The sequence below is a fragment of the Calypte anna genome, chromosome 4 (genome assembly GCF_003957555.1).
Source record: "Calypte anna isolate BGI_N300 chromosome 4, bCalAnn1_v1.p, whole genome shotgun sequence".
Taxonomy (NCBI): domain Eukaryota; kingdom Metazoa; phylum Chordata; class Aves; order Apodiformes; family Trochilidae; genus Calypte; species Calypte anna.
Genome location: NC_044247.1, coordinates 5,817,417 through 5,879,412, shown reverse-complemented (window position 1 = coordinate 5,879,412; position 61,996 = coordinate 5,817,417). Strand labels below are relative to the sequence as shown.

The 61,996-nt window shown below is 41.3% G+C and overlaps 1 protein-coding gene across 6 annotated transcripts; it reads right to left on the bottom strand.

The window, feature by feature from the left end:
* Positions 1–7,934: 7,934 nt before the first annotated feature.
* LOC103528359 (integrator complex subunit 6-like) lies at positions 7,935–47,912 on the bottom strand. 6 transcript variants are annotated; one of them, XR_003987469.1, is made up of 19 exons: positions 47,586–47,912; positions 47,422–47,499; positions 28,901–29,050; positions 28,138–28,227; positions 27,659–27,842; positions 26,695–26,823; positions 24,551–24,714; positions 23,302–23,454; positions 21,707–21,839; positions 17,310–17,404; positions 16,445–16,555; positions 14,608–14,823; positions 14,019–14,142; positions 13,315–13,457; positions 12,687–12,918; positions 11,505–11,897; positions 9,373–9,466; positions 8,661–8,961; positions 7,950–8,222 (listed from the first exon to the last, which is right to left on the bottom strand). XR_003987469.1 is itself a non-coding variant. In XM_030449006.1 (18 exons), exons 1-18 carry the CDS (start codon positions 47,694–47,696, stop codon positions 8,862–8,864), a joined length of 2,700 nt encoding a protein of 899 aa, XP_030304866.1. In that variant the 5' UTR covers positions 47,697–47,911; the 3' UTR covers positions 7,935–8,861. The 6 variants fall into 6 exon arrangements, 4 of the variants coding, with proteins under 4 accessions (XP_030304866.1, XP_030304867.1, XP_030304868.1 ...); XR_003987470.1 differs by having other exon boundaries at positions 8,585–8,961; positions 47,586–47,911; XM_030449006.1 differs by having other exon boundaries at positions 7,935–8,961; positions 47,586–47,911.
* Between the last annotated feature and the right edge of the window lie 14,084 nt (positions 47,913–61,996).

The window sequence follows — 61,996 nt, the reverse complement described above, 5'->3', positions numbered from 1 at the left end:
AACCCCTCCTTTTGTTTGGCCTTGAGGTTCACATTGAAGCTGTAATCACCTGGGGGAGAACCAAGGCGGAAATAAATCTGGTGTTCTGGCAGGTAAAAAGCCTCTCAATCAGCCCCGTATTGGCCTCCATGATACAATGTCATTTCTAAACACTTCAGACTCCAACAAAAGCTACATCCTTAAAATGGCAGCTAATTAATTTTCCTGTCCTGCTAACTTAATCCTTTTTCCAGCCAAGGAAGGCAAACGGGAGTTCAGGAAGCAGTGAGGCAGGCGGGAGGCTGGCAGCATCAGCAGGAACACAAACCCCAGGGCTCCTTGGCAGGGGCCCAGGCCATGCAGTGTCACAGACTACCAGGCCCTTTGCAGAAGAAGGAAGGAAAAATAATTATATATATATATATATAAAAAATTATAAAGAGGCAAGATTTGGATTATCAAACCAATGCCTCATCCCTTGCTAATGGTCCTGGGGGAGCAGGGGGAGCCCACAGGCTCACACAGACAGATGATGCAGTTATTTACCCCCTGTTTGCTGCCCTGGCGTAACCCCTGCTGCCAGAGGTGGCACTGGCACTGCCTGAAGCAGTTTCCCGGGATTAGCTGGAGGGCTTCACTTAGGAGTTCAAAGAAAAAAAACTTCCCTTCCTCCCCCGAGGTATTTTTGCTGGATATTTTAGAGCAGTTCAGGGCCAGCCTGGCAAGGCTGACGTCCTCCCAGCCCTGGCTGCCCCAGCATCATCCTCTGTCCCCAGGAGGTTTCTGCTGCAGAGCAGGATGCAGGGAGAGTGCCCGATGGCCACAGCAAATGCTGAAGCAGCAGTTTACTCCCCTGTCCCAGATGCAGAAGCACTCAGATGCATCAAAAAGCAGTTTTGGAGCAGCCAGTTGGTCACTCTGAAGAGCAGCTTCCTTCCCCACACCCACATGAAGCTGTTCCCCCTGGGAGAGGACCAGAACCTCCAAGGCACCCACAGACCCAGGCTCAGCCCCCAGCAAGGGCAACCCCACAGTAGGGCAGCACCTCCCCAGCACAACACAACACAACACACGTGGAAGAGAGAGAAAGGGCCAAATAATGTCCCCTCCTTCTCCAAGCCCACTGTGCTGCTCCTGGTTTGCAGCCCAGCATCACATACAGGGCCCTGACCTGGGGGAGAGCAGTGCCACTTCAAGCTCAAAGTTGCCACCAACCCTCAGAAGCAGAAACTGGCTGCTCCTTCAATACCTGTTGTTTGAATACAACAGCCTGAAACCACAAAGGGAAAGAAGCAACAGAGCAAGAACTACATTCATCTCACGTGGGAGGGACCCACATATCCCATGGGGTGCAAACCTCAGGTTTACTGCAAGCACAGCCATGCTCCTGGCTTGGGTTGGCCAGAGCTGGCAGGAGAGAACAACCTCAGAAAGGGAGAGGTGGAGATGTCTCCCCACCTGGCATGATGTGAGCAGTCAGACCTCAGGGAGGGCTGCAGAGTACTCTCCTCTCTGCCCTTGCTCCTCACACTTCAGTGGCAACTGCAGAGCTTGACAGGGCCAGAAATGAGGCTCAGCTTCACCACGTTCTGAGGAACAGAGCACCAGGACTCTCAGCAGGGATCAGCCAATACACAAGTTAAGAGAGAAGCACTGAAAAAATGAGGTGAAGTTCCAGGACAAGCAGAGCTGACATCCACCAGCACAGCACCACAACAACCCACTCACAAGGCACTGACTCACAAGGACACCCTACCCAAAAACACCCATCTTGGTGCAGCTCCCACCTTTCTGAGGAACTTGCCCATCTGTGCCTTGGGTGTTTCATTGGTATTTTTCAGCCTTTTACTGGTTTCCTATTGTGAATAGTCCCTTCCACCTCCTTGCTTTCACAGCCCCTCCTTGCCTCAACGGGGTGGGCAGTGCAAACCCTGGGAAGGAGCCCACTCTGCTCACACCTGCAGGAATGCATGACTGGGGCACCTGGAACCCAGACAAAAAACAGCTTTCAACTGCCCCTCGAGGTCAGAGCTGCCTCTTGGTGCTCTTGGGTCACCACTCCACCACTCAGCCTATTATCCAGCAAGTTTCCCATGACAGCACAGGCTGTGACTCACCAGCAGCCACTTCTCCTCAGGGGAACTGACAGACACTTCCCTGGAGTCCCTCTCACATCTTTTCACCTCCTGCAGGCTGCAGGGATGGCTGCAGCACCAGCTCACTGAGCATCCTTCCCAGCACCTCTCGTTGCTGCTGTGCTGCAGGTTCCACACATCCATGTTCCTGTTTCCTAATGATTCTCCTGCAGGAATTGCTGAACACAATGCACCCAAAACAATCTGTCCCAGGGGTTCACAGGTCTCCCACTGTCTCCTTTTCCACTAATAATAATTTTAGATAGCAGCTTCTACACTCTGCCCGCTTCTCCTTGGTAGAGGGAGGAGCCCTAAGTCCAAGGATGCCAGAGGAATTTAAGAATCCACTTTTACACGGTTGAGAAAGAAAAGGTACTGGAGCAGCTCTGGTCAGAAGCCAGAACTCAGCTTTAAAGTGGCAGTACCACCACAAGTGCCTACAGGCTTGAGTGACTTCCCTACAGCTTTTCCACCTCCCTCTTTTCAAGCTCCTGCTTTTTCCCAGAAGTGAACTTCCAGCAAAAGGCACCCACTTCAGCCACCTCCCCATGGAAATCAGTCACAGAGATCCTGCCCCATCCACTCCCCACATTCTCTCCATGCCAGCCCCAGGCTTCAGAGAGCAGCACACCAACATGCACAGGAGCCCAGCAGCTAACATGGTGTTTTGTGGGATTTTCAAAATAACTCTGTGTGCACGACCAAATTAGAGCATGGATTTTATAATCATCTTTGCTGGTGACACACTGCATGACCTTGGGCAAGTCCCTCCATCCATCTTTAAAGGCTGTCTCTGAGGATTGCCACAAAACTTTAATTAGCAACCCTAAAAGTACTTGAGATTGTCTGTATTCCAAAATAACCAACTGCAGATGAATGGGAACAACCTTATTTTCAAATTCTGCAAGCAACTGGGATCCAGGCTGCTCTCAGATCAGTCTCTTCAGCAACATAATAAAAATTAAATGTACCAGCTGTGCATGAAGGATTTTAATAGACTGCACAGACTGGAAAATACCTGAAAGAGCTGATGTTAATTTTTCCACGGCTGGGATGTCACTGTTGAGCAGCTGCATTATAATCATCTGCAATCAGCAAAACGCCATTTTTTAAAAATCACTTTTTAGTCTTGAGGAAGAAGGTTCATTTTTTGTTTAGTCCTATTTAGGAAAGCAGATCCTGAGGCACTGGCTACCAAGACATCAGGCAACTACTCCAGCCATGCAGACTCATCAAAACATCTTCCACTACCTACAATCAAACTCAAATTATATTGACAGGTTCCTATAATTCTGAAGTTTCTCACACTACCACCACCTCAAGGAACAGCAGGTGCATTTCCACAAACCCAGCAAAAATCTGTTTCCCTTTGCCTGAAGACAGTTGCCTATTGTCACATATTCAAGACCTAGGATGGCACCAGAGCCAAGTCCCCCCCTCAGGGAAAACCCGAGCTCAGCCCAGCACCCTCCTCTGTAAGGGACAGCTCTGCACAGATGGGTCACAGCTGCAATATGAAGCAAGAGGGAAATTCTTCCAATTGCATCCTTTACAAAGGGCTGAATCCCTCTTTGACATATCCTATGTATTAAATATTTACAAATAAAATGTAACCTTAAAACATGCATGTACTTTGGAGAAAATTACAAGCAGCAGGCTGACCACACAAATAAAAGCTTTGTTCCCCTAGCTACCAAGATACTTTATAAACCTCTCCTCCATTTCAGTGCCCTGCAAAGCAGTATTTACATATAGGAACACACCATGAGGATGCTTTGCAAATAGCTTTCTGTCCCTCATCCCAGCTTCTCAGCAGCAGCAAGTGGAGCACTGGGATACAGCAAATTGCCAGAGGTGCTCAGTATTTTAAGGAACATTATGCAAGACTGCTTGCATTAGAGGAGTGACAGTGATTGAGTTGACAGCTAGCATATCTACATGCCAAGGATCTGGCTACTTCCACTGCTGTTGGAGCTGATCCAGGAAAAGAAAATATCCATGAAATTCCCATTGCAGATGTGGAGATGAAAATTCCCCAAGCTGTCAAGAAAACCAAGTAAAACCTCCAGCAAAAATCCAGTCAAAGGTTTCCATTCCAGTGCCTTTCCCAGGCCAAACTATTCATTTGGACTTCACCATAAGTTGTTCAGCAGCTTCAGCCCAAGCTCAAAAGCTTATGAAATGCAACTTCTTTGGTAGTTTCCCAACTCATGGTAAAGGGTGAGTTTGTTTACACGGTATCAGCAATCACCATTCCTGGCAAACCCACATGGCTGCCACTTCAGGGAAGGCATATGCTGCTATGTTCTTCCATTGCCTATGAAAATACCTTCCAGTGAGTTTAGCACAAGGCTATTCTGACAGTTTAGCTCCTTCCCTGGTGCCTTCTTCTGAACTCCTAATAAATCCACTGCTGAAGCTCCCACACATGCACTCCCATCCCTGAGAAGTCTCTCAAACTTGTACAACAAAGGCTCAGAAGCTTAAAAGATGAAGTTGAACCAGGTTTCACAGCATGCGAGCAGTCCCTGCTTTTCCTTCCAACTCAACCCACAGCCTCTACTCACACTCCCTGCTTGGTGGACAACGGGGTTGCTGCAGAACTGCCACACAAGTTTTAGCCACTGCTAAACACTGTCAGCAACTGCTGAAAACACTGTCAACACACAATGACAGAAGACAGAAAGTCACCAGTGCTACATTCAAGACAAGTCTACTTTCAGTGATGAAATAACATGCCAGGTTGCAGCTGAACTGGAATGGAGAAAAGCAGGTCCAGCCTTTTTGGTTCAGTCTTCCCTCCCTGAACTGACAACCTAAACAGGGCAGCAGTCAGAAACTCATCACGAGATTCAAACTTAGAAGAACAGATTAACAGCTCCTGCAGGCCACAAGATTTTGCTAAATCCCAGGGCATTATTCTTCTCTAGTTTCTTCCTTTTCCACTTAGGACAGATTTCAGCTTGTTTTTGCAGACCTGAAAGCAGCTCCTTTAAAATCAAGTGACTAACATCCTTCCTTCAAATCTCTGCCAAACGTCGTTTCTGCCAGATCTGAAGTGTCTTTGGCCTTGTTTTCAGCTTAACTGGGTTGTATATTCTTCAAAACCATCACTCTTGAGCCCACTTTGCTAAAGGTGTGGTGTTGATACGTTCCTGGTATGAAACATTATAGTTCAGCTTTACAGTTTTTCCCATACTTTGCTTCTGTTTGCCAATGCATTTCCACTTGTATTTTTCCACCACAAGTTTCTTAGTAGATATTAAAGAACAAAGGAAAAAAACAATCAAACAAAACCCCCAAAATCAACCTCAGTACCCTACAACACTCCTGCCATCTCAGCCTGCCAGTTTAGAGGCAGAACCTGGAGAATATTACCAGGAGAAAAACACAAAAAAATAGGGGTTTGTTTTTTTGATAGTTTCCTGTAAGAGGAGTTACACAATTCCTTGACCACTGCAAAGTCAAGCACAGTCGAAGTCCCTTTGGCTTTTATTTTGAAAATGGCAATGGTTTGCTGATCACAAATGCACAGCACACAACTTGGAACAGCAGCACCTGACATCTGCCACCAGCAACAGGACTGGGAGCTGCATGACTGTGGGCTCATTTGAAGAGGAAAGCTCCTTGGTGTTTACAAGGGAAAAAAAGGAAGGTGATGATCAACGAGGATGCCTACCTAAAAGAGGATCAGGAGATGGAAGAATCAGAATACCTACAGGTATCTGGACTCCAAGGTACCACACAGCCCTTCTACCCATGGCAGGAAGATAATTTCTTGTTAATTTAGATGGTTATACAACACTTTACTTAGAGGAAACAGAGATACATTGTATTTCCCCACATCCTAACAGTCTAATTTAAGTGTGCCACATTATTTCAACATTAGACAACAGCTCAAAGATTCAAGTTTGAGCACAGCACATACAGCTTTCCAGGTTCCATCCAGGCATCCATGTGTATTTATGGACCTGAAGTCTCCTGAGCCATTGAGGAACATTCCCATGCAGAGGCTCATCTGTCACACTGACTCCACATGCTGTTGCTTCTAGGGTTCTGGTCTCTTCCCAGCAAGGCCTGACTCCAACACAACCTTTCCTGGCTGTCCCATCTGCACACCAAAGTGATGTGTGCCATGCAAGGCTTGTGGCTGCTTTGTTCACCACGTTCCACCAAAATCCTTGCGATGAATCATTTCTGTTAAGATTCTTCTTAACATTGGCATGGAGTATTTACTCCATCCTAAGCCAGGAATGTTCATTTCTGCTCCATTTGGGATGCTGGGCTGGGTGCACTCCTAGGTGTGTTACTGTCACTCCCTTTTCTTCATCTCTTCACTGACACTGTGAGGGTGGCAGATCTTCCTTCTTCTGCATAGTTCACTGTTACAGGCTTCTCTTCCCCTCTAATCTTCTGATCCAAATTCGATTTATTCAGATAATATAATGGTGAAGGATGGGAAAACTCTCACTGCTACAAGCTGAATGGACTATTTTGCCATTTCTGATGTGTAAGATTCCAAACAAGTCAATAGAAGTCACCAGCTAATTTGGCATCCAACTGCATCACTGATCAAACGAGGAGGTTTACTAACGTGGTCACTCCTTCAAAGCTCAGCCCCTGTTCAGATACATTATGATCAAGTGAATGTTTCTGGAACCAGCAAAGAAAATTAAATAACCATTACCTACATAGAAAAGAGTTGTCTCTCTCCTTGCCACCTGCTACTTCAAAAATAGCATAATACATTAAACTTGAGGCATGCAACCAGGCCATTTTAGAACAAGGTATGCACAGTGTATCTGATCTTCTGTAAATAAATTCCCTTTTAAGAATCTGACCTTCTGTAAATTCCCTTTTAAGAAGAAGCATGGGAGGTCTATCATGGTGCCACACAGCTTCCATGTAACGATTTTGAGCAAGTAAATCCCAGTAAATTCCAGTTTGATTACAAGGTAATTCCGTGTTTTTGTGTTTTTTTTTAAAGTCCAACTGTACAGATGAATAAATGTTACTACCAAGAGAAGAACTGGGCCACATTTATAGTAATGCCTTTCCCCATGTCACCTCATTCACATAACACTGTGACAGAGATTTGCTGCTGCTGGATTTTATTTCCTTCTTGAATTTCACAGGTGTAATTCCAGTGGTCAGACCACATCTTCCTGAGAGACAAGGTCCCTGCTTCACAGAGAATGGAAAAAGAGACCTCACGGGCTGGCTAGTACTAAAAATACCAGTAGGATAAAGAAGTACAGGCTCACCAGCTAAGATCCACTTCCCTGCCTCTCATGCATTGGCTACTCAACTGGAATCTCTTGGATATCTGCAGTATAAGGTAAAGAGCTAGTAGTTAGCATGAGCACGACTTCAAGCTGTCCTTAAAAGAAACCTGTCAGAGGATCAGAGGATGTTAAGTGTGAGCAACTGAAAATACAATACCAGAAGAGCCACTTGCTGCTGGCAGATTATTTGTACTGGATTTTAAAGGAAAAAAAAATTACATTATGCAGGTGCTTCAGTCTTCTTTGTATGCTTTTTGCTACGCAAAATTACCTTTGGACAAAACAGTAACCAGGGGTTTTGTGAACTGGAACCTGGTGCCTTTAATGCTGAGTGAAAACGTGCACAGGCTGAGCTGAGTGATGGGGCAGGTGCTGTAGGGTACAGATGCATCCTGCCAGTGCAAGCTGTGTTTGATGGTGAGCACACCAGGTTCAGATGCAGGATAGCTACACTGCTCACTGGTTTTACAAAAAAATTATCAGCCTGTTGGTAACAGACCATTAGAGGAACTCGGTGCTGCCCGCTACAGACTCCTCAGATCAGCACTTCTTAAAAATTAATAAAATGGTTTATTTTATATATACATATGTTCCAAAAAAATTTATACAGTTAAAATATCAAATTAGTGATCTGGTAACAATACTGTTCAAAATAATCTCTTTTGTATGAACATTAAAATACACGTTTTTAAAAGCGTTTCCTTTTAGTGCTTCCAAAGCACAGCGTGTGCCAAGGCCACCTGAAGAATCTCCGTCCTCCTCACAGGATGAAAGAGAACTGAAGTCGGGGACCTGGGAAGCCTCAGGTGCACTTTCATAATGTCTGCAGACAAAACAGAAGAGAGTCTGAGGTAGATTGTTTAGTGACCACCGGGTGGTAACAGTCACAGGGCTGTCTTTAGCTTTCATTAACACAATAGCAGTTTCTTTACTCTCAATCTACACTGAATTTCAAGTTTAAAGGCATGGCTAGTAGTTCTTGGGAACAAGACCCTTGTCTCTGTGGTGGCAACATGCAATTTTATGACTGCAGGTGTTTCTGGGAGGGTTTTTTTTTTTTTTTTTGGGCTCTCTCCACGATGCAGACAGTGTGTGCATTTGACAGTGCCCCATTTTAGTGCAACCTGCTGCCTATAGCACGTAAAATGTCTAACGACAGCGTTCAAATGAGTAAATTCTCATCACCTGCAGGAGGGGCAGCAATGGTTATTTTCTTCAGCCTGTTGAGCAAATAGCACCCTCCACAGGAAAAAAGCCACACCTTTCATAGCAAATCCTTAAGGTTATAGCCCAGCTTCTGCCGAGAGAGGTTCTTAAAGTTAAAGCTCCACTGCTTCTTCTCAGACTGTGTAGTAAAATCACTTGACTGCCAAGATGGTGGGGGCAGCAGCTGCATCCTCTTCCACTCTTCTGTGGCACAGCAAACTCATTCCTGGTCCATATTTGTCTGGCCGGTGCATTATTATCTACTGTTGACATGATTAACTCTGTTGGGTAGGCTGTTGAACTCTAGCTCCTCTAGTATTCTCTCTAAGTGTTGTATTAAGACTCTTTTTTTAAACCTACGGAAGAGAGGGAGAATAATTTCATTTTTTTCTTCCAAAAATACAGTTCAACAACTGAAGACTATTCAGCCAGGACAAGTTACCAGATGCTCTCTGTTTCCAGTATGGAAAAGCTTGCTTTATTTCTGTCATTATAATGGCCAGAACATTTAATTTAATAGAGTCACCCCTTTTCCAACCCACCCGAATTTTGGGTCAGTCTTCAATAACAACCTGTCTATTTTACATTAAACTTTAAGACAAATTAATCAATAAAAACATAATGGTAGTTAGACCACTATAATAACCATAATTATTGAAATAACTCAAAAAGGAAAACAGAAGAATATGAGAACTGGAAAGCTTATGATTTACTGTCATGATCTAAATTAACATTTATGACTCAAACTAATTTACATCTATACAAACCTTGCTGCTTCCTTGATAGCAAATTCAATGAAATACTTCTGAATTTCCATAGGTCCTTGCACCTCCTCAAGAAGAGAGAAAATCTTTTCGTAATCTAAAAAAGACAAAAACCCAATCATATATTAAAAACAAATCTTGAAAATGCATTTTCAATACTGCTTAACAGTCAAAATAAAACAAAGCCTGGAGTTTCACACTTCTGTTTATGGTAATAATGTAGGGCAAGAAAAAAAACCCCACATTAGCTTCATGCACAGAAAGCAGGTGATACCAGTAATTTGAACTGATACTGATGATCTGCTATTCAAATGTGGCACCAAAGAATTAGGTTCTGCTTTAAGAGGAGCACATAGAAACAGCTCTGCTCAGAAAATGCAGGTTAGGTAGAGAAGCTTCATATCTCCATCAATGGCTTTTATGGGTGTAGGGCCACCAAGCCCTGCTGCAACCTAAAGCTGTCACTTTTTGAAAGCAGAAGTCAAGAACAGATCTCTAAGAAAGACAGATTATGTATCCTAATTAACAGCACAATTAATAGAACCATTTCTGGTACAAAGTAAATACATCCACTGCAAAAGAATGAACTGGACCCATTATATTAGAATCAAAACCCAGGACTGTTTTAATATTTTCCATAGCTGAACCCAGTCTGAAGATATTTACAGTGCTCTGAGGAAGAGCCTGCTCAGTCTGATGCAGCAGGCACAGAGAGGATCCATGGTCAGAACTGTGAATATTCATATTTAACCCACTACTATTAACCTCTTTATCTGATGATTGCCTGAACTCTGACTCATACTGAACACAGGACTATCTTACTCTGCTTCATCTAGATACAAATTTGGTATAAGATTAGATGAGCAAAACAGGAAGCAGACATCCCCAAACAGGAACTTTTAAAACATGTTAAAAATAAAATACAGATGCAGTGCAAAAATGGTTTCATCTCTCAGGCTCCTCAGTCTGCCACAATGATTTTGTGTCTCAATGGAATAGAATAATGTTTTGGGAAAGCAATGCAAGATCAGGAAAAAGGAGTTAAGAATGCACCCTTATACTGGGGACTGGCACCTGACAATGGACTGGAAAAATACTCAGTAGAACTTGTAGAAATAATTCACTCAGACAAAGACCACATTAGGGACCACTAAATTAAAACCAGAACAATTATGCCTATGACAAATCCTAAAGCATAAAAAAGTATAAATATACATTAGCTGGAGCTTCAGGTGAGTAAAGACCAAAAAATGTTACAAAAGGTGAGAAGCCAAGTTACTTTTCCTCACAACATTTTAGATTTTGGGAGCTTATAAAATCTTACAGGAAAAAAAGAAGAAAGGCATTTTTAGTCTTTAGTTCTTAAGAAGTTTATTTACAACAACATTCCACTACTAACTGCACTATCTCACAAAATAAAAAAAAACTTCACTATTAAGATTCCCTTTTGAACAGAGTCCAAAATGCACCCTTCTAGCTACATAAGCTTTGCTCTCCAAAGGAAGTTTTCACAGACACAGTACAACACAGTACTCTGTGTATCTGCAAGGAGCAGTGCAGCATAAAGCAGCCTACTATCACTGCACCATCAGTAACACCTTTGTAGAGCAACAAAACCAAAACCTCTTTAAAGCTGCTTTCACAGGGTACCTCTTAGAGCAGCTAACCCATCTTCAAGGCCAAAAAAGGACACTTGGCATTCAACTTCCTAAGCACTGCTCACCTGCCCAGCATGTTAAGAACTTTCTTCCTTTTTTGTCCCTCATACAGAAATTATTCCAAAAGTAAAGTTAGAATCATAGAATCATAGAATTGGCTGGGTTGGAAGGGACCTCAGAGATCATCCAGTCCAACCCTTGAACCACCGTTGTGGTTCCCAGCCCATGGCACTGAGTGCCACATCCAGTCTCTTTTTAAATATCTCCAGGGATGGAGAATCCACTACTTTCCTGGGCAGCCCATTCCAATGTCTGATCACCCTCTCCGTAAAGAAATTCTTTCTAATATCCAACCTAAACTTCCCCTGGCACAACTTAACACCATCAAAGTTGTATGTATATGGAAAATAGCTCCTTGTTTCAAGACATGTTCTAGCACCATGTATCATATACTGCTAAAAAAACCCTCAAACTTACTTCTTCCAGGTTTGCGAACCTCTCTCATCACTTTAATTTTGATATCAGCATTGTTTCCCTCCAACATCATAGGTGTTATTTTAAAGGAATTTGGCACTGGTTCAGAAGTAGACTCTATCACCCTTTTTTGGTCATCTCCAGCCACGCTGTAATTCAGAGGTCCTCGAACAAGCGCGTTGGTGCCAGGTTTATGATCCAACCCATCCTCACTTAAACAATTGAATTCAACAGGTAGAGAGTCCAAATCATTGGACAAGATTTCATCCTCTCCCATGGCAGCTGGAAGTGAAGGAGCCACTTGTACAGGTAAGCCATCAATTTGCTTTTCCAGTGACTGACAATTTTCTGCTTTCTTCTCTCCATTGCCATCTTGGATAATACTGTTATTGGTATCTACAAATTAAAAATATGTATCAATACATTAAAAAAGGAAATAGTTCTGCATCCTTTCTTTTTAGAAGTACTGTGTAGTGATCTGAGAGCACTGAAAAATTCCAATAATTTTATTCAACCTTTGATGTGACCAAGAGAATACTTCCATTTGGACTGTCACTATCTTATATTGCTATCATGAATTCACCATTTTCTTACTGCAGTGTTATGACTTCTGAGTAAATTAACATTTCTCTTCCCCCAATTCCAGCTAACAGAGTTTTCTTCTGACTCCATTTGCTGCAATAGGTGGGGAAAAAAATATTTCTGGGAAATAAAAACAGAACCATATTTTAACTTTCCCTCCTCATCACAAAATACACAAATGAGAACTCCAAGCTGATCTGACATGCTAGCTACCTCCAAACAAGTCTGGCAAAACAATTCAGTTTTGGTGGTTTGTTTGGTTGGGTTTTTTTAAAATAGTTCAATAAAATTATATTTTTATTCCAGACTTCATTAGCTGTGGCAGCAGCCTGTTTATTGAGGCCAACAAAGAAACTCAGTATTAATTAATACTAAAGCATACACACAGGGCTAATATACCCTTTGAATAAATTCAGGAAGCAAGCAGAGCTGAGATGGGGATTTGGTTGGGTTTAGGGTGGTTTTCTAGTTTGGTGGGGTTTGTGGATTGGTTTGTTGGGGGTTTTTTTGGGGGGAGTGGTGGTGTGGGGTGTGTTTGTGTGTGGCTTGTATTTTATTCCCACTTGTGACTACACAGGCTGCTTCATTAACAACTCCAAATACCTTTATTTGCTGGGACACCTTTAAAGTTCAGATATGATGGGGATCCAGAGGCAGCTGGTGGCCCTTTTCCACCAACATGATTTGTTACAACAGGAGGTGACTGTGGCCGTCTCAGGAGTGGGGACATACTGCGCCTTCTCTTCAGTGATGCTGGAGTATTGGGCTCCCCAGGACGTTTGATCTTATTCTGAGGCCCAGCAACAAATTCATCTGCTTCATCTATCATCATACCCTAGAAAGAAAATTAGAAAAAAAAAAAAAAAAAAGAAAGAAATTTAACAAACAAACAAAAAAAATATGACCAAACAAAAAAGCGTGAAAACCAGAAACGGTTTCACTGATTCACTGATGGAAAAAGTCCCTCTGTATTAAATTCAAGGGGGTTCTGAAACACTTTACAGCTTTTAAAACAGAGATACCTGAAGTACACAGTAACCAGAGACAGCCACCCTGTAATTCAGCATGATTCTTTACACTTTTATTTTGGACCGTGTGAAGAAGACCATTCCTTTTCACACACAACAGAAGGCAGGTTAGGAACACACTGCAGTTGTTGGAGAGCAATTCTACTCATTATTTCAAGCCATGTTAAATACAAAGAACCAGCAGATAGCATGGCTCCTCCTACCTTTTTATCCTGTTTAAATGGATTGCCAAATGTATGAAGCCTTTTTGGTTGATCTGGGTCAATCTCCCGAAGGGGTGAAGGCATCATTTTCAGGTATTCCTGGTAATTTCCCATTTGAGCAACAGGAACACTGTGAAGGCAGTCTGCAACAGAATCAGAGATCTTACAGCTAAGGCAATAGAAACTTCACACACTTTAATTGCAAGCGTTAGCATTTAAATGCTAAAAATTATTTTTTTCCCCCCCTGATATGAATGAAGAGCTAAAGACTAAGATTTGGGAAATAAGACTGGCAAGAGTTGAGTTTAACTGGCAGAACCTGTATGAAAAATAAGCAATTTCACTCCCTATGCTAACAACTGCATCTTTAAACCACAGCACCTAAGTGGTAAAACAAAGCAAGCCCCTCTCTGCTTTAAGCCACTCATCACTATAAAAACCATGTCTACTGAGCTTTTTTGAACAGGAAAAGTATCAAATGTTGAAACCTATTTTTAAATTTCAAAGCAGGACATCTTGCATGACAGAAGGCAACAATCTCCTTTCCCCTTCAGAGTCAAGAAAAAGACACTGACTGACTCAACAAATGTTGCAATATCCACTTCTGCTCCCAAATGCAAGACAGAAAACACTACTTCAGGGCATAAAAAAAAAAATAGCTGTGCTGTCTCCAAACTCTTAATGAAGAACAGTGGTTTACCTACCTTCATCTTGCCCCAAGATAAGCCTGTGTGTTTTCAGAAGGTTGGCTCTCATTCTGGTTAGCTGGTCTAGAAGACTGCGACGAGGAATATCATAGGCATTTCTGAATGCCTGTGGCTTCAAATCCTAGTTTTACAACAAAAAAAGGAGTTTTCAGGTAACTCACTTCTCACGCACAGAGAAATTCCTCTATGAACTTTGTAATTATGCTAACTATTAAAAAATTATTCTGAAGTAACTTCAGGAGTTTTGTAACTGGATACAGCAGACTCAATAACTCTTTTCAACAGGACCTTGTACTCCATTTTCAGCTCCACTAAGACAAAGCATGCTAATTCCTGGATGAACACCACTACCTGTCCATCAGAAATTCTCATTTAAACCTTTATTTACTACCACACAATTTTCAAACAGTATCCCAAAAAGCAAGTGTAAAAAGCTGCATTTACTCTTCTCACTATTTAAGCCTATGCCATACTCTTCACAATTCAGTGAAAGCACTTCCTTCTTCTACACTGAATCCATAAAAGTTACCCATTTAAAACAGATGAGATTAACTGCTTATTGGTACAAGATCATTGTGCTGTTTACCTTGTTTAAAAGTCCTATGTGGAAGCCAGCAAATTCTTTAACATTCATTTCCGACAGTCTCAGTGGAGATTCCCCAGTGATCCCTTGCAGCAGTTGCTTAAAATCCCTACTGTGTACCAACGAGAGGCCACTGGAGTGATTTTTCACTTTTATTCCAATTTCTTGTGGAACTTTCTTACCCACTGAACCTATTATCCGTTCCGACTCTATTTTTGTCTAAAATGGAATCACACCATGAGTTAAAGAATCAGCAGGCATTGCAGATTTCCAGTATAAAACACATAGTACATTAACAGAATAAAACTATCAATTTAGTTCCCAGCTACTCAACAAATGGAAGAATTACCTACCCAAGGAAATACTTGATTACATAGATCAGATCTAAACTAGAAAGAAACCCAAATGTGCCAGCATATGGAAAATATTTAGCCAGAATATCTAAATTTATATGCCAGTAGGAGGTCTGTGAATATCCCAATTTTACTGCAAGTCTCACTTTCATGTCCCTGAAGACTCATTTTTAAAGGGGAAAAAATAATGCAAGGTGAGATGCCTTAGGCTACTGTAAAGTTGCATCTAAACCAACAGTATTATTCAGATACAGTAACACAATTTCAGATTTCATTTTTGAGACAACCTAAGAACTGAGGTTTGCACTATATGCTTCCAACAAGGGAGAAAAGACATGAAAGAAATTGGCTTCATCAGTAAGTTTCTACACTTCTCCAATTAGCAAAGATTTCATATTGTTGCTACTAATAATTCTACTGTATCAAGCTTAAACTGTATTCAAAGTAAGATTTTTACCCACTGGCAGCACTTCCAAAAAAACCCAACCAACCAAAACCCCAAAACCCATGGCGATTGCAACCCACTTCCCCCAGATCTCATCCTCTGCAGAGTCTGCATTGTTATCTGTGGGAAACCCTGAATTTAAGGACAGCAGGAGCACAGCAGAATTCTGGAATTGGTTGTCCCTAGACAGGAGCTTATAATGCATCCAACACACTTAAAGCTGTTTCATCTGCTAAGAATGTCTGTGAAAACCACAGCAGCCATCTCAAGCCATTCCAACTCCATATTGCAGATAAATAATATGAATTTGCATATCATGAAGCTCCTGAGATACCACAGGACATTTTATGTCTAATAGATGTTCAGTCATTCAGAGGCTTTTTCAATCTATTTTGTGCATTCTTTAAGGAGGAGGATTTTTATTTTGTCATTTTAAAGGCTGCACTGCTTCTCCACTGACTTCTAGGGATTAAACTACTGTTAGGAGAACCATCTGTGCTAAGGAGGTAGGACTCAGAGAGTTACACCTGAAATGGCACTCTCGACACAGAGAAAAAGACACTTTCCCACCAGGTCATGTTTATCACACAGAACAGATCTGACCTGAAGGAAACATCTCTTCTAAAGGCTGGAGTATGATTTTATTCCCCGGGGAAAAGAATGTGCACTGGTTTTGGGACACATGGTAACAAACATGAGCCTGAGAGCAAGCCTCTGACTGCAGCTATGAAGAACAATGGCAAGAGCAGTCATAAATCCAATCAGTGACAATCTTTGGAGTTTAAAGGTCTAGCAGATACTTAAAATGTAGCTGAAGAGGTGCCTTTCACACTCCCTTCCACCACTTACAGAAGGCACAATCACTGGCTACAAAACCACTCTGGATTCAGCTGTGTTTGCAGTAGAAATGCTCACCAATCTTCAGGTATAATAATGCTGTACACCCGTATCAACTCCCACAGGGATTAACTGCTTTATAATGAGATTACCACAAACTAAATAATCAACGCACTTCTAATTGCAAAGGTTTTATCAATACTACCTGTTGGCTGAGTTTTTTAAGGTAAGAGATAACACTGTAACTAAGTCCACAATCTAAATTATCTGATATCAGATTTGGAGCTCCCATCATCCTTAGGGCTTTCTTTAATGGCTATAAGGAAAACAAAATACACAATAGTAAGAGAATAAGTATTTAAAAAAAAAATTTATAAGATCAATTACAGGAAGCTAAGGCACATGGATTAGTGCTCTAGCTTTTCCACTTTTGGTCACTAAAATTCAAGTCTATTCAGGTAACATGTGACATGAGTTTTGCAGTCTAACTAGCTCTCAATGGACATTATGCCACATTACCAAGACACCACACGGTGTGGTGCCACTGGCAATTTCCACTCAAAGGCTCAGGACCAGAATAGCCGGGATGATGCAAGTCCATATTGAGGTGCATTGTCCAAGCTACATGTAAGAGGTGACACAGTGCCTCCCCCCACCCATTATTTGGCTCAGGCAGTTCTCTTGGTTATCAGCTTCCCAAGTTCTAGCACTTCACCCACATTAAATAACAAATAAATCTTATTTTCCTTATCAAGTTACAAAAACAACGCCAAATTCGTTTTCTCTGGACAATATGAAGTACTTCAGATCAAAGCTTAACTGAGTATTTAATGAACAGAAAACTCATTTAGCATCTTAAGGTAGTTAACTGTTACTCAATATTACTAGAAACTTAATCACTGCTTAGAAACATTTAACCTGATTTACATACCTCTGCAAAGCAAAATGTTTACCTAAAATGACATCATCATCATGTAAACAAACTTTACTAGGAAGAGGTATGAGGCACAGGGCTCTGGGCACCAAACAGCCAATATACCCAGGAGGATGAACTGAGAAAAGGAACATACCAGTAAGTAGTAAGGAGGCATTGTTTTTAAGTAGTTGTCAAAAGCCTGTCGCCACTTCAGATTTGGCTTAAGTTTGTGAACCTTAAACAAGTCATCTGCAGGAAGGAAAACAAAAACAAAAACAAACAAACAAACAAACAAACAAAATTTCATTGATATAGTACCAGACCATTAGCATTATCCAACGTGCCAATTTTCCCCCCTTTTCTCCTCCCTCCATCCATTCCCATTGGGGCTTCCCCACAAAGCTGTTCTTAGCCTTAGGTGTGAAGGATTGTGAATCCCCAGTCCTAGCTGCAGAACACCATCCAGAACATGTCCTTAGTACAGGCAAGCTTAGGTCCACAAGACTTAAATACTGCATACAACTACTACAGTGTGGAAGGTGCAACAGAGCCACCTGTGAAGTTTCACCTCCCTTGCCTCTCTCTCCCATCACCAGGGACTTCCTGATTAAACCAAACAACATTCATTTGGTTTAATTTCCATTTTCAGCCCGGCTTGCTTTGGTTCAACTTTTATGATGATTTCTGGTCTTCAATAAAATCATTCTTGGTCATCAAAAAGGGAAAGAAAAACAAAACCAAAACAAACAACAGAGCAGGGAACCTTTCTGATCAGCTTTGCTGGACACTGCTGAGGACAGAAGCAGCTGCCCCAGGCAGAGAACGGGGGTTGTACCTCCAGCCTCACTGCCTGCCTCATGCCAGAGCAGCAAACTCTCCCACAGACAGAGACAAGAGACATGAATTAGCTACAAAAAACTGCTGCCCTTTAAGAGAGGGGCAAGCAGACAGATTATTTCCTTTGGAGACTGTTTTACCTTGCACTAGAGGTATGCATATTGCCATTTAGGAATCAATGAGCTGAAGCATGTACCTGTTTGCCATGCAGGCTGTGAACTGTACCTGTGATCTCTAAACATCAAAACCAAACACAGAATCCTGCATTTATCATTTGAAATTATGGATTATCAATTGAGATGAATTTCTCACTTAGTAGGGCTGTAACATGCTGGCAAAGTAAGGCTGATGGAAGGATATGAAAACTGGAAAAAGGGATGTCCAAAAATTAACTGGGGAGAGCTGCAGGAGACAAGGATGCACAGAAGAGGGTGTGCAAAAGACAAACGCAGCAAGGAGACTGCTGCCTCCAGACTGAGATTTCATGAAGATGTATTTGGAGAAGAAAATTTGACTTGCATAGTATTCTGCACAAATCAAACAGATGTTATGATACAATTCTCCAAGCTCTAACAGTCAAACCATGCTTAATTATAGGTATTTTCCAAGCTAAATTAATTCTGTATCACATATAAAAACCACACTACAGATGCTAATTGTTCTCTCTCCTGGCCTGAAGGAAATGGGGTGGAATTTGAGAGGACAGGTTAGAACTCCATTTAAAAATCTCTATAAACAACATGCTTAGTACTATTATCCAAAATAACTTGTGATGATATCATGGCTTACAGCAAATATAAACCACCCATTCTTATTTCATAAGCCTATTAGCTTTTTGCAGCAAAACAGAAGTTAAGATACACCCCTCTTCCAAAATTCAAAATGGAAAAAAAAAAATTAAAAAATTTCTGGTGTTTTAAAGCCTGTAAGTACAGCTTGAACCTTAAACTCCCTATCAGCACTTTATTACTGTCTCACTTCTGTACCATGAAGGTTGTAACAGTACATAACCCCTGCAGTTCAGCTGCACAGCCACTCTTAAATAGCACAGATGGTTCAGAGTGCTCAGCCAGCTATGATTTGTAATCCACAGCACAGCTGTAGTCTGAGAAGTCAAAAGCAAAGCATTTCCCTGATCCTTGCTATCCAAGTAAGTCCTCAAATCTAAGTGGAGCTTCAGCAAAGAATTGTCTATTTAAATGAGAGCTTTCCCACAGAACAAACAGTGCAGGAACTCCTCCCTCTTAAAGGGAGACAGGCATGGTGGCAAACACAGGCACAAGTTTCAAAGAAAACATCACCATCAGCATCTTACCTGCCTCTATTGAAAGAGTTTGAGACATACACTGTCAGCAGATTGCAACACAGGCACTTGAAATTTACTTTTCCCACTGTGCTGTGGGCTGCACATCATCATTTATACAAATAAACAAACAAACTGTAACCCAGTTAACTATGTCTTCCACAGATTATATTCTGAACTTCTGCAAATAAAATCCAAAAGTACTGAAAAAACCCTTGAATCGGTTTTAATCCAATTTGTTTTCAAATATTACTCTCTGTATAGGCCACTTAATCCAAAATTCTTTTCACTTCTAACCTCAGAGTGAGCTAAAAGCACTGGATAATTGGGAACAGGATATTAAAAACCACTAGGAAAGGGCCACAAGCAGCAACAATTCAAGAGATCGGGTGAAGCTACAGACAGAGCAGCTAATATAAAACTGTGTTGCAAAGTCTTTATCCATTACTCTTCAGAGTAATGTACACAACAATCAAATTATGACAAACAGGATACCAATACACATCTTTAATACCTACTTTCAAGCTCAGTGAAGAGTTAAAAACAAACAAACAAAGCCTATCTTGTCTTTTAGGGCTGCCTCTTACATTATTTTCCAAAAACAGACTTAAAACTGTCCCTGCTCCAGAATGCAGGAAGAATACAAAAATGCAAGAAAAAAATTGTTAAGCATCTTGCTATCTGAACAATAAAGCTGAACACACAGAAGCCACTTGGTAAGAAATCACAAATGCAGAGTTGTGAAGCAGTTTTTGGTTTTGTTTGAAGCAGTCACTTGTCCTCTACTGAACCATCAGTATCCCCTATTGGTATTTAGACAGACAAGAGGGCAGAGTTTAAAAACAGAAACAATCCCTATCTTCCTACACAGAGTCAGTATTTCATAAAACATCTACAAATAATTTAACAGGTATGCTGCTTAATTTTCTGTACTGCTATGCAGAAAAGAGACCAGATCTGCTCTCATGTTTTATGTATATTCCACCATGCCTTGGAGACCAAGGATCAACAAAGTCCTGGAACCAGATCTGAACTTAACACCCTAACACTCTGTGTATGTGTTAACAATGTGGCATCCACAGAATCTGCATTCTGGAGAAAAAGATCTGCTTTACAACTCAGGTAACACTGAAGCTCTGCACCTTCCATTAAACAGCCTTCAGAAATTTAAACTGTGGGCTACCAGGTGAGTAAACTGAAGAACAGCACTACACATCCTGAAGAATGCCTTTCTCCCAAGAGTAGGAAGACCATTATACCACTGCAAAAAAGGGGGAAGACAAGAGCTGCCAAGGAAGACACAAAATTGCAAATATAAACCTCAAAATTAATAAGGAAATTAATTTAGTATCAGTGATGTTTTTTCAGCTAGTGGATCTCCTGTAGTAATTCTGTCATCACAAACTTGTAGAAACTCTAATTTAGTCTAGAACTATCCTACTTACATACTTTGGAACAATTAACAGGCTACATGGATGAGTATAAAAGACACATTCAAATTATGAGCAAGCATAAATTTCTTTTTTTGGTTATGACCAGGATTATGAAAAGACATTCCTGAACTGTGCTGTGGGGTTTTTTCTAGAAATGAATGGAAAAATCCCATGGAAGACAGGAAGAGTCAATGTTAATTCTCTTGATCTCCACTGTAACTCTGTATTACTAAATACAGCCACAAAAAAAAAAAGGGAGGGGAAAAAAAAAGGAAAAAAAACCAAACAACTTTACAGCATCAGCAACTTAAAGGGTTAGTAGCACCCAGGAAACTCTTCTACCATTACCTCTATGCCAGAACCCTGGTAGCCACAATTACTATAGCAGTTACTCACACAGCACCTTTTCAAACCATCTTTTTTCCTGTAGAAAGTAATTTCATCATGACAGTGAAAACAAAAACAAAAACAAAAACCACACTAGTCTTTTGAGCAGGGGAAAAAAAAGTAGATTGTTTCACTGACTAATTCCTTCTTACTGCTCTAAACTGCGTCAGGGAATTCCCTCTTCCCAACACCCATGACAAACACTGTGTAAGATCTTCCAGTAAAAAAAAAAAAAATAGGTGCTACAAGAGCAACTGCAAAACCTGGATACACCACACCCTAAACAAGGGAAAAGAATGGAGGTTGAAGCTTACTCCAGGTTAAGGAAGAGGCTATGTGTCTAGGAGGTGAACAGCATCAAACATGCACTGGAAGCAGGTAGCTCTCCTCCTCTGCTGGAGAGAAAAAAAGGGAGAGGGGGTATGAAAATCCTCTCCTCCCAAATTATGTTCAAGAGTTTGCAACATTCTGTACTCTCTGATCTCCATTATTTTATAATGTCTCAAACTAAGGCAGAACACCAACCATTATTGGTTTTCTTTTACTCTCAAGTAGCTGCACTGGAAGGTCCAATGTAAATTTAGTACCTACCTAACAACGGAAGTAAAACAGGGTAGTTGTAAGGCATCACAAAGAGGTTTACACAGGTTAAAGTAGTGCTTGCTTTTAAATACCCAAATGGATGGCCAAGTTCACTGTATTTTCCACTGCTACTCACAAATACCTGATAAAGAATAAGAGACATCACTGTGTTAGAAGAATATTAAACACGGGGCATTTAAAAATTAAAATAAATCTGAATACAACTGCATTATGACAGCAAATTATCAAGAACAGTCAAGTTTGATGTTGCACACATCAGGATGAGCATGCACTTATGTTTTCCAGTCAAAAAAATGACATGTGCAACATTTAGTGCACCCCCTGTCAGCCAGTGTGGAAATGCTCTTCACAGTATTATCTTTCAGGCTTAACTGAAGCTACTTTGAAGTGATGCTCTGAAATTAAATTGGTTTGGGGACATCTTCTGTAGGTATATTTAAAAAACTATGGAAAACAGTTTTCTGACTCAAAAATAGCACGAGTAAAATTTACAACATTTTTAGAGGAAATCTAGAACATTTTAAGCACAGAAATTAAGCAAAACAAATATTCAAGAAACATTTTTATCATGCCAAGTGTCAACACTCTTTACACCAACTTTCCTTGCAAACAACTATTTCAACAGGATGAAGATGGTACATGTTTTTACTGGCATAATCAAAATAATTCACATCTTACAAAAATAGTTTTCCCTTAAAAAAAAAGTAAACTTGCAGTAAAAGGAAGTGTTTCTCCTCTGTTTTTTCAGAGTGTAAGGAACAGGATTTGTTACATGGTTTCTATAATAATCAGCCTATTTCTCTAGTTTGTAAGGATCTGATAAGTAGATGAGAGAAGTTTTAGAAAAATAGTAAATTTTAATAACTTAGGCAAATACTGTACCTATGAATGCTTAAAGGACATTTTTAGTTTAGAAACTTGCAATTTTTCTTCTGAATATGTGTATCACAAATGCAGTTGAGCTGTAATGTTTATTAGGGAAACATTAAAGACACCCTCAAACCCATCTTTCCATCTGAAGCATTATACTCAGTAAACTCCTGGTTTACTCACTAAGCTCAAAGGGAATTACAGGCCTTATTTTACAGAGGATGCAGAAACAAGTCACTTATCCAATATCACATGACAAAGAATTTCAGCAACAGAACTTTGAATGATTCAGGGCCAACCTAGTGAACAAGATCAACAGCTTCCATCCAATTCCCATTAGCAGTTTCAACCATCTAGTGGAAATTATTTGCAGCTGTTGATTAGGTAACATGATGGAAACTAGTGCTACATTTTCCCTGTAAGCAAATGGAAGGCTACAGAGAAATTCAATTTAGCTGAAAATGGAACCAGTGGTACACATTTCTTTGCAAAATGAGATGAACCTAGAAACAAAATTAGGTGAGATTACAAAGCCTGTAGAAGCAACCACTCATTCTGACTCCTGAAAATTCTATTAGAAAGGAGGTAACTCAAACCTTGACACATTTCTTCTCATCAGCTGTACAGTCTGCAACCAGACTCCAGTTCACCAGCTTTACAAAAGACTAAAGTACTTTAGGATCCATTTCTAAAATCAAATAAAGGGCAAATACCTGCCAGCAGGTATGGGGAGACTTTCGTTCCAAAATGTACTGTGTTAAGGGTGAAGGCTCAAGCTCATACTTGTCAAAAGGGAGCTTGTCTATTACCATGGGTTCACAATCAACACAGGAGAACCTCACAACTGGATGAGCTGTGCGTGGAGGCTAAAAGGAAGGAGGAAAAAAAAACATGCATCAGTTGAGTGGTATTTATTTATCAGTTCTCTTAAAAAACCCATACATGTGTATTTTGTCATCCTACAGGCTGAAACTCTCAATGCCACAATTTTCTTCTAATACAGAGAAAAATACAGGCTCCCACAATATATTGTGAGGAACTAAGCAATTCTCCAATTTAAAAAAGCCACACACATGTAGATATTCTTCTCAACAAGGGAGAAAAATGGTTAATATTCAACTTATTTATCTTGATTTTTAGAAGTCCCAATCAACCTGTAGTGTCATGGACAGGTTTAAAGAAAAAACACTTCAGTTCTGATTCCCAGCTTGATGTTCACAGAATTACAGATGTGAAACACTGCTCACTTCACAAAGGATATCTCAAGACATTCCCTGCCAAGTCTGACTTTTTTTCTTTGTGAATCATGGCAGGGGGAAAAACAGCACCTTGAGCAGTTGTACAGAAAGAGAACATGCCTAACAAAAGAGAGATGTTTAGAAAGGCTAACAAGGCATGTCAAATGCATGTTCACTTGAGTAAGAAAAGGAGAAATGAATGCTGGTTTTCCCTCATTTTCTGAATGGGATGACTCTTCTGTTTCAGTTTTAATTCTTCCTGATAATGAAGGAAGAATTCATACATGAAATAATTCTAAGCAGTGGAAACATTGTTGATCTTCTAACAAAAACAAATATTCCCTTTGCCATATCAATGCATTTTATAAAGCTTTTGACTAAAACTTAGTAGGTTCACTATGATTTGTGGTGTGTGGTACATGAAGGAATTTAGAGATTAATTTTATAATCTTTTAAAAAACATTTACCAAATTAGCTAACCATACACACGGAAGTAAAACTTCCAGATGCAAAATATCACAGCATACATGCACACAGCAGTATGTGCATTAGATTATGTCATTCTTTGTTAAAGATAGTTTTAGCTACCCTTTTAAAGCAAAGTCAGATCATATCAGTAAACAGAAAAAGTAAAAAAAACACCGATTAAAAATATAGCTTTATACTAATTTTTAGTCTGTTTCATTAGATGTAGTATCTTTTTGTCAGTTCTTATTTTACTTACCAGTGTTGGTGAATTCTGATCAGGCCAAAAAGATTCTGGGATTGGCCAATGCCCAACAGGAACACCAGTTTTAGGGTTAGGCCGTACATAAATGAGTTTATGACAACTATGCCAGGGTTGAGAAGCAAATGAATTGATGGGCCTGGATGAATCAACAAGTCCATCTAAAATTTAAAGAAAGCAAAATAACAACAACAACAACAAAAATTAAAAGCCACATGCATGCATTTGTCTCCCAGCAAAATTTCTGTATTAGGAACCAATGAGGTGTTTCACTACAACTGTTTCAAAGGCATACAGATGCTTACACCAGTGACTGAAAAAAAACCAAAACTATAAATCAAAATGTAGGACAGCATCACCTGAGAAACAATGACAAAATTTGCTCACATTTACCATTCTGCTCCTGTGGCACAGCCATTAGATAATTAATGCAGCAAGGCATACCCACCTATCATGGAAAATGCTATTTGCTTAAGCTTAGTACTTTGACATAGATCTGACAGGCAATATCAAGTTTAATATTTTTCTGCACCTATAAAGACTGATAATTTGCATCTACAGTCTTTCTACAAAGGATGAAAAGCTCTCTAACTGATGCTGCTACTACTGGAAACTGGAAGAGGGGAAAAGCTTCAGAGAAATCAGAGGCATCTTGCAGGAGCAGCTTTTGTCATATTTTTGATCAGTAAGTATTCACAGATCACTCAAATCCCACTCTCTACTGGAAAGAACAGTGTTTTCTGCCAGTCCACTGCAGGGTACCACACAGACTCCTCTTTGCACTGAGGACAAAGTATTTGGTAGCAGTACAGAATCTCAGCATCAGCTTTCAAAGGCTGCTCTTCAAAGCAAACAGCACAGCAGTTATCACTCCTCTGAAGAATTTTCCTCATTGTAAAGGTATTTTATACTAATATTTTCCCTGCTCTGGATAGCTGGCCATCAATACTATGCAAAGAAGCTTTCAGATAGATATCAGTTTGGCTTCTCTGCTTTATAAACACAGTGCTTTTTAAAGTAGTTAAATCCCATCAAGTTTCCTCCAGTTTAGGACTTTCTCAATTTGCATAAAGAGGGAAAGTCTTGGTATTTTTGTACGTTCATATCCATGTTGCAACAACATTGAAGTGTGACAAAAATACCACCAAATTTCACCAGCCATTTTGCTACATAGGAAAACATTCAGGGCACCACAGACAAAGGAATTTGCTGAGGTGCTGCCCTGCACAGCATTCTAGCCTTCCAATAAAATGACATTTAAACAAGCAAAAGGAGAAAAAAAATACATATAGCAAGAAGAAAGTGATTTAAAAATGAAAGCAGGAATAAAGCTGGCTATACTAAGATGTACAGGAGATCCTGAAAGTTGGGAAAACCCTCATTTCCTAAAGATGAACATGGCTCTATCCTCCCTTGCAGACATCAATTTTTGCAAATCTGAGAAACTGCTACACATTAAGAGAACTGCTCCATTTTTCTCTTCACTGTTACACACTTAATTCACAGCTATCAAAACAATTGGGTTCTGCACACAGTGTTTCACTTGCAGCTAAATGCATTTAACTGAAACTTACTGTCTTGTGATCAACTAACAGAATGAAAACATACAGAAAATTAAGCACTTGATTACTTTAGAGATGCTTAAGCCTTCAAACACACTAGTTCTGGATTTCATTATTTAAAATCAAGTTTTGGCAATACTGTAATTCAAACTTCACTACTTCTTGCAAACACTCACTTGCCCCAAAGCCCACAAAAAAACCCAAACCCAAAACCATGAGAAAAGAGTGGCAGGAGAACTAGCAAGCAGGTAGATCATCCATACAAATACGTGTAACTGTACTGCACTACTTAACTTAAACTAACACTTGTAAAAATATAACAAAGACTAAATATAAATAAAGCTACTCAAAAGCTGAGTAGCACATCCATTATGATTTGGGGTACTTGAACAGATACCAGAGCTCTATGCTACAAGCTTTATACCTTCATTTCTTTTTCAGAATTAAATAGACCTCTAATTCATCCTGTAACACTACAGTGAAAAGCTGGAAGAAAGGGCACTGAAAACACTTCAGAACATTTGCATGCACACAAAACTCTTCATGTTGAACATCAGGGAAAAAAAACAGTTACTGTACCTTCTCCAATAGGAGCTGGATCTGGTCCTGACTTTTCAAAGTTAATAACAACTCCACTTTGGACTTTCTGAACTAGAGATTCTAAACATTGATTCAACATTCGTTGTGTCCGAACACAGTAAGAACGACCTGTGCAAGAGAGAAATCACACAGTGAAATAAATTATGAAACCAAGTTTTCAATAATCTTAATGAAGGAAGATGTTTTATTACATAAGCCACATTGCCAGGGCTTTCAGCTTTGTCCAAAATAGCAGCAAACTTTGCACAAGTTTACGTAAAACATTTAACAATTTTCAAGTGCATTACAACCAATCAAAAAAATTAATTAACAACCTGCTGAGTTTCTACTCACCAGTAAAAGAGGCCATTAAATCTAAAACAGGCTGGTCCAAGGCCAAGTTTATAAACACCCTTAAGAAGGTCTGATTTCACCAAGTCTATGGATCTATCTGTTTTTATCTACCCAAACCTTATCAGCTCCTACACACTCCCAAAACTTCCCCCCTCCCACACAACATCATTTTTAACCTCCAATTAAAAAAAATTCAGATGAACATTTCAAAGAACAGGCTCCGGAATTAATTATTTTAAGGTTCAGTTTAGCTTCTTAGACCTGCAGCAGAATTAACATCTCAATAATACCTGTCCCACTCAATTCAACATTTAAATAACAAATCTCATGACTGAGCAAAGTCAACCTCTGGAAGGACACCCTAAGAAATTTTCCAATCCCTCCTACTGGTACATTAAGAAAACTCCCTCACATCTAGAGGGTCTGAAATAGGAATATGGTTTCATTTTAAAGTTCTCCTCTGCTACTGGAAACCAAGTCAAAAAAGACCACAGAGTACCAAGTCATTCAGATGTGAAGAAAATGGCAAGAGGTGAAGTTGAGGCAAAGGAAAAGAAATACTCAAAGGCAAATATCAAAGGTGAACCAAAGCAAAGTAACATGCAGTTACCTCCTGTCACTTCACACATCTGTGTGATAGCAGATTCATCAGTAGGCACACTCCCAAGCTGCTCTGGTTCAGCAGATGCAGCTCCTGGCAAACGCAGCACTAGAGCAAACAGCCTTTGATCCCAACGAAATGGTTCTTTGGTTAGTTCACTTCCAGGCAAAGGAGAATTCAAAGGAAGATGAAGCTGCAAAGAAAGGTTTAAGAATATTCTCAATTACCTGACAACCAATACTCAAATTTATTTGTTATTCTGTACAGGACTCCTATTTTCCCTCCTATCCACTGATTTATCTGGAGTTAAAATCTGGAAACTCACATGAACTATGAATTATGGGGCTGGGCAATGACAGCACAGCTAGTTTCTGTTCTCTTGGATAAAACAGGCTGATGAAGCAGAAATACTATTAGCAGTAAAACACAATCTTGGCATAGTGCCAACTTGCAGGATCCTAACTTGAAAGAATTTACTGCCAGTTTACCTCCTCTTGAACTCCAGCAGTATTTGTCAGTTTGTTTCCGTCTGTGATGGTAATCAAAATAGATGGCTCCAAAAAGAATGGATTTCTTCCCTAGAGACAGGAATACCAAGAGTAATCTTAACATTCAGTTATAGGCTTATATTTTTGTCATTATAACATAAACAGTAAGATGAGTAATCTTTCAAAATAATCCTGTAATTTTCCTTCAATAGGGGTGGAGCCACACAGAACTACACAAGATGTGCTAATGAGTGCACACACTCACACACAGCCCCTAAAGATTTTCAGAATTATTAGTATTTTTCCTACAGTATAAAAGGCCTCTAGCCCACAAAAGAAGTATATAAACTGGTAATATAGAAGACTTGAATTTTGTGATGACAGTGGGGAAAAAAACAGTACTTTTAACTAGACTCTTCAAAAGTAAGAGTAGTCAGGACATTAACTGCAGATAAAATAGCAAAGCAGATTCACTGCCATCACACTCCCATACAGCAATTGTGTAGCTACAGTTGGGGTCATTTACACTACTGTTTTCTTTGTGGCTCAGTAAGGAAAAAAGTGCTAGTGTGTTCCAGGGCATGGTCAGAAGATGTAGTAAGAAATTCAAAAGAAAGGGAAAAAAAGTTCACACTTGTAACACACAGCTATCCAACATTTTAAAAAAACAAATTAAAAAGTATACCACAAAAACATACTTGAACCACCAACACCTCTCTGTACAATTTCAAAAAGAAAAAGAAGCCTATAAATAATTTGTTACCTGTCCATAGTTGTCTATTCCAGACACTAATCTATTGAGATTTAACAAGTCAAACGATGACCTGAGTGCCTGACCAAGGGTTGTTAGTCCTGAAGCCTGAAGATTTTTCAGTTCATTCATAAATGTTGCATGGTTTTCCTTCCATCCAGCCTATAATATAAAAATAAAAGGTTATTAGTTATGTTAGCAACAAACTACAGGCTTCCCACAAAAAATTAGGTAATGTCCCTGCTTAATGAATAAGCTGGGTCATTTATATGCACAGACCTAATTCATGTATGCACAGTTAAGACTACAGTGGGAGACTCACTAAACACACAGTCAGGAATTTTTAAAAATTTACAAATATCCAGCTCTTACCATGAAAACTACTGTAGAGGTGATGCAATTAATAGAAGTATTTGGATTAAGCATGAGAATGTTTTATTACAAGAAAATGTCAAATCTGGAAATCAGAAATGCAGATGGCAAAGCAATAGCAATGACAAAAGAAAGATACAAGCAGCACAATGTTGCTGCTTTCTCTGACATATATTCATCCCCCTTTTGTTCTTTACTCCATCAACTGAGGCTGGAAAGGATTTATTTGCAACGTGTACTAATGCAGGAGTTAAAAATCTAACTGTGACAGTTAAAAATAAGAAGACAAAGACATAACAGTAACAGCACCTTCCATCTTTGCTCCCTAGTTGCATCCTTCCCTTCCCACAACTTCCCCAAGCAGGAACAAAGCAAGCATATCAATATAATAGAAGGAATGTGGGGGGGAAAAAATCAGCTTTTATTTTACAAGACTCTTGTCCAACTTTTCCATTATCCCTGTATTTCCTCCTCCCCCCAGCCCACCAGGTGCAGTTCAGGCCTTTCAAACATACTATGAAACAATCTCTGCCTCTTCCTCATTACAAACCTTTCTCCTACCTTGGGATTTCCACTGCCAACCACACTCTGCTGCCCATACTTCCCAACATAAAACTTCCTATGGAATAGTTTCAAACATTCCGTGTAACACAGAACCAGCACATTGTTTAAAGAGTATCACAGTATCACAGCTTGAAGTTTGAGGCCATGAAAAAGTTGTTATTGCTGACAAATCTTACAGAACATTCAAAGGAACAGCAGAAAGGGATGAAGATGGATCAGTCCTACCCAAGCATTTGGAATCCCATGGTAAGCAGGGCTAACACACACCAGCATCAGCTGTGATTCACATGCCTTTCTCTTAAAAAGTGGTATGCTGCAGAGCTCAGAAGCTATTTTAGAAAACACTACCTCACAGGGCACAATTTGAGCTGCCTCAGCTGAAACACACTAGGACTGAAAGCCCCAGATATCCCCACAACTCTGCTATCACATCTTATTCTCCAAACCATTCTTGCAGTAAGCAAGCACTTACCCACCCAGCCCCACTCTCACTGGGCACGGGAGACATTCCCATGCTCCTCATGGAATCCTAGTTAGGCAGACATGGAGAGAATCCTGTCAATCTGACATGCTAGGACAACCTCTGAGAAGGTTTCTCTCCTCCCCAGTGCACTGGGCTCAGCAGCCATCTCCTGCTGACTATGCCATGCTGTGCAAGAACCTGGAAACACAGGATTTTCCTGTGCTTTTTAAACAGCTACATCCGACTGCCAATCTCCAGTGCACACTGAGGGCTGACAGATGGTCACAGGACTGACAAGTTTGGAGTCATAAACAGACTCAAGAATGGAGCAGAATGGAAGGACACAAGATGAGCATTGCCTCTGCTGAGTTCTCAGGTCTAAACCAGGAGGATTTTGTTTCAGAATGAGGCATTATCATTACAACATTCAACAGAAAAGAGGGTTTGATGAAGTTTAGTTCCCTGAACTAGTTCTTCAAGCTTTAGATTAGTGCAAGGGAGACAAAACTTTGCAATGGGGCAAAGACAAAACAGACTCTGAGCAGGACTGGCCCAGCTGTGCCACTGACCTTCACTTCAAGCTCAAAGGAACAGTATAGTTTGATTAGAAAGGTAATTCTTAATTAAACACCATCAACATCCCCCCCTCAACCACAGCTTTAAAAAGTGCAGCATCCCAACAACTCAGCCATGGCAACTGCCCACAGGTGTTCTCAGGAATGCAGTACAAACATGGGGTCATTGCTTTGGAGTCAAAGTACACCAAATCTCTCCAAGATTATTTATATGATCCTGAAAAGGTTTGCCCTGAAACAGTTTGTAGCAAACAGTTACAAAAATCTTTTTGTGCCGATGCTATGAACCTTAGATGTAGGGGAAAAGGCTCCATTTGGTCTGCAAAAACAGCCATCATTTCAGTCCAGCTGCTGGGGACAGCCAGGCTGTGGCTCAAAAAGTGCTTTCCAGCGAAGACTCTTTGAGTTATTTTGTTGCAAAATCACAAGGGAGGGAATAAAACATTTACAAAGGAAACACTATTCCTAGCCTACAAACCTTGATCTGAACTCTTATGAATTCTAGAGTATTCCTCTGTAAAAAAACAGTAACAATCTTCACTGATATTTGGAGATACTGCCCCGATTCTTTTCTGCAAACACCACTTGGCTGCCAGCTCCTCCTCTGCTGGATCCAGCTGCAGGGTGATCATCTGCCTCCAAAATCCAAAAACCCATTTTTCCTGTGCAGAACCAAACAGCTGAAGGTACAAGAAGCAGCCTCTGGTTTACATTCAAAGAAAATTATTGGGTTTCATCCTGCAGCCTCTCACAAGATCTCAGCTCTTCTCACAGCAGAGCCATCCCTTTTTTCTTATTTGGTGAACAAAAATCCAACATTTATCATTAAACTCAAGATTCCCAAATTCCCTACCCACTTTTAAATAAAGGTCTGATTATTGGTTAGTGTACTACTTTCTCCAGCTTATCCTCAAACAAGCTTTTTGAACCAAAACCATCAAAATTAATGACAAGAAGGTCTATTCCTGTAATTTTAATTTTTTTTTCCCAGAAAGACTCTAGCCAATGCATATAATTAGACATTTATTTCAGTGACAGAAACTAAAGTCCAAAAGAACAGTGTAAAGTCACCTCTCCATATATATGGCAGGATCATTCTTAGGGCAAAATAAAAAGTCAAGTACGTAATACAGAGCATATGCATAACAAGTTCAACAAAGCACTTTAAAGTGATTAAATAATAATCCTCCCTAGATTCAAAATACTGACGCTAATGCTGCTTAGAAAAAAAGCTTTTATGTAGCACTACTTCCATTTGCCAGCAAAAACACCAATGACAAAAAAAAAAGCCAAACACAAACCCAGCAACCAAAAAAGAATTAAAACCCAACAACCAAAAGCACACAACCCTAGAAGACCAAACACAAAGATATTTTACAAAAACTGTGTATCCTCTACAGGTTGGTAATTATGAAGTCAGAACAAAACATTAAGCATTTTAGTTGTTTATGAACCAATTTTAACATTGTAATTTTGCATGATCCTCAGTATTACATTCCTACTTGCTAATTTTTATGCCCAGAACTTATTAATAGCAATCTGAGCAGCCTTTGTCTTGCCACTATGTTACTAGTTCCTCCTTTGATAATTTATAAAAAAATAATTTTAGCACACATACCAAAGATAATGCAAGATAATGGGGGAAAAAACAGTACTATAAGCAAAATTTTCATCCTTTTAGCTTATGCCAAGAACAGACACAAAAAAAAATGCAGTGTCACTTAGCCTTCTGTGTTGTCAAGTGCAGGTTTTGGATGCCATCCTGTGAAACCCTGAGAAGCAGCACACCACCCTCCAGCTCCTGGCTTCAGCCTCTGCAAGCAAACCATACTGAAAAAATAACAATCCTAAAGTAACATTTTTTCCTGGTGACTTAGGTTGCAGGCAAATCCATGCCCTGCTATAGAAGAATTTCAGAAGAATTTCAGCTGCTCTGAGAAGCAAGTAAGGTCAAAATTGCTTTTTTCAGCAGCAGATAGGCCCAGATTATTCATTCAGACAATGTCAAGGTGAAAAAAGGAGTGGAAAGAAGTTTTTTTTTTTAACCCTGCCCAGAACCAGGGCTAACTGAACATCAGAAGAATAGACTTGAGAAGCACAAGAAAGTCTCCTTCAGAATCAATCACTTAAAAAGACCTCAGGACATCGGAATAAACAACATTTCAATTGTGAGAGGCAGAAAAGAAAATCTTGAATGCTTGGGGTGGGGCAGCCACTACCTTTATCACACAAAAAAGAGCTGTATCAAAGTACAACTTAAATACTACCAAGTTTTGAATATGTGTGGCACATATGTGCTGCAATCTCAGCTGCACTACCTTAACTGTCACATTTATTACTTTTGTTGTGGCTTGGTTGGTTGTGTTTAGGAGGATGGGTGGGTTGGTTTGTGCCTGCTTGGGGTTTTTTGGTTGATTTTTTTATTTTTTTTTTTTAAGAATACAAAATATTTGGGCAGTATGGTTGTTCCCTACTATTTCTTGGCATAGTTTGGTCAGCCCACAGGGGCAGGTCCAGAGGCTGGGCAATAGAGCACAAGAATTCCAAGTTGAAACCAGTCTCTCCCAGTTTCACCAGCTCCATGAAATCCAGGGAGTTGGTGCTTCTGAGGCTGCAGGTCTTCATCTTTAGTGTTTCTACAGGCAATGACAAAAACACAGAACTGTAGAGTTTATTGCCCACTGGACTGCCTTCAAATCTGATTGAAAAATTGTAACTTTGCTAAAAATAACCTTCCAAGTAAGAAGACAATTTGCAATCTAGCACGCCAATCACAACAGTCTGTGTTACAGTAGTCAATATTTATTTAAACATACAGATTTTTAGAGTTCTGCTAATGTTTCCCTAGAAAGAAGAATTTAATTTTAGATATTACAACTTCTTTAAAGTATTTAAGTTTCTCAGTAATTCAAGCTATTATTAAATGCACCCATTTTAGGAAAACAGATACTATTTCAGGATAATATGCCTGAGGCATGCTAGGTTGTCAGCGACATCCATTTGGAAAAAATAAAGTAAGGAGAGAAAAAAAAACACACAAAAAAACCCAGCTGTTGAAATCTGAAACTGCTCCTGCTATGGAATTTTCAAGTACTGTGTAAAGACAGTGAAACCAGCAAAGCATTTTGGTTTAAAAATCATCAGAATGGTTAATTTTTAAGTTCTCTTTCTGTAACTGTACACATGCTCACCACTCAAACCTCTTCATGCCTGTGTGAGAATCAAGAGTGTTTATTTTCTAGGGAACTAAATTATTCTTTTGGCTCTCATATAATGCAAGAGGCTGCTTTGCAGATGCCAAAATACCTTCACCTCTTTGTCATCTCCAGAACACAGCCCCAGCATGCTCAGGGGATCTGCAGCAGGGAACATACTCCTGTCTAACCCAGAGCTTCCTTGCTCCAGCTTCAGCAGCTCTGGAATAAAATTCTAACAAACACAAAGGCTACCTTGCTCATCCCAGTTTTGCTACCACAAAACTTAGCAAAGGAGGAGAGGAGGAAAGGTCCTGGTACTACAGGTCTCAGCTCCTCATCAGGGACAGGGCTATGCCACTTGTTGGTACAAAACAAGTCAATGCACTACCCCAGGGGTTTTTCCTTATGTTCAGAGATTTCACTGCTTAGAGCACAGTAGAAGAGAGGTAATGATGACCATCAACGTTGTGTAGTTTTATTTGACATCTAAAAATCCGAAAATAAGTCAACATCAAACTACCTCCATCACCTATTAATTTCATCCTCACTGTGCAAACAAGGCAGACAGAAGAGCTCTAAGAGATGCAGACAGTGACCCTCCTACAAATCTTTATGAATGCCATTCTTGAGGCAACAAACCTCTCAGGTTCTGTCTCTAACTTGGCTGCAGAATAACTCTTCTCTCATTACAGCTCCTCTGCTCTCCAGTTACTTTTATGCAACCTAACAGTGCTGTACCTGCACAGTGTCAAACAGCCCTTACTAAAGGAACTCACAAGATCAATTCTTTTTTGTTCTTGGCACAGGGCAGCATCACAACACCCACCTCCTAGATAGGAGATCAGCATACCTCCAGCACAGAATGATACTGGCACACAGGCCTGAAATCAGCTTATCAGGGTAGTGCTGAATGCAAAGAGCCAGCTTGGATCCAAGCTAGACTGTCCTGGATTTGGAGGACTAGGAAGTGCTGGTGAGGTATCAGCAGACCTTCCTGCTCTGATTCAAAGCTTCTGGGAAAGCTTGATAGGGGCAAGACAGTTGTGTGCAATTGCTATTGCTGTGTTAGGTTCTCCAGCACACAGTAAGGCACTGGAATTGTTTTATTCCCCACTCTTCCAGTCTCCCCTTTTCTTAGATAGGGCTGAAACACAGACAGCTGCAACCTCAATCCTTTGCTGTAACAGAGTAAAATTCTAGGGCAAGAATGGATGAAAAGAGAAGTATGTTTTGGTTAGCAAGCCAAGGGAGCCTTTAGCTTTTCACATGGAAATCCAGTTTCACAAAACAGAACAGGCAACAGAGTTTCAGGCTAAAATTTAGATCTGCCCCTGCTGCAGGCACAAGAGAAACAAGCCCTGGTCACTCATGCAGGTATACACACTGCAGCTTACTATGAGACCAGCCTAGCAAAGAGCAAACAAACATACAAACAAAAACCAAGAACCAAAAAAACCCCAAACCAAAACCAAACCAAACCAAAACAAACAACAACAACAAAAAATACCAAGCACTTTTTCAGTTATTTGAGGAGTTTTTAATGTGTAGTCTGTTCATAGGCTTAAACTACTTCCTCAATAAGCCCACACAGCATTCAAGGGCAGTGAAAAGTTTGCAAGAGCATTTGTCACTTGGTCCCCCTTACCTGAGTGCTAATCAGAAAGAGGACAGTTCTTTAAGGCTAAAGCATTGGGAACAGTCAGGAAATTCTCTCCCTGTCAAGTTATTCTGCTGGTTTTGTGGACACTCAAACTGAAACTTAGTAGACCGGTGCTTCTTTAAATCTCGAGCGGACTTTACACTCCTTTAAGTCAAATGAAAACAGTCACAGAAGTTTAATATGGGTAAAACATCTCTAAGAGAACACAGAAGCATAAACTGCTGGAATACATCTTGAGAAAAAAAAAAAGACATTTCAGTAGATGATTTCTTTAATCCCACACAGCTGAGACATTTTGAAACCAGATTTTTACCAGAAAGCTGTCACTTTGCTTGTCTCCACCTCCACCCATTTCCAGGCACCACAATTCTCCCCTGCATTCCAGCTTTGGGTCAGACCATGTTCTTTGACAAAAACACAGAGTCTCTCCACTCACTCACATTAGTTTTCCCTACACAACTGGTGACACCTTTAGTGCAAGCCACACGCTGGCTGCTACCTTTAGGTCAGCAAGTAGTGTAGCACAAGAGTCAGTTCTAGGGAGGTGACAGCCACACTGCTCATTTCAGGGGTTTTACTTCAGAATAATTGTCCTGTTAGATAAGGCTGAAGCACAGACAGCTGCTACCCCAATCCTTTGCTGTAACAGAGTAAAATTCTAGGGCAAGAATGGATGAAAAGAGAAGTATGTTACAGACCTGCTAGACTCATCACTTGGTAGCTGGGGTGCATCTTCCAGTATTATTTTATCCAAAAGTAATCCAGCTCCAAGGCAGGTCTGCCATGTGAACTGAGGTACACAAGAGATCCCCTTAACTGCGTATTTTCTAAGCTGAACTACTCTGTAGGTGCACTGGTCAAAGATTAATTAATTTATAAAATACACTGCACCAGCTTGTTCTCCAAAGCATGTGTTAGTGAATGTGAGCAAGATCAGAACTCCATTCTAGTGTGATATGTAACTTACTGACAGGCAGCCAATCACACAGGGCAAGAAGTATTTGTCCACAATATCTCAAAAGTTTAGGTGATCATACATCTTAGGAAACAAGTCCAAACTACACCACATGGCTCACTGACCTTTTAAGACTACCTCAATATTTAACAAGAATTAGAAATGTTTTTCCATCAAGAAGAAATCAAGATGTTTAGGTAAGGACAACTCTTATTAACCTTTAAGCACAGTATCCTCAGAAAACACCAGCACAGAGGCTCTGAAGCACCAGTTACAAAACAAGTACTGGGCCCTTCTGTTAATGTCAGCATTGACAGAGAAGCAGAACCTTCACCTGCTGGAAATGTCAAACAGAGATGCTCAAAGCCAAAACTATGCTTGGATCAAGTGATAATAATAACAGCCATTGCCAAGCAAAAATAAAAAGCCTACACTACCTTTTATTACCTGATATTCCTACTTTACCCATCTCTGAATTTAGCTTTTTGGCCAACAATCTTTGACAAGTATGCTCACCACAGTTTTTGCTGCACAAGGATGAAAGGACAGGAAGAAAGGGAAGTATAAATACCAGAAAGATCCTGGTATCATTCTGTTTCAAAAAGCATTCTTATTTAAATAAAAGACCATTATCCAGTTTAAAAAAGCAGTATTTCTGAGAAACACTTAACAAGCTGGGGTATTTCAGTTCAGAGTTGACCCAGAGCAAGCTACATTTCACACAATAGCTTCAGAAAGAGAACACAGATGTAATCATACAATTTGCAGCTCTAGTGCAGTAAGCACAACAAGAGGCTATGTGCTCCTGTTCAGCAATCATTTCAGAAATACCATTATAGGTGCATCTAAAATAAACACTGTACAGAGAGCAACAGTTGAAACACGGAGGTTTCAATCAAAAATATGCATTTATCCAGAGCATTCATTACTCTTCCAGGCTACTAAACATCCTTTCAATGCCAGTCAACCCCCAACTCTGTCCTCCTAGCCCCTTCCTACTCCAAGAAAGTTTGGAAAAGTCAAAAGGAATAAAGGCAGCAGCTAAGAGGTTAGAGAGCATGTGCTATCAGCACAGGGGGTTCATCTTGAACATTTCTGGGAAACAAGTGGAAGAGAATTACTGATGCTCCTCTAGCTTTGCAGCCCAGAGCTGATAACACAGCATGATTCACACTCATTTTGAAAACTGTCACATTCCTCCTCCCTCCTTCATCACAGAAGTAGTGAAGCACACCAAAGTGCTACATTTATTGCAAGTTTACTTTGAATCTCAAGAAGGTAACAAGTTTAGAGGGGGTCATATAATTAATCTGACTTGCTGTGGAAGAAAAAAGAGATACTTTAAATTATGATTAAATTAATATACTCACTGAAGCAACACAAAATGAGAGATCTCAGCTACCTAGGAAATGATGTCATCTTCACCATCGAGTCTGATATAGCAGAAAATATGTTGGTAGAGCTGGTAGTGTTGTTATGGTCAGTTTGGGGGTTGTTTGGTTTTTTTTTATTTTAGAGGAGAATAAGTCACAGCTTTGCTAGAGTCATGCAATAATTCAAAAGCAACTCACCAGCTCAGATTTAGCTTTTTTGATTAACTGCAAGTGCTCACCACCTTGTTCTACCTTGCAGCACCTTGCAAGGACCTGGCTGGGTTGGGCTGAGCCTGCTTGGACACCAGGTCCTGTCCCCAGCCTCAGTGCCCCAACCAACAGGATGCCTGGCAGCAGCCAAAGCACCAAGTGTTCTGGCTCAACAGATGCAGATTTTCCCACAAAGCAGGGTTTCATTTTTTTTTTCCCCAAGAGAAACCTGCTAGCTCTACTGCTAACATGCTATTAAGACCACTACTAATGCATTATTCTCACTTACAAGCAGAGCACAGCAACAGCAGCTTAGCCCCACTGTAGATCTTTGTTTTAGTCATTCAACAACATCCATCTATGAAGCTTTGTATCCTTTAAATACTATTTTACACTTTTAAGAGTTTAAAAGCATCTCTGAAAACACAGCCAAATCAACAAACATCTTCATCTTTAATATGCAACATTTAAAAGTTCTGAAGTGTCGATTTTGTAGCTTAGGGCAACATCTAACACATCTCAGGCTGCTTTTCCAGGAGAGTTTGCACAGAAGCCTAAGCAAAGAGTCCCAGTAACCAGGTAAAATGAGAGATTGGCCCTTTAGTTAGAAAATAGTAAGGAAAAAAAGCTTATCTGGTAATAAGTAGTTCGACTTTCAGAGATACTTGTAAATGCCAGATCTTAATCCCAAAGGCAACCACAGGTTCTGATCTGCACAATATAATGTACATTTTCCTTGGTGTCTGAGTAAAACCCTGAGAACATGCTGCTTACAGCCAAAATTGATTACTACACAACTATTTTCTGACCAGTCTAAAATTAGGAAAAAAAAACCAGAAAAAAGAAAAAGGGGTGAAAAACATCTTTAAATTACTACCTGCTATACCTTTTGTCAAGGTGAAAGCTCAAGAATTAGATGTTAATTGGTAGACTGTAAAAATAAAGTTTAAGAAGAAAGAAATCCACAAGAGTGCATTACTTAAATAACAATCTGCATTTAAAGTTCAGAACAGTGGCAACTGCTCTTCCTATAGAATTTTTTTTGGTAGCCTACATTCTTAAATAAAATCAGGGACACAGGCATGCAAAAAATAGAGAAGAAAAGAATTGCTAGAGACTGGAGACATCCAGAATCTTCTCACAGGGCTGTTGGTCTAACACAGCTCTCCCCTCCAAAAGCACAGATCTCCAAAAGGCAAAGTCACCAGGTACAGAAATTACTTTTTCCCCATTTGATTCCATCTGTCTGACATATGAAAACACTGTAAGAGACAACACTACATTTTATCCTTTTTCACAAAACTACAGAACACCATCCCTGCAAATCACAGTTCTTTTTGGCAAGCTTCTTCCAAAACTATGTAAGGGTGAACATCCTGCAACATTAATTAGTTCTTTCCATTATTAGAGTGAGACAATCAGCATTTAGCCCCGTATTAGCTTTTATTTAGGTTAAAAAACCCTAATAAGTGCTCATTTTCAAGGTATCACAGAAGTATTTTGCACATACTTCAGCTACATCACAAAGCCAGGTTACAAGGCCTACACTAACCACACAAAAGGGGAGGAAGCAGCCAGTAAAGATTACACGTGGCAGGAACCACCAACTTCACAAAGCCCCTTCCTTCTTCCAGAACATCTCACTACAAAAAAACACAACTAGGCAGATCCAATTCAACTCTTTGATACCACATTTTAAGCTTCTATTTTTAAAATAAAAGCAACCTTTGCACCGAGGATGAGTTAAGCCTCTTAGCACAAACATATCTCCTTTCGTCTCGTTTATCCTGTAGTCTTAAGGGCTTACATCTTAGAATGTGTCCGAGATCAAATAAAGAATAAAATAAAAAGATGAAAAAATAAATTGCTACCGTAGCTGTGATCAAGAGATGCTGGTTTCCATTCAAGGTCTCTGGCTTCTTGTCAATAATATGAAGCACCAACACACTTCAGATGAAGTAACAAGCTTTTAGTTTGCAGATTCGTGTAGAAACAGAATCAAATACTTCATTAACACTTAACCAGCAACACAGACTGCCCCTTCCCATGAAGACAGACTGGTGGTGAAAGCACAAGTTCAAGTATTTAACTAACTTCAAAAATTAATGATAAAAAACACAGTCAAGAAGAGTTCAGTCCATCATATACATCAAGTTAATTTCTCAATTGCCATGCCATTTAAAATAACTTACTTTCAAAAACTTTTAGCACCTTTTTTTTTTGCATGAACTTGAATTCTTCAAGAGCTTTCTATTTCAGAATGCACCATATGATTTCCTTTACAAAAATGAGTTACCCTTATTACTGTTTTGTTTTTTTTTAAAGGGTACATTATTATGCACAAAAATGCTCAGTGTGGTGCTTTCTCCTGTCACCAGTTCCTGCAAGAGGGTATTCACTACACCTCACAAACAAAATCCAGACAGCAAGAAGCAATCATTCAGGAAAGAGGGAAAGAAGATCAACATGCTTTACACTGCCTAATATGTTGCCTCTCCAGAAAGACAATGTGCATTTCACAGGATGCTCTCTATTAGAACCTGTTTAGTACCTTTTTTAAGCTAAAAGGATCTACAACACTTTTATTTCCTGCTTGCTACAGGGATGTCAACTGCCAATTCCTAAGCCTTAGTAAAATAAGATTTTTAGATTTATTTTTTTTTTTACATTTTGAGAGACATGTAACTGCAGTATATAGATAGGTAACTATCACCTGCACCAACAAGAACCTTTTAGTTGTCTTTGGCCTCACTTGCCCAATTACAAAGTCGATGTTTGGTTTTTAAAAACTGACCTTTTCGTATGCATTAACATAGAGCACACACCCTGCATTCAAAGACTTAGACTGATAAGGCAATTAAGCAGAAAGGAGCAGGTAAAAACTGGTGGGGGATTCTCAAACAGTATTAAGTAGATTTTGTTCTGTCCTTGAAAAGAACTGGACAATCAGGATGTGCATGAGTGCTCCTTACACAATTAAGTGACTCCTGTTACTCTAAATTCCTTGAGTAATGAAGAAGAGTAATTGTTGGCTTTAACTTGCTAGCCATTTATGCTGAAAGTCCTGAAAATACACAAATTCCATGACAAAGCACAAACCAAACACAGTGGAAGACATATTGCAAGACTGGAGAAGATGTGTGCTTAGTACTTCACAGGCAAGGGAAGATGGTAGTGTTCAGAAATAAAAATGTATCTACAACTGACTCAAAACATGCAGGGTGCTAAAACAGGAATGGCTTTCTCTGCTAAGCAAACACAGACCATAATCTTCTGAATTTGTTATCAAAACCAGACACTGTGTATTCTACATAAGTTTCATCTAGTTCTTCAGTACTATGTCCTGCATGGCTTCTTCTATCATTCCAGCAATGCTTGGCCAGTAGGTTCACTAAGTACATACATTTTTTACAGCATATCTGGAGAGAAAGATAGGCCTCTCCCATTCACCTCAGTCTTCTTCCCCTTTTGCATCTCTGTGATATCAGCTTCCTTCCTGCCCCTGCAGCTCCTATCTGCCTTGCACCAAACCATTCTGCCTCCACACTTCAACCACCAGCTCGTAAACTCCAACTATATTTCCAGCTGTTCATACATCCTTTTCACAACAGCACAGGTCAGACCACCAAGTATGAGCATTTGCCAGAAGCCAGACCTTTGACGTGTAAAACTGACGGGGTTTGAAGTCTCAAGGTTCCTGTAAAAGCCTAATCAATTTAAGATTATTCTGTGGATTTGCTACAGGTCAGCTGGCTAGGAATTTCTTTCTTGACAAAAGTTAAAACACAAATGCTTTTCCTATCACCTCAGGCAGCGTTCCTGAAGGTCTCTGCCTCAAACCCAACAGGTTTCACGGCTGGGTTTCTCTTTGTCCCTGCAGCTCAGGGTCAGGGGCTCTGATTTCATTTCTTCCAGAAACAGACAAATAGATCTGACATCTCTGTTTGGCAGCAGAGCACGTTTGCCACCTCCCTTTGCAGAGCCAGTGGTAATTGGTTATATTCTACACCAGCATCTATGTGAAATCAGACTTTTAAAATGCAGGCAAAAGCTTTTGTGTGACTAAAAAACTGAGCTAGAAAAGTTAAGACTCCCTGCATCAGACTTTATGAACTCCCGGTTTTGAAGCACTCTTTTAATATCATAAGTGATCAGGTTATTTACATATAGTAAATACTTTTAAGAGCCTTCTACTAATCCTATTCCATCTCTAAGGTATCCTGATCCAACAGCAAAATTAAAGGTCACTAAGCTCAACCCTAATGAGAATTTCAGGGAAACAGGGAAGGTTGCTCAGAATCCATCACTGAGAGCAGCTTCCACAAGAGAGCTCTTCAGCAGAGAAACATATGTACTGACTAAGAGGGAACAGCAACAGAACTGGAAGGCATCCTATCTACCAGTCCCAGTTTGCATTTCTCAAACAGCAAAGTGTTTCACATACATTACATTAAGGATTCTCAGACAGCTACATACATATTCCTGCAGTCAAATTCATGGAGCCTATTTTTATAGTGCAGTCACAACTCTCTCTGCAATTCAGTATTACACAAAACAAAAAAATGCATTTCATTTCAAATTCAGCAGAGTAAACCTAACTTAAGTCCTCTCAGCTCTTACTTGTGACCAGATCATTTATGAAGGTCATACTGGAGAGATTCACAAGAATCTAAAACAAAAGCCATACTTCTGTGACCCTATCATAAACAATATTCCTCAAGCACTGAGAAAAGGGCAGCAGCCAGATATAAGTCACAAGGGAACAGGGCAGTCTAGTTAATCAATAACTTCACATAAGACCACCATTGTTTGGTTTTATTTGCCTGGGCCTGAACTAGTCATTTGGAGCACAAATCCACAAGTGGACCACCAGCTGCAGGATGTGAGATTTCAAAAAAAATCAAGAATGAAAAAAAACCCCAAAGAGGTAAACCCTGCTTTCTTTTTCAAAAAATTGTCTTAGGCAGAAATTTTGGTATGAGCTCCATTTACAGATAATCACAGAATGGTTTGGGTTGAAAGGGACCTTTAAAGATCACGTTGTTCCAACCCCTCTGCCATAGGCAAAATCTAGGTAGACGTTGCTGAAACCTTACTCCCTCTTTTCTGCATCACTGGAAAGCAGCAAAAGCTTGGGAGAAGGAGGCAGCTGAGAAGACCCTTTCCTTCTCCCCATTCTTCTACTTCAGGAAAAAAACAAATCAAATGGCTTAAGATATGTCCATTTACACCACGGCATCTACTTAGGTGTAGAGAAACACATATTTGGTATATGGAATAAAGCAGCTGAGGATGATAAAAAGTTTGTGTGATTTCAAAAAAAGCAACTGGGCAAACACACAGAAAAAGCCACAGAAGACTACTACTGGCATATCAACCCCCAGCACAGGTCTCTGAACTGCAAACTGTGGGAGTTTTGGAAAGTGACCTGCAGAACTGTCAGTAATATGCTTGGCCAGGTCCCATCCTCCTCCCCAGGCATTTGGTACCAGCCACGTTTTGCAGAAATGGATGAGACTGAGACACTCATCTGCAAAGTACTGCAAAGCCAGGTCAAAGCACAGATGGAATGGAGCAAGCTCCAAGTTCAACCAATAATCCACAAGTATCAAGTCTTTAAAACAAGGACATATCAGGTACCAAATTCATTGGAACATAGAACACACTTATCTTAGACAGAAGGCCAAGAGCACAAAAACACTGTGCCAAACAATAAAGCTGTTCTTAAAGCCCTTTTTCTCACCCAATAGAACTGAATACACATGGGGAGGGAATTCCTTCAATACCTAAATTTAAGCACTAACATTTTAACTGTAATAGACACCTGACACATACCACTACAGGTCTCAGCAGCTACCCAAGCACAATCAAAATGGGCTGGCTTCAAGGCTGCTAGCATGCTACTGGCCTGAGACACACTCACTATATAGCATCCTATTACTATTTTAATATAAAGAGTGGAGAAAAAACTTATATACAGTATAAATCTAAGGTTGAACATTCTCATTCCCTGAAACAACACACTGTTTATTTTTCCTTCCTACTCCCTAAAACAAGCCTGACCCAACTTTCAAAAGAACTTACATCTATCTTTTCAATGACTTATTCAGAATCATATCATTAGGCAACTTTATACACTTCATAACATGCTTTTAAAATAATGAATATTTGTCTCTTATTGGAGAGCATTTTGGAAGCAAATCAAGGGTTGTAAATGGCTGCATAATTACTGTCACAAATCACCATCTATAGATTACGTAACAAGAGGAGCAAAGCAGCTGACAGGGTTCCAGAGGCATTTGCTGCAGAAGTGGAACTGAGATTCCTACCACTCCCATCTCTGTCCCCATCTTCCCAGGACAGCACTCTGGCTTCTCCTTAGGACCAAGCCACCATGGCTCTTCGCTGAGTCACACTGCAAACCCAGAGACTAAATAATCCCATTTTTAAAAAGTAAAACAGATCTATAAGCTGGCATTTAAAAAGAGGAGCATCTAGGAGAGGGTCACAGGTCTCAAAGAATTTCAAACTCTCTGTACTGAGCACAGTACCAAAAACATCATCTTCCTTGCACAGATTTTATGAAAGCACTAGTGCAACAGTAGGATCTTTTCACTTAACACCATGATCTGTGTGATGTTTTCTTGATACATTCCTGTCCAAAAGTAAAACAGCACTTTTTTATTTAAAAAGTTTCAAGGCTACAGATTAAAAATATCTGAAATAAAACCAATGCACTCATCTCAGAGTTACCCTTGCTCCAAGCTCAAGTTTTTGTAATGTCTCTGCCTTCTGGGCAGTCTGAAGTCCACACAACAAGATTTCCCTCAAATACTACAGGGTAAACCTAAGAACTATCTGTGAGATATATAACTTAATTGGTATAAATAATTAAAAAACCAAGAGGATAGAACAGCCACTAACCCAAAATCGGCCACTACTGCACATATTTGGAAAGCAGACCTGCAAAACACATTCACTCGACAAGTTTGTTTCCTCATTCTCTAAATCTAGGGATAAAGTAACTATAACAGCATAGCAAAGAAACTATATTTTTTCTCTTACAAGCACATTTTGTAAGGTTTAGAGAATCCAGCCCAGACCTGAAAGTTTTCCTGGTGTAACTATGGTTGCCAGATAACACAACACAAGGGCATCATAAATACTATTAAGAGGTTTTGAGGGGAAGAATCATGTTGTTGCTGTGAGGCTTTCCCTACTCAGGATGACAGCCTAACCACACTAATTTATGCCATAACCTATCAGTTAAAGTAGAGCTGTGATAATTACTACAAACACAGGTTTATTGGATCTGCAGTCTGTTCCTACACAAGGTACCAAGATTTGAAAAAAATATTTTAAGATTGTTTAGGGTCCACTTTAAAAATCAGTATGCTGAATGCAGAGTAATAATTTTCCAAGAGGAGACACTGGCAAGTTACAAGAACCACAATGCTCTTTTTCCCTTGGCTGTTTACTGTATGTCACACATGATTTTATACTGCAATGTGTATCACATAGTCCCATTTATTACAATTACTATTTAGTAAGACTGAGGACAGTCAGATCTTCGTTACACAGATGCTCATAAAACATCAGGATCTTCCCCAGCAAATCTGAATATATATATATATATATGGTAAAAACCTGTAGCATTACCACACAAACGTCCAGAAGAGTATTTTTTTATTAAATCACCAGTATGCTTACTGTGACTGTGTTGGGAAAGTCTTTCTCAAACACAAGAAATCAACAGTTAACACTGATGAATCAGATGCAGGTTCTGCATGCAGACACAAACATGGTCGGGGAAAAAGATGCGTGCAATATGCCTAAAAATCCTGACCAAGACAAACCTAAGTTTTCTTTGACAGACAGTGGGTTTCTGTAACTCAAGAAAGATGGTTTCCAGTCACAGAAAGAGGATGACTTCCACACCTTCATCTGAGGAAATGAAAGGTGCAATAACAAAAAAAAAAAAGTCACTTCTGTCACTTCAGTAAGGAGACTGTACTTTTTAGCTGTGTAAATACATTGCTGATGAAAGGAGCCAAGATTCATAGCTCTTGATAATTAAGTTTCCTCATTATGAGATGTGGACAGGCCGCATCAGTAAGCACAGTTATTTTTTACTTCTTTTCTGAAGTTTTAGCTGGGGCACCTAGGAAAGGTTTTCATCTTTTCTGTTATTACATGTTAATAATTTTTACATGAACCTCTTGGGCCTTCATAGTACAGGTCTAAGGCCCAAGATCACTATACAGCAAACACAATCCTAATCCAGGACTATTCCTGATGATTCTGAAGCACCTATTAGATACTTCCCTGGGGAATACTTTATTTCAGCTTTATTTCATTTAGATTAAGTCAGACAGCAAGCTGAGGGCTACAAATTAAGGGACGTACTCTTGCCATCCCCTCGTGGCACAGTCGAGGTGATCAATGCCATGGCCCCACTTGCCTCACTCTTGAGGATCGAGCAGAGAGGGGCAGAGCAGCCCAGGAGGCAGCCCCCACCTCCGCCCCCTTACACAGAGCCGGTGCGGGTTACACCACACGGAAAAGGGATGGGGCGTGGGGGGATGGCCCCCAACATCCACACTGCCTCTTCTTCTGCTCCGGTTCTTGCCTCACAGAACCGGAAAGCAGCCCCTGGTGCTTCCGTCCCGACGGGAGGGGCCCCGCGGCGGCACTCAGGCGGGGGTCCCGCAACCTTGGGGAGGCGATGCCTCCTGCCCTACAGCCCCGCAGCCCCCGGGACACGACCTCGGCTGAGGGGGGCTTAAAACGGAAGGGAAAGAGGCCGGGACACACGGCGGAGGCCCGAGGAGAGGCGCGAGCCCCGCCGGAGCCGCCGTCTCACGGGAGGCGGGGGAGGAACGGCCGGGGAAGGCGGAGCAGGGCCGTCCGCCCGCCTCCCTCGACACGCCGGGGCGGTGAATCACGCTCCGGTCCGTCTCCTCCCCCCCCTCCTCCATCTCAGCAGCGCCCTCAGCCTCTCTCCTCCATACAAAAGCAAAATGTCCGCCATCTTCACAAGCTGCTGCTGCCGCCGCCGGGCCGGACGGGGCTGCGCCGCCCCGCAGCCACACCAAGGGCGGCCCCACGGCGGGCCCGGGGCGGCTGCGAGGGTCCGGGGGCGGCTGCGGGGAGGGGGTTATTACCTTGATGCAATAGGGCGGCTCGTCGAAGGTAACCAGCATGTACCTGTCGCCGCGGCTGGCCGGGTCCCGGGCCCGCAGCTGCGGAAAGAGCGGAGAGAAGCGGAGTGAGCGGGCGAAGGGGGCGACCGGGGGCGGCGGCGGCCCCTCCCTTGCCCAGCACTCACCTTCATGAAGATCTCCACGGCGCCCTTGGCGATGTCCAGGTAGCTGGTGCCCAGATACGCCCGCTGGTTCATGGAGGCGGACGTGTCTATGAGGAAGAGGAGGATCGGCATGGTCCAGGCAGAGCCCCGGCCCGCCGGGCACCCTGCAGGGAGGAGGGGAAGGGGGAGCGGCTCTCTGGCTCCCCCGGGCCGGCCGGCCGCTTGTCTGCTGGCCTCGGTTCGCTTCGGTTCGGCTGGGCTCGGTCCGCTCAGCTCCGGCTGCGGCCGCTGCGGCTCGTTACTGAGCTGCCTGTGTTCGCCGAGTCTCAACTTCTCTTCCCTGAGCTTTCAGCAGCACCATGTGACCAGCGCGCACGCCATTGGCTGACAATTATTCCCTCATTTGCATATTCATGGCGGAGAAGGGGAGCGGGAGGGGGAGGGGAGGGAGGCGACGACGACGCCGACAGGGCCGCTCCGCGCGCGCGCGCCGCACCTGTCATCACCCCCCCCCAACTCCCTCATCCCCCGCCCCTCTACGGGGTTCCCCACCCCGTGCCCCAGGGGCCGCCCCGCCCCGCGGGGGCTCCCCCGGGAGGGAGGGAAAGAGGGAAGGGAGGGAAGGAGAGGGAAAGAGGGAGGGAAAGAGGAAAGGACGGAGGGAAAGAGGGAGGGAAAGAGAGAAAGAGGGAAGGAGGGAGGGAAAGAGGGAAGGAGGCAGGGAAAGAGGGCGCCCGCTGGCGGCACCGCCTCACGGCAGAGCCCTCCCCCCCGCTCCCCGGGCACGGTCCCGCCGCTGCAGCCCTCAGACGCCAGGCAGCCGGCGGCTGCCTCACACCTGCACACCGCGGGCTGGCTCACCCTGTGCCTCGGTGCCCACACGGCAGAGAGGTGGTACCGGGCAACGGGGTGAAGCGGCTCAGCTAATCACCCGGTGATATAATCGCTCCGGTTCTGATGTTAAGAGGTTTCACTTAAGCAGTAAATCCGCAGCTCTACACGTGCCGTGGTTTTCCTGTCAGGTCGCGGCCATCTTCCAGCGGCGGTGGCTGTGCCGGGGGCTCCTGTCGTGGTCCTGGTGTGCTCCTGGGTCCTGCGTGCAAAAATAAAACAAAACCCTGAAGTATTTCCTGCCACTCAGGTGGAGGAGGGAAAAAAAAAGTCTCAGTCTGAAAGAGGGGATCAAGGTGTCCCTCTCTGAGGGAAAACGCTGAGACCTGGGGTCGGGCTGAGGAAATATTTAGTACTGCGTCTCCCTGTGAATGCTTGTTGGCTTCCAGGATTGAATCCAACAAACACAAAAGCATTAGGAATGTTTAAAATAATAAAAAGGAAACTTATATTTTCTAATTATAATATTTTTCAAATATATTCAAAGGCTTTTTCACAGGTTTGGGGTTTTTTGCCGTTTGAACAAGAGTCAGTTTCAGTTTTCACTTTGTTTTTTTAAGGATTTAAACAATCCTGTTCTTGCACAACACCTCAGGTAACTTCTAAAATCTCCATTGCAAAGAATTATGAAATGCAAATGTTTGTAAATTAGTGTTGCCCATCTTGATCATAGTACTTGGAGATGTGAATTAATTTATTTCAGAGATTTTGTCGCCAAAAAAGCCCCACCATCTGAATACAGGACAGTGGCAATCCTCCCCACTGATTTTAGAAATAATGCTGTCTTTTCAAAAATCCTCTGTGAATATTTTTTTCTTATAACATTATCAAATTATTATAGTGAACCAAGAGTGGACAAATTAACAGTTGTAAAGCAGATCATTTTAAAAACAAATACTGTCAAACTTGGAGACCACCCCAGGTCCCCTGTGTATGTGTGGCTGCAACCGGGATTTCTGAATTTTAAGTGATCGGAGCAGAAATGGCAGCAGAGATAAACAGATAAATATTTGAGCCAGCATGAAAGAAATGGGTTTTGAATCTCTACAGATAAGACAAGAAGTGCAGATACTTTTTTTTTTTTTAATATTGCAGGTTAGTCTGGAAAGCCAGCTCCTGGAGAGGAACGGATTTGAGTGAATGGAAACTGAAGTGTTGGTGGAAGTTGCCAGCTGCTACTGCTGGTCCCTGCACAGAGAACTTGATGAGGGCACCTATACATTTCTCTCACACCCAACAGATGAAGTCAGGGACTAACTTTTGACTCCAGCTGACCTCAGCCAATTCCAACCTGCAACGTGAGGCCCCGGGTCCCACAGAGTCCTCGAGTCAGACTCTGTGCAATGCTGAACAATTACAAGTTCATCCCCTTGCTGTGGGTTTTACTCACCACAGACTGACAGTTACCTGGAAGCCACTTCAGTCACAACCAAACATTGTATTTAAAGGTTAAGACAAAACTCCTGTTTCCCGTTTCAGATGCTGACCTTTCCAAGGGCAGTAGCAGGCAAGGTTCATATCCTCTCCCACTCTCTCTTTGCCTTTTGGAGCCTGGTCCTGTGGGAAACCACAAAAGCTGAAGATTAGGATTTCTCTGGGCACAATGAAAGACATATTTAGTTTAATGAGACTTTTTTTTATTCCTGAAAAGACACCACCATTGTAATCTGCATTCTGCTTCTCCATCCAGTTTTTGTTTGTGATGCAGCTGTGGCAGGAGACATTTGCTAATAGAGATTACAAAATGTTGTTGGCTTTTAATTGAAATAACACTCATGTACATTTCTTCAGCTGCAATGGTTAAAGAAGTTGCCTCTATGGGGAAATTAATCAGAACAGCTACTGCAGATTAAGCTCTCCTGTATTTCAATATTTTGACATAGCTCCTGTGTAAATATTCTGTCCCACAGTAAAAAGGAACATAATTCTGGAAGAATTTCAGCCCATTTCTGACAGACCAGTGGTACTTTTCCCTATTGTGCTGCTAAGTTGCTAATTTTCTATTCCTCACTCTAACACAGCTTAACATCCAAACTGTTACACAGGTAACATTAAACTGTTACCTTTAACAGGATTTTCTCTCTAACAATCTTCCTTTCTTCTTAAGGCTTTTATATTTGTTTCATCTGTTCCTTTTTTCTCACTGAGCTGCTCTCTGACCTGACCTGTGAGACAGGAGCCAGGCTCCTCTGGGCTCAGCAGGAGGTCAGCTTGGCACTGCTGAGCCACCTGAATTTGGGGCACACCTGATACCTTAGTCAGAAGTTATCTACTTCAAATCTGGATCAACAGCTAAACCCTTCAAACCTCCCTCTGCTTCTGTGGTTCAGTCTTGGTCCTGTAACACAGCTGCCCTGGTGGCTTTCCTGCTTGGTTTAAAAGGCTTCAAACCAGAGCACAAATATTTATTGGTCAATGGCTATAAAATTGATGATTAATCCATCCATGAGTTGGGAGGTGTTACTCCTAACACAGGAACTGCCACCAGAGCTAAGGGACCTGACTGGCACCACACAAGATGCCATTTTCAGTGCCACAGTGAGAATTCAGAAGTGTTTAGCTCTTGGGCAGCCTCAGATACACTGCCCATTTCAGAGAAATGAAATCCCCTCTTTACACAAAGAATTGGAGCACAGCTGAACTCCAGTATGAAAAGTAAAAATTGTGCTACATTGTGCTTCTCCTTCACAGCTTCAGTAACTATGTGGCAGAGCAAGAATACAGAGTTATGTTCAAGATGGCAAGAGGTGACCAAATTCAAGTCCTTTGATATTTTGTGCTGGATGAGGACTGAATTTCCTCACCCATCAGCACTTATCTGTTCTAAAGACAGAAGCTGGAAAAGGCTGAGCTGTTTCTGCCAGGGTGGGTGTCACACAGCACCTCCTGGGGAAAAAAAAAAAAAAAAGGCAAACAGTATTTTTCAGAATATTGCTGAGCAGCTTTTTTTTTTTTTTTTTTTTTTTTTTTGCCTATTTTGTAACTGCACTGTGAACTTCTACAAAATTGTAACTCCTTACAGATTTCTGCCCCTTTCACTTGCTCTGTCTCCTTTCTGCAGTCAAGACAAGCAAACATTTTGGAGTCTGATCCAAAACTTGACTTTGGGGAGCCTGAGTTTGCAGCTTGGAGGGCAGTAACAGAACCTGGTGCCAATCAGGTGCCAATCCCGTGGGCCATCAGACTTTATGTAATTCTTCTGTGGAGGTGTGCACCTTAATTTAGTTTCACAGGCTTCAGGGAATTCAGGAATTCCATTTTCAACTAAAGGAAGAGACTACAGATACATCCTCTGACCATAGAACATTTATGGCTGATTTATTGACTGTGCATCAATACTACACTGTAACTGCCATATTTAACCACACAAAGAGAAAGCTGCATGCTCAGGAAAACAATTCAGGGCAACTGAAATTTAATTTGTCTTCCATGCACTGCAGAAAAAGAGGCCTCTTAGCAAAGGGGCAGAGTCCCCCTCCCCAGCACAGGGGTGAACTCTCTGCTGTGCACAGGACAGACCTTTCCTCTTTATGCAAAGTTTTTGTCAGCACAGCTGACACTGCACGTGGTGCAAAGGTGAAAGCCAGATCACCCCAGCCTGCACAACAGCAGATACAGATCAACTCCCATTTTGCTTTGAAGACCACTGAAAAGGGGATGAGAAAGAGATTGGTTGCCTAAGATGGTGAATCATTTTGCAGCAATAGTAGATAAGCAAAATTTCTGACAAAATGTCTCCCAGGGGACATAAAATGAATTCACAAAGCAGCACTTTGACCAGCAAACCAAGCTGGAACAAATTTCCAGACAGGCAAGGCTTTCCACATGAGGGCTGGTTTCAAAGTCCAAGTGTCTCTCCAGAGAAGAAACAACTTTCAGAATAAAAGTTTGAAAAACGTCCTGGCTACTGAAAAATAAACCAAAGGTTTATTGGCAAGTTTAGCAGACCAGGGAAATCAGTTCCCCTATAGGTGAAGTTGACAAAAATAATCTTGCACATACCTATGCATATGCAGAGAGAGAGAAAACTGTCCTGGTTTGGACCAGGATAAAGGTGATTTTCTGTCTTGTACTTTTGTTTTTAGCTAAGTTTCTTGTAAGTAGTTGCACTTGCAGAAATTAACAGCAAGTTTCTCAGACAGTGTGTGCTTCTAGGATTGATAACACTTGATGTTTATAGTTACTGCTAGAGACTGGTGTGCAGAGCCAAGGACACTGCTCAGCTCTGAGGAAAACATTTTACCGTCCAGGAGGATACAGAGGTCCCACCTGAGCCCTCCTTTGGGGAGGAACAGACAAGAAAGATGCCAGAATTGACCAAACAGAGTATTCCATCCCATATACCTCACTCTCAGTATAAATTTGAGGAATCACGAGGGCCAGGCCATGATTTCTGGATTTCCTGTTTTCCTGCTTCCCTTCCTTCACCCGGCATCCTGGAAGGATCCCGTCCGTTCCTCTGCCTGTGGTCCTGATCCGTGCCAGCCCATATCTGTGTGTTCCTGCCTCCGGTTCCCAACTGCTGCCGACTCCAGGAGTCCAGCCTGGACTTTCCCAGGGCTGCCCTACAGCCTCGGTGGTGACGTGAGAGTTATTGGGAGAGAGGGGGGAGGAATGTGGTATCCATTTTCCTGTATATTTGTATATATTTAGAAATTTTTCCTATTTATCATTACTGTTTCATTAAAGTTGTGTAGTTTAGTTTCCAACCCATAAGTCTCTCTCCCTTATTCTCTCTCCTTTCTCTGTCAAGGAGAGAGAGAGATTAATAGAGAGCGTCTGTTATTCGGTTTAATCGCCGGGCCAGTGTTAAACCGTGACAAAAACAAAGCAAATAACATCAGAACAATGTAGTGGGTGCCTCAGATCCAAGACCCTACATGTCCCACCAAGTTCTCCCCAAATAAAGATTTATCATCTCTCTTTTATAAATGCTGGGAGACAGCAGGACTTTCTCTGCAGGTGAAAAGAAAGGAAAAAGAGAGATTTTTGGCTGAGGCCGTGATTTTTGCCCCAGCCAGTCACAGCTGTGGGAAGCAGGGGCTCACAGGGATGCTCCAACCTTTAGGTGCATTTGAACTGACATCCAGCCAAGAACAGAGAAATTCCCAGTTACTTCTTTTTACTGGTCTTATGCTAAGTGTTGCTAAGTTGTACCCAAGAATTAAGCCAAATCAGCTTGGGATCTTTAGATGAAAGTCACTATTAAAAAAAAAAAAATAACCCAGAGTATTATCCCTGTGGAAATCAAGAATATAAATTAATGTGCAAAGTAGCAGGATTTGGGTTTTATTACATTCTACAAGGTAAAAGATAAACACAGGATAAAATTTTCATTTCTAAGGAAAACTACATCCTTCTGAGTTTCTGAGACTAAGAGCCATGAATGCAGTGTATGGTTGCCAGAAGCAATACCTGAAAACACACATTTTTAAATAGGCTGGAGCCAGCAGGGACTGATTAGGAAAGTTTGGGTACACAGATTTGTGTCACCAAGTGAGAAGTGGACATTGTGTCATCTGTTACCTACCAGCAGTTCTTTTATGGCAAAGAAAACTCCTGCTGTATGGGGACCTGCTCCAGACTGACAGGATTCACCATGAAGGGAAAGTCACACTTGGCTGCTTGACTTCTGGACACAGTTATGATTTTTGGTATATATGTGGCTTGTCTGCAACAGAAATTCTCCCCAACAGGGAAAGTTTATCTGACCTGGCTGTGCACTCCACATCCTGCTCCTGCTTGACCCAAAATGACCCAAACCCTGCGTCGAGTCCCAAGGAACATCAGCCCTTGTGCAAATTCATCAGGCTTTGATTTTAACTGCAAGTCATTTTTCAGCTCTCAGCACCCTCTTACCCCACCAGGAACACCAGGGACACCCACTGTCCCCACTGGCATAGCACCTTGTGTCTCAAAAAAACAAAATTAGAGATAGTCTGTCTTCAAAATAGGGAGGGACACCACACCACGAGGCTTCAACTTTGTGCTGCAGGCACCTGAAATCAAGTTACTTGTTGCAAACTGGAAATCTGATATATTATTTAGGGATTAACATTTTCAACATCACCTTAATGGATCAGCATCACCTTACTGAAACCAAACTCTCTCATGACATCAGTGTGTTTATGTTATTACCATTTAGTTGCCAAACACCCCCCCCAAAAGAAAAACACCTACTTCAGAAAACACTGTGCAGTGAAAGTGATGCATTTTACCACGAGCATTTTTTCACAAAATATTTTTCTTTTTCCTTAATGGAATATTTAATTCTAATATGTATTTGTCATTGAAGACTTACAGAAGTGCACAGAGATATCTACTTGCAGCATAAATTTTGTGCCACCTGAGCTCTCACTGTTTCTGCTACAGACCTTCACCCCCATCTTCCATGGGTACCTGGCCTTCCAACCTTGGTTTCCCCAGCTACACAGGAGTTTATTTTGTTGTTTTTACAGTTTTTTTTTTCCCCAAAACTGCTCAAAAGTGTGCCGAGCCCTCACTGAAGGGTGAGAGAAATCAACCCTGCCCTGCAGTTCTCACAAGCTAATTGCAGCCATGATCTAATGAGTGGGTGGGACAGGAGAGGAAGGTCTGAGCAACACTGGTGAGATTAGAATGAAACTCAGCAAGAAGTGTGTGCATGGGAGAGTGGAAGAAAGATCCTTTCATTCTGCAATAAGAATTTTTTTTATTTTATATATATATATATATATAAATAACAAGGAAGAGGAAGCTAAGGGTCATCTCCCTGAGCTATCTGGTAAGTGTTAGGAAGAAACAAGCTTCCAAGAAGGGCTCAGGCAAGCACACAACCTTGCTTTGGGAGACCACCTCTCCGTGTAGAGGCATGAAAAAAGGAGGTGGCAGGAGCAGATGGCACAGTGCTGCAATGCAGGTCAGATGGGGAATCCAAAGAACTGAGACACAGCAGCAGGAAATAGGTGTGCTTGGACACAATGGGGTGGGGGAAAATGGCACAGATTGGAAGAGATGTGTGACTCTGCCAGGCTGAAAGGGCAGCAAGAGGTTCCCTGGAGATGTCTACAGCAGGATCTGAAGATGATTGCATTTGCCTCTCTCAAATAGAGTACTTATGGCAGATAAGAACATAGACATTGTGAATAAAAATGGACTAACCTTTTATTCCTCTGTTTCAGAAGATATATGCACCATAGAAGAGATCAGGCTTATTCTTGACTAAGTCGAGGAAAAAAAAAATTACTTTTTCTGGAGTCATCTTTGTTCCTGCTTAGTGCTGCTGACCTTGCTCAGCAGAGACTGAATTTCTCAGATCCTGATCTTGTCACTTCCTTGCACTCACTTGATTTTGTGTATTAATGCTGAAGGTTTGTTTGCAGCAAAGGAGAACTTCAAATCCAGTCATTTCTCCTGTTTGTTTACTTGTCATCTGCTCTTACATCATCTAGAGATGAATACAACCTCAAACTGGAGAGGGTTACAAGAACAAAGTTTTCACATCCTTTCAGAAGTTTTTGGCAATTTCTAGAAAATGAAAGTAGTTATTTTGGCACAAAGAGGCACCAAAGAATCTCAGTTATGGCATTCCTGAATAAGGTTTCCTTGACGCATTTGTCAGGAAGAGAGGTAGAAGGACAGAAGTAATAAAAAGCCCACATTTATCTTTTTTGATACATAGAACAACTTCACTAGAAGAAGAAATTAAATAGACAGGAGCTCTTCAGATAGAGTTGGAAAAAAAAACATGACTGCAGAGGGAAGTGAGAGCAGTCCATAAAATGTTGAAGGCAGAAAGTAAATACAGAATAATTGTTCCCTTTCCTTTATGGTAAAAAAGCTGAGGGGGCATCCAACAAAGTCATTAAGCAACAGGTTTGAAACAAACACACCCAGAAGGAAATACTCTTTCATACTGCCTGTAATTGCATTATGGCAGCCAGTGCCTCAGGAGGTTGTGGAGACTGAAAATGGATTTTAGAAGGCATTAAACAAATTCATGGGGGACAGTGTGATCAACAGCGAATAAACACAGCAGCTTAGGTGGAACTGTTGGGGTTTTCAAACCCTTACTCAGCTGATTTCCCAAAGCTGGGAGGAGACACCAAGTCAAGATGATTTGGTGTGTGGCCTTTTTCTTCCTAGCTAAGCATCTGCTGAAGCCTGTTCCTGGCACCAGCCTGGCAGCTCCTGCTGCTCAGCACTGAGCTGTGAGCCCAGCACAGATCAGCAAAAAGCAGGGACTGGTTCTCTGCCTTCTCCATCTCACAGCAAACTTTCCAGCAGGGCAGGAGATGCTTCTGGCAGAGCTTTGCAATCCAACACTCCCCATATTATCTCTGCAGCAACCACACTTAAAATTATGCAGAGAGAATACTGCACCAGGTCTTTCTAGTGAGGTGCAGATCTCAGGTTAAAACAAGGAAAAATTTAATCTGATGTTTTGGTATTTAATTGCAGCCTCTGTCACATATTCAAAGGGTAGGAAGTGCAGCTCTCCTCCATTCTTGGTCAAAAAGCTTCCCAGTCCCAAATAATAATAATTTGGTACTAGCTGCAAAAAAAAATGAAGACAAGGCAACCAAACAACTGCCCTCCATAACCAGCTGAAAGTAACAATTTACCTCAGACAGCAAGGGAAAACAAGCAAACCAAAAGAAAAACCAGAAACTCTACCCTGAAGTCAGTTTGATTTAAAAAAAATAGGAACTGCAATAAAAGGTTTTCTATGCAAAATCTATAAAAGAATTTCCAATCATGATTATGGCTTTTAAAATAAAAAAGTATTAAAATATAACAACAAAGCTATAATGTCAATTCCCATCCAAACAATTTTAGAACAGAGTCAGAAATATTTTCAAATTTCACTTATTCCCTGTTCAGATAAATCCATTGTGTTTGCAAGGAAAATCCCACTGAACTGAGAGTTTGTGCCAGCCATTTCCCATGTCACAGGATGCTCATTTGTCACCCCAACACTTCTCCAGCCTTGCACAACCCACTCCACAGCATCCCTGAGCCAAGGACAGACAGCTTGTTCCTTACCCCCAGCAACCCTCCCCTTTCCTCCTGCAATCTCCCCTCTCCTCCCCACACCCACACCTCCTGGCTCCCCTGTTTTTACCATAAAAATCACAGCAGAGTTTGGGTTGGAAGAGCCCTTAAAGCTCATCTAAGCTGCAACTCCCCTGCCGTGGGCAGGGACACCTCCCACTAAACCAGGGCAGGAATGAGAGAAGAGAGGAGAGAACAGCACACGGTGGGCGAGCAGTGCTGGGCACAAACTTTAAATATATGCAAGAAAGGAAACAAGACTGAAAACTCAAGGGAGGGGGGGTTGAAGGGGAGGTGGGGAAGACCACAAAAGCCTAGTGATGGTTTGGCACAGTGAAAAATCTGTGATGAGCCACTGATGACTCAAGGTTTCCACAGCACTTGTCTCCTCAGCTTTGGAGCACAATAAACAAAATACCTGAGGCAAGTGGCATACTTGCACTGTGGAAGGGAGATCCTAAGTTGTTTGGCACCCCCACTAGCATGTTTCTCCTGAACTGTGCCCTGTGAGGGATAATATCTCAGTACCAATGCTTTGGAGTTTCCTGCTAAATGCTTATAGGCAATTTCCCCCTTCCCCTTTCCCAGGTGCTCAGCTCTCCTCAGTGCTGATGTTAAGGAGCACAGGAGAGAAATGAAAACAGCAGGAGAATGCACTTGTGGAAGCAAAATAAGGAAAAAAAACACTTTGAAAAGTTGCCTTGTAACAAAAAAAAGCGTAAATCAGAAGGAAAACAAGCACAGAGAGTAGTGTAGCTCTAACAAGGTTCCTGCTGTTCTGGAGGAAGAGCCACTTACACAAAATGCATAAATTATTAAACTGGAGCTATAAATTACCCTTTGATACACATAACAGGAATTTACCTGAATCATGTTCCAGGCAACCACAGTCACCTTGTAAAATTAAAATTACCATAAAAATAGAAGTTAACTTTTCTGATTTCAAAGTTAGCACCCAGGAGGACAGTTAACCATCAGACTACTTTAAAAAATAACTCATAACAGACTTACCTCTCAGGGCACCAAGGCACAACACCTCAGAATGGTGGCAACAAAGGGAAAATTAGGCTTAGCTTTCCAAAGAAAATTTAAATGAAACACAGAGGTACCAGTTAATTGGTTTCAGCTGAAGGTACTTTAGCTCTGAGCAGCCTAGCCTGGTGCACTTTGAGCTTCATCTTTTGAGATACAGTCACCTGAAACTCCAGATAAACTCAGTATGCTCAGCAGCTGATGCCAGTCAGACTCAGGCCCAGCTGTCCTGAAATGGTTAATCAAAAAGAGACATAAAAAAAAATGTGAATGCACCAAGGTTTTGACAACCAGGGATTTATCTGTAATAAGACTAAGAGGACAGCAGAACCATCAACCCAAGGATACTGCCTGCACCCCTGGCAGAGTAATAAGCAGAAAACAGGAAGACTTTTGTTCTGATGGAGATATCTGAACGTGTTGGTTTCCATAGGCAGCACCAGCTGGATGTGCAGGACTCCTGCTAGAAGAAAGCCAGGAGAGAGAAAAGGAGGGCACCTGTAACTGTGTGGGTTGCTGCTCCTACAGGGCACACAGCCACACTCCTGCATTCCTTGCTAATTAAATACAGTCCAATGCTGGCCAGTTGCAACCTTCCCATGGCCACGTTTGCAAATCCCTGGTCAAATAAGGGATACATGGACTGCTTAGAAGGTAAGTAAATTGAAATTTGAAATCTTGCTGCGTAGCAGATACAACCATGTTTTTCTTACCCATTTAATCTTTTCCAAACAAAAGCAGCAAGGGATTATTTCTTATCCAGCTGGAGGTGCAGCTCACTTGCAGAGACACAGAAATCTGTCTCATGGATCTTTTGCATCCAGGACCAGCACATCCACAGCATCCCTGTCTACTGGGAGCTGGGGATGTGGCAAACAGGGAGGGCAGTAAAATAAGGTAGGGCAGTGCTACAGCAACTCCCCAGAACACTGCAAGTGTAATATGGAAACTTCTGCAGTCAGTGCAAATCTGTGTCCAAGTACAAAACCTTCTCTTTTTCAAAGCTTTTCTTGAAGCACTCTAAAGAGCTGCCTGTGTGCAAGCATTATGCTCAGCTGCTCATTTTCCCAGTAGATAGGCAAAAGGGTGCTATCTAATTTCATAGACCAGGTCTACATTATTCCTTCTGTTTCAAAATGGAGCTTTCCCCTAATGTCATTAAAGTAAAGAAAGCCCATCTAAGAAATGGGACTCTTTGTAGACAATGGACTTTAGGGTTTTGCTAACTGTTCTTTCCTATGGAGATTTATTTCCTCATCATTGCCTAATTATTAATTTTAGAAATATACAGAACATACACATAACTCAGCAAGACATCTGGCAGTGGCCACATCTTGCTTCCTGCCAAAATCTACTTATGAGAATTTAAACAAGCTTGGTAGAAATCCTCATTTTGTGATTGCTCTCCATCCAAGAAAGCCTCTGGGAATGATTCTGTCACAACCAGGTCTTCCCACACACCACGCTTTCATCTTAATTTTTATTCCTAGGAACATGGAAATATCCTGTGACATGGAAATTGCTTCTGTTGCATTTCCAAAAGGAGGATTTCAGCATCACTGTGTCACACAAGACATAAAACAGTTTTTAACAACAACAATGGAAAAAAATCTGAACCAAGAACTACCAAGGCATACAGAGAAATTCAGTACTCCCTTTGAGAGCAGTGTTGTTTATTGCTGCCAAGGTCAATGAAACTATAAGCAAGATGCTTCAGCAAAGCCCCAAAATTTATCAGTGTCAATGCTCTGCATTGTCAGTTCTGAAAAAAGAAGTAGGCAGACCTCAAATACAGTAGCTGAACAAACACTTAGTGGGCTTGAGTGGCATTGAGATGAGCCTGCTGCTCCTCCAGCTGATTCCCTTTCCTTTTGAGTCTTGGGAGGGAGAGACAAACGTTAATTTTCAGAGAAGCTGCTGAAGAAATGATGCATTTCTGCCTTCAAAGTCTAGGGATCATTTGCTACTACCTGAAGGGGAACACAGATTTATCCAGTGTCCTAATCTATCCCAGATGTCCACCCCAAAATCCTTCAGAGCAAGGAAAAAAATCCAACACCTGTCCTGGGTTTCCCAGGGTCCCATTAAATGGAAGAAGCCCTCTGGAAGAGCCCAGATCTGGTTTAGGATCATAACAAAGTGAAATACATTTGCCCAGCCATGACATGCATCTCTAATAATAAACAAGCTATTAATTTGTGTGAAAATCAAGGCTTTTGCTTCTCATCAAAAAGTGAAGAGGGAAGCATTAAAAAAACCCAACAACAAGACTGGGAAACAGTGACACTTTTCTGTCACTTGTGTACTTGCTAATACTTTGGTTTAGTGGCTAATATTAAACCCACCTGTAAATATAAACTTGCTCACACCCAACATGCTTCCCATGATGTGTTTTACACATTCACTGAGGGAGGACTCGAATCAAAAGAAGCCAAAGCCACTGTTGCTACTGAAAATCACCACGATTGCTGTGTGCCTCCTTTTTTTCACCAGCAGACATAATTTTTACGATTGGTTACAAGTTCAGGATTTTTGATGGTTTTATTTTAATTTATACCTTCTGCATTTTTAATTTAACCTAGATGGCATTTGTAGCCTGGTCTTAAATGGCTTACATAGGGGAATAAAGGAAATATGAGGCAGAAATGAGAGCAGAAACTCTACACCCTTGCTTACAGCCATGAGCTTTAACCACTGTTTAGTGCAACCTGCCTTGCTGAAATAGTGAAGTATAAATACAGGCAGTTCCAGTTTTCAGATTATATGATTCCACCCTTCTCTTCTGTTGTTGCTCATTCATCCTTTTAATGTAACTGTTGCCTTAGCTGTGAAAACCATAAAGGTCAACACGACATTAAACTTTATCATTGAGAAGAGTTATCAACACTGTGGACAAAGCATAAAAGGTTTCCACCCATTTCCTTGGTTTGGGGGAGGCATCATTTTGGTGATGTTATTCTAAACACAACTGCTCCACTGAACTGCCCTCAAAATACTTCTGCAATTGAATTTACTGCCTAAGTGTGTGTGTGTGATAGGGGAGAGCTGTAAATGGCTGGCACAGTCTTGCTAATGACTGTGGATAGGGCAGAAATAAGGTCAGATAGAAGAGCTGTTGTTTTCAATAAATTCAGTAGGTCTGATTTTTATCTCAATTGTTATAATTTCAGTGATATTATTTTATCGACTCTTATCCTAATATAATCCAAAGTAGCCCAGTTGTACAGTATCTCCTAGTCAAAAATTCCTTGTGTGTTTAAGAACTCCAGTCAATACATCACTATTACTACAAAAAGCACAAAACCCCTAAAATATAGGACCCATCAGGAACACAACAAGTGCAATACCAATGCTGTGTGTACCAAACACAGTACCAAACTGTGCTGTTAGCTTGGTACTCAAATACCAAGTAGCAACCCAAAAGCTGCACTGGGCCGGATGTTTTACGAGGCTCTGTGCTTCTGTTGGAAACACCT

Excerpts from the sequence above, each read along its gene's own strand:
- LOC103528359 (XM_030449006.1), bottom strand. The coding sequence starts at position 47,696 with ATGCCGATCCTCCTCTTCCTCATAGACACGTCCGCCTCCATGAACCAG. Across the intron at positions 26,824-27,658 it reads GATGTGTGAAGTGACAGGAG|GTCGTTCTTACTGTGTTCGG; the intron begins GTAACTGCATGT and ends TCTCTTGCACAG. Across the intron at positions 13,458-14,018 it reads TATCTTGGGGCAAGATGAAG|ACTGCCTTCACAGTGTTCCT; the intron begins GTAGGTAAACCA and ends ATTCTGTTGCAG.